A 72,089-nucleotide genomic window follows, 5' to 3' on the forward strand; every position below is an offset into this window, starting at 1 on the left:
CGTACTATATTTTCCAGAGAAATGTCTTTTTAGCTCTGAATCTTTAGTTCATGAGCTGCGAGATATGTGAACTACATGTTGAAAGTTTCTTAAAAATGTATCTCTGTGTACTTAAGGACATTTAAAATATACACATTATTATATATAGCTATATATTAGAACATGTACATATTTTTAAATGTCGAACATATTTGTCACTCATTGTTTATTGCTAAATTGATAATAGTTGGCATCATGTCAAATATTTATTTATTTATTTTGAGAACGGTACAGAAACAATTACAAGGATAACAGCATAGCATAAAACAGAAAAATAGATACAAATTGTCCCCTATATGTCTCACTAAGAACACGGGGATAAGATTTACAGCAAGGACAGTAAAGATGATTAGTTATTACTATTAATGATTCATTTGAGCTAATGATTAATTCTACCTTGTGGCTACGGTACTAAAAAATATAGCCACCCCCTTTCTTCCCGTAGGTGTTGTAAGAGGCGACTAAGGGATAACACAGTTCCACTACCACATTGGAACTTAAAAAGCTGACCGATGGTGGGATGGCTATCCCATCCAACTGCTGGCTTTGAAATACACAGGCCGAAGACGGGCAGCAGCGTCTTCGGTGCGACAAAGTCAGCCCTGCGGTCACCAACCCGCCTGCCCAGCGTGGTGACTATGGGCAACACACATGAGTTCACGCCATTTTTGGCGCGAATTTATGGAGGCCTATGTCCAGCAGTGGACTGTATAGGCTGTAATGATGTAATGATGAATGATTAATTAATTGATCTAAGCAAATAACTTCCTAACTTTAGTTTTAAAAAGATGCCGGGAGCATGAAAAAAATATCTATTTCATTAAATAAACTATTGTTTAGGACACGCATTCTGTGAAGTGGCGCGCGTTGACCTATATTTGTTCTAGTTAATTCTATGTGTAAAAGGTTTTAACCGAGGTTGTTTCAATACTGACAAACAAATATGATTTAATTTGGTTCACAATTGAACACATCGTAAAGCACGGGGTGCTTTCACACACAACACATGCTACATTAATATTGACCTATAGTTTCGAAACAGTGGCAGTGGGCTGGTCACTTGTGTCGCAGGATCGATGGCCGCTGGAGCAGGAGTGTCTTGGAGACCACGTCTTTGTAAACGTAGTGTAGGACGACCCCCGGCCCGATGGACCAATGATCTACGTAAGATTGCCGGTGGTGGCTGGATGAGAATTGCAGAAAACCGGGATATTTGGCACTAGCTCGGTGAGGCCGATGTCCAGCAGTGGACTGCAATAAGCTGAACTGATGATGAGTGTGAGTTTCGTAACATTATGCCTAATTTAACTGAGGTAGGGCACAGCAGAACTGAGTTAGGGTACAGAAGGAATTTCCTGCTCAAAATATGGAGCAGCCCGACTGGGGTAGTAGCTCGATCTTACAGAAGATCACAGCAAAAAAATACTGTTTTCAAGCAGAATTGTGTTCCTGTTGGTGAGTAAGGTGACCAGAGCTCCTGGGGGGATTGGGGATTGGGTCGGTAACGCGCTTGCGATACTTCTGGTGTTGCAGGCGTCTATAAGCTACGGTAATCGCTCACCATCAGATGAGCCCTACGCTTGTTTGCCGACCTAGTGACATAAAAAAAAATCGAGCCAAAAATCACTCAGTGAATGAAAAAAAAGCCGTGTTCAACATATTTCTACCAATGATCTTTTTACCAATGATGAAAAATAAGATAAAAAGAATAAGAATTGTCAAGTAAATGCGCATTATCAAAGATTACTCCAAAAGTTGTAATCAGATCTCGATGAAATTTTAATGTGACCACATGATAAACATCAGCTTTCGATTAAATTAAAAATCATTAAAATCGGTACACACAGTCAAAAGTTATGTGGATTTTCGAGAGTTTCCCACAATTTCTCTAGGATTCCATCATCAGATCCTGGTTAAAAAAAAAATATATATATAATGTAATATATATATATATATATATATACGGTCGAAGTCGGTTAAAATGGCAAAAGGCTGGTTGTATTTCTATTTGTGATTTTCGACTGTTAATAGATCCCTACCAGCTATATACATTTAAAATTCCACTAGTTATTCTTGCATCTGACATTGTTGTGCTATCAAACTATTGCATCTCTAAAACAAGTATAGTAATAATTTTGAAACTAAAAACTTAGCCGCTCAAGCTGATATTTACTACGACAATTCTTTAATATATTCCAAGATAAGTGACATTAAATGAGAAATAAAAATAGGATATAAGGAACAAAAGAAGACCTTATCGACCTTACCGATCTATTCCAGATAAACTCAGGTAAAAATCTATATGTGTGAGGTGATATTCTGTAAGGATTATTTAGTTCCCTAGTTGGGCTGCTCGAAAATTTTAAGCAAGATATTTCCTGCTATGCCCTGCCGTGATAAACCTCATATTACATCAACTATTTATATACTTAAGAAAAACGGGTGTGCTTTAGACCACACGACTGAAGTAAAACTTACGAAACGTAACTCTCTCTCTTTCTATCTTCACTAACTTATATCTCCCTCTCAACTTCCGTTCGCTTCGCGGAACGAACTTTTCGTAACACTCTCGTCACACATTCACCAGCTTATTCCCTAATTCAAACGTGCAAAAAAAAAGATTTACTTCAAAATAAGTCACAGTAAGTTAAAAAGTTTAACTTCAAAAAAAAAAATAAGTTTATAAATTGAAAAAAACGGGAAAAACAAAAACGGATATTAATATTCATTAATAGTTTAAAATGAAAATACTTCATATCAGCGAATCTTTATATTATAATTATTATTATTATATTCTTTCAGAGCTACGAGAGTAAATGACCTATATAATCCAATAAAACTGGTAGAATTACAAAACTAATTCACATAGTGTACACGTAACGTGTAAAATATTAAGGTATACTCGAGTGTTTTGAACACGAAAACAAAATTCATTTAGCTTTAATCGACTGAGCTCACATCACACTGTAGTGAAAACAATCGTTGAAGTACGGTACAGCAGGAAATATCCTGGTCAAAATTTGGAGCAGTCTGTCTGGGGAAGTATCACGACCTTGCAGAAGATCACAGTTAAGTAATACTGCTTTCAAGTAGAAATGTTCTTGGTGGGGGTCAGTAGTAGGGTCGGCAACGCGGTTGCGGTGCTTCTGGTGTTGCAAGCGCCTGTAATCTACGGTAATCGCTTGGAATCAGTTGATACGTATTACATTTACTGATATAGTTGTATAAAAAAATAAAACATTTCATTTTCCGGCTCTCACGTACCGGAAACGTGTTGGACGTATTGTAAACAAACCAATCAAAGTTTCATCACTATGTCTGAATCTTGTCTATATGTGACACCGAAGTTGACTTATTTTACTTGTACTTATAGAAATATAATAATTTTCGATGATATTCTAAAAAAATGCGTTCACTCGACCCGGGAGTAGTAAAAATTCTAATTTACTATACAAGAATACATTGAGTGTAAAAAACAGTTCTTTTTATGCTAGTTTGAAATAATCCATTCTTATTTGAATAAGTACTATAATATTAAAATCACGTTAATTATAAAAGTTTCGATACAATCCACAAACACATCACACCTACAATTTGTAACATAAAATTTTTATTAAGACCAACGTAAAAACTTTTGCCAAAAAGATACTTCCATTAATCAATCGCTTGAACAAAACAAAACAAACTTTAGACCACACGACTGAAGTCTTACTACTTACTGACTACTGTAAAACTTATTTAGCTCCATTCTAACTTATATCTCCTTGATAAGCGTTGGCGCAACAATCAGAGCACTGATTTGTAGCTGTTACGCTAACTTGCGGGTTCAATTTCCGCACATGACAAACTTTTTTATTAGCTAATCAGATGTTTGGCGTGGTCTGAGTGTTTGTGCAGATCTTGTGGGTCTTCCCACCGTCCTTCGGAAAGTACGTTAAGCTGTCGGTCCCGGTTTTTATCACGTACACCTGATAGCGATTACTTCTCTTAGCTGGAAATATATCCGCCGACCCGCATTGGAGCAGCGTGGTGGATTAAGCTCTGATACTTCTCCTACATGGGGAAAGAGGCCTATGCCCAGCAATGGGATATTACAGACTGAAGCGAACTTATATCTCCCTCTCAACTACCGTTTGCCTCGTCTGATCACACTCATCGTAACACTCTCATCACGTATTCATCAGCTTACTTCTTAAGACAAGCGTGTGTTTAGAAGTTTTACTTAAAAAAAATGTATATATATATTAAGAATATCTGACTTATTATCACTATCGGTGTGATAGCAAGCCAGCTCGTAGACCCCACTCGATCACAAGCTCACGTAACTTGTTCGAACATCGATCTGAATTAAATTGTTGCCCAAATATTTTCGTTTCGTACATAATACCCTCGATACGAAACTTCGTACTGCAGTAAATATTACGAATTTTAATTATTGTTGCAAAAGTTTCAATCATTTTCTATAAACTTCGAAGTAATTTTGATGCATTGGGACCGACTTTGTTGAAATGAAATATGTATATGTGTGAGTGTATTAATACATATATACACAAAGGTATTTGCGTTGTGTAATACACACGTTATTATACTCATCGTAAGCATGTGTGTGCTGTTATCCCAGTATATCTGCGTAAAGATGTCTGAAGTTTTAAAGAACATAGAGCTTAAGATAAAACAAGAAACAGTAAGTACTTGTTTAGTACATCTAACCCTAGCTATTAATGATATTTAATACAATGATTGAATTTTATACTGACAGATTTTTAAAAAAGAGTAAGCTATTTAAAAAATCTTTATCATCATCACTTCAGCCTGTCGCAGTCCACTGCTGGACATAGGCCTTCACAAATTCGCGCCAAAAATGCCATTAACTCATGTGTGTTGCCCATAGTCACCACGCTTCGACCTGTGTATTTCAAAGCCTGCAGTTGGATGGTTATCCCGCCATCGATCGGCTTTTTAAGTTTCAACGTGGTAGTGGAACTGTGTTGTGATTAAAAATACTGAACACCATTTTATCTTCAATATCAGCCTTTTTATGTATTTGGTGATAGATTTAAATAAGTATTTTACATCAAGTCTCACAGAAAAACTATAACAACAAATCATAATAAAAGCACAAACATCAACAGCCAGATAAATAATACTAAACAGTGCTTGTGTGTTGTGCATGCTTCCGGACCCCCGACACAGCTGAGATAGTCATACTGGGCCCCGTTGAGTGTGACGTGTTTATTATTATTATTATTAAAAAATAAATACTTAACAAAAATTAAATAAACGATTAACACACACTCAACTGCTCCTAGTCGGTCACACTTTTCGTAACGCTCTCGACACGTATTCACCAGCTTACTTCCCAAGTAAAGTGTACGTATAAAAGTTTTACATCAAATATTTGTATGCTTCGCAGTCGAAACCGCGATAGATATAATAGTTACTTTGACAACACCACAAGACCTTGGTCAAATAAAACTTAATTTAACGCACAAATGCGTTAAGGTAATGCACCAAGTCATTCGTACAAATTCGCCATAGATGAAAAAGGAAAACCGAATATAAACGTTACACGTCACAAAACTATTTTTATTGTTATGTTACACGATGTCAGATACAATGTTATTGACAAATACTTAACTTATTTGTTTGTTGGGTGTGTAAACAAGTTGAATTGTTTACTCGCCGCTTGACGTCTTTCTTAGTTCTCTTTTAATAACGAAACAATAAATAACAGCCTCCTGCAAGATTCAAGTAGAATATTATTAAATTAAATTTATTTAAAAATGTCGATGTGTAAGTTTTACGCTGTGATGGCGCTCTATCCTGTAATTATTTACTGTAAAGAAGTTCTAAACTCAAACAAAATCTGCGATCAACTTTCCGAAAATTTAAACGCCCGCTGCTACATCAAAGAAAATTTGGCCTCGCTGGTTCACAGTCCGAACCAATTAGCCTTCCACTCGGTAACTAATACGCTTTACTTTGGCTTTGACTCAGGCTTGGGGGAGTATCTACCAGCTGTATACAACATTGACACTAAAAAGCTGACTGTTTTAAAAGGAGTTAAGGATGCTTTTGCCATGGCCAGCGATGCGAACGAAGTTTACTTTGGCGGTAGTTACGGCATTTATAGATACAATCCAGTTTTAAAGAGACTCAAGAGACTCGGTGTTAGTAATTTAGACATCTGGTGGATTCAAGCGAACGCGAAGATCTATTTCATTAAGTTCCCAAGCCTCAGATTGTATTACTATGAAAATCGACAAATCAAGCCAGTTCCGCAGTTGCGAAATTCAACTATCAACCAATTTGTGTTCGATTCTGATAACAATATTTTTTTCATTAACAGTACAGGCTTGTTCGGTGTTAAAAATTGTTCTAATAATGTAATACTTATTAAAGATAATCCAAAATTTCATGGTATCGCTGTTGATACTTCTGGTCATGTATACCTTTGCAGCGATGATGGAGTCTATGTTATTGGTAAAATGTTGCAAAAAGTAAAACTTGTTTATAATTTAAGTGGTGTTTTAGGTATGACTTTTGATAAAGATAATAATCTTATCTATTCTGATTCTCATGATATAATTCGACTAAAACCTGTTTCAAGTCAATAATATTATCATAGCAGTGGTAATTGAAATTAAATTTTTAATTAGGCATGTACTTGTTATTAATTACTTGTATATTATTGGTTTTGAATATACAGTTATTATTATATTTTATTTTGTATTATTTTTACCTATAAATACTGGAACTAGTCCAGTGGTAATAAAATGGTCCACAAATTTAAAAATATATCTACATGGAAAATATTAAATAACAACAATATTAAAATAATATGTAATGTATCTACATTATTCCCGAACAAATAGAATTGCCAACGCTTCATGAAACCGTATTTCGTCGAACTGTACTTATTTCAGAATAAAAAGTACCCAGTAGCTCGAAGTATAAAATCAAATCAAGTCAGTTGAAAGTTTCATTCAAATCTATTCAGTTTCACGTGACACGCGAACAAGATACAGTCAGATAAAAATAAAAATATAAATACAGACTTCAATGTCGTTTATAGAATACTCTCCAAAATGTTTTTCAAAGATGTCTTCAATGTATAGAATTGGTTATGTAATAGTTATTTTTTTTTGTATATTAATTTTTTTTTTTTCTAAAATATACAACATCCATCTCGTAACGTTACCCGTAGCTTTTGTTAAAATGCCTTGTACTTGTATTACGTTTATTAACAGCCAATTAATTACATAAATTACTACAAATCGGTAGTCCCGTGACTGTCTAAATCCGTTATAAGTATCAATCAAGGTCATGTTTCACCAATTGACGTTTAAGTTAATTGACATGTAATGGTAACTAACAGATACAAGTTTATATGTTATCTTTTTCGCCATTCAATTTCACGACATTTACGGGATATTTCTAGTCGCAGTTGTGAATTTTAAAGTTGTATTTTAATGTTTACGCGAATTTCACTCATTATAATTAAACAACTTTTTCGGATTTTATCGCGGTTTATTAAGTTTTTTAGATGCCCGACGTTTCGGATACTTTCGATCGATCGAATTGAGAGCCTCCCCCTTTTTTTGAAGACTGAATTAAAAATTACAACGTATAAGTGTATCCAATTTGTCAAATCTATTCATACGATTCCCATTGTCTTTGTAGTTATAATTATTGTTTGTGAACAACCGTGTAATTGAATTGTTTCAAACAATGCTCGCAGCTAAATGTATGTTTGTATGAGAACACCAAAAGGGTCGTTTCGAATTTATGTTATATATAAAATAAGACGCGCAGCGGTCACAGCGCTGGTTTGTGGCTGTTGCGCTGGCGGTTGCGGGTTCGATGCCCTGATCCTTCTCCTAGAAGGGGCCTGGAAGGAAGGCCTATGCCCAGCGGTGGGATTATTACATCGGTCTTAAAATATTGTTGATCTTGGTAATCGATATAATTTTAATTATTATCTTGTTTCTTTTTTGGTTAATAATAAAATATGTCTGTCAATGAGTTACGATGGAACATACGAACATAAAGGTGTAAAAACACAAGCTCATTGAGTATTTCGTGAAAAAAACTATTTTAACTTTTTACACAACATTCACCTTGAACCTGAATAAACTATTATCAAATAAAATTTTTAACAAAAAAGTTCGGTAAAAAAGTTCAAGAAATTACATAAAAGTTCATCAAAGCTTATAAAAATTCATAATTTCCAACCTAAGCTGTTTACCGACTACAAACAATCTGTGCGCACAGATAGCTCTTTTAAACTACGTAATTAAAGGCCCCGACGTTAACTTTAAAACATATTACACCATTAAACAACGCCATAAATTTCAGAAATGTCGTAAAAGGAATTTTAGTTACAACAATGTTACTAAAGTTTTAAGTGATTTGTTAATTGCACTTTATTATACATATATAATTGATTTTTCCTCCTTAATATGTGCACACTTCTAACCGCTGCTACTGTATCGTGTCCAATAACCAAATGTTATCTTTAGCGATAAGATCGCCTTTGTACATCTTGTATTGTATCTTTCTTTATATGTATCTGTATTTCGGTGTACATTAAGAATAAAGTAAATAAATAAATGAACGTTCTAGACTTTATTTGTATGAGAGAGGTTTCAACGCAGTATGCCGGTACTGATTCACAACAAATCGGGAATCATGTAACCGTATGTGTCTAAGATATAAAAACTCTAGACGCAAACATACAACCTAAAAAATTCACCTACTAAACTCAACAATAAGAATTGATGTACTCAGAGTAGTGGTATTTTGATCAATTGTATTAATTGGAATCTTGCATCTATCAATAATTGAAATAAAACAAATTATATTCATGAATTTTACGCAAAAAACTTTGTTGATAATTTTTGATCGCATACGGTGATAGAGACTGCTCCGTGTATGTGTGGCTCCTTTTCGTAGCTATAAATTGTTCACTTAAAGAAAAAGTAAAACTAAAAAGAGGATTCAATGCCTGTAGACATTTTCTATCTGTTTACCTCTAGGCTTTATATGTTATAATTTTTTTAATGTATATTAATATATATTCTTTATTGCGCTTAAAAAACACATACAAAAATATTATTACAATGGCAGTTGGCAAGGGCGAACTTATCCCTTAAAGAGATTCCTACCAGTTTACCCATGGAAGTGAATGAAGGAATATATACATATATACATACATATGCAATATAAACATAACGCTCACGTAATAAATAAGTTTTTTTTTTAATATCGTTTTATACAATTTAACAAATTCTCTAAGCAATATAAACAATTCAGACTTCCCACTATGAAGTAAACATTATTCTGAACATTACAACCTTGCCAATGAACGGCCTTGACTAAACTTTTTGATGAAGGGCGTTATGAGTGAGTATTCATGGGCGTATGTCCAAGCCCGTTGTAAAATATGATCTTATTTTAAGGAACGATATTGAAACGACAGTATAATATATTTTATTGACACAGTCGAAATTGACTTAATAATTTGATTAATTAGAACTTTATAGATAGGATATATTATGAATATATTATATAGGATAATATTATGAAAAATAAAATTAAAATCATTAATTATCATAAATTATTTAAACTGTGAAATTAATTGAAACAAATTTTAAAAAAATTAGAAGATATATTATATTACAAAAATAGTTTTATATAAGCTTTTAAATATCAATTATATTTGTTTTAATAACTTTTGTTACTTGTAATAGTTACGACAAACAAGGTACTAATTGTAGGAACAAGTAGACCGATTTGAAATTTACTTTATACCATGTCTCATTAGGACAATAAAATGGATTGTGATTCGATGGGCTATGCTATATATTGTTATCTTTCAATTAATATTTTTTTTTTCTCTTATTTTGTCTCTTGCTGATTTTTTTGAAATTGTATGAAGAATATTTTTTGCAATCAATTCGGAATTCTCAAACTGGAATCGCATATTTTTTTCTGATTCCTCAGAATAACGCCTGTAATTATTGAATAGCAAATGTGACATAAATGCTCAGTCGTACGCTATTATTTTTATATTACCCAATGTGGGACAGTTACATTGATTTGATTCATTATTATTTGATAAATTTGCTTTAATTTAACTGACTAACAACCGCTCTGGTGTAGTGCTTTTAGGTGCCTTAACACCGGCGGTTTGCCGTTTCAATTCCTAGCTTAGATTATGATTATAACTAGCTCGTTGGCGCAGTTTGTAGTGGCCTTACTTTCAGCTCCGAGTGTTTTGAATTCGATTCCCACCTCAATCTAGGTGTAATATTTGTATTTATATATTTATATATGTAATATTTCTATGTATATTTATCAAAAAAGTATTCGGCTATATTAGTCGACTGTTACGTGTAACCCAAGCATTAAATTGCTTACCATAGGAACAGACAACCGTGTGTGTATATTATAAGATATTTATTATATTTATTTATTTATATTACCGGCTTAATCATGAACTGATTACTTTTACATTTGATTACCACACCAATCCTGCTAAGTTAGAGTGGGTAAGCTGCAGTCTAAAGCTAATTTTAGAGTCGTGCTGACCGCAGGACATTTGAAATGTATGAACTTCTAGGAAGTGCTGTTGAACGCGTACCTATTAGCGTTGACTATTCACCTCAGTTACTCCATATTAATGAAGATATTTCGGACGAACATAACTTGTATGAGGAATTAAATGCATTAGGATATCACATCTATACACATAATAAGTGAATGTGTGTATACATGTACGTACACGATTAAGACATTCAAAGATAGTCGTGCGTTCATCATTAGTTTGAGTTTGCTATCTAGAGCATGTATTTCTCGACGTTCCGATAAACAAGACATCATTAAAATCCCTGATATGTCCCTGTTGGGAATACTCGTACTTATTTGGAGTATATAAGCAATACTATTTTGTTGTTGTATTCTGATAACTAATAATAATAAATAAATATCTACAACATTTATAATAAATAAATATCTTACAACAATTGCCTACTTTAGGAACAGACGACCACGTGTGTATTGTGTAGATTTAAAACAAAAGTTTTAAAACGGTATCGGTTTCATTTCTAATCTTCGTCAAGACTTGAACTCAGTTGAATATTCACTAACCGACTTCAAAAAAAGGAGGAGGTTACTCAATTCGACGGTATATTCTTTTTTATTTTTTTATGTATGTTCGGGGATAACTCCGTCGTTTATGAACCGTTGTATTACTTGTCGATATAATAATTGAAGTCGGTTTTTCTTCGTTTGCCTGCAAACACAATTATTTATACACAAGCCTTAAGTGTTCTATTTAGTAGTAATCATCATATTCTAACGTACAGCTGTCTAAAAGCGTTACAAAGACTACATTAGGAACGCTACAAAATAATTGACGACAAAATTACAAAGCACGTAATGCATACTTCCTCCGTGTTTTCGCTACTTGTGACGTTTCATACAGTAATAGTTAACTGAGATAGGGAACAGACAGTAGGAAATACCATGTTCTAAATCTGGAACAGCCCGACTGGGGAAGTACCGACGACCTTACAGAAGATCACAGCTAAATAATACTACTTTCCAGCAGTTTGCTGTGGTGAGTAAGGTGACCAGAGCTCACTTGCGGTGCTTTTACTGTTGCAGATGTCTATAGGCTACGGTAATCGCTTACCATCAGGTGAGCCGTACGCATGTTTGCCGACCTATTTGTATAAAAGTCACCAACCCGCCTGCACAGCGTGGTGACTATGGGCAAAACACATGAGTTCACGCCATTTTTGGCTTGCACTTGTGGAGGCCTATGTCCAGCAGTGGACTGCGATAGGCTGAAATGATGATGATGATTGTATACAAGAGAACATTTGTGTTTAAGGCATGGAGAGACTATATTTGTATTAATTGACAGTTTTTTTTAAAAAGTAACTGCGAAGGTTCTTTCCGAATCATCTCCGCTGAATCTAAATTTCAAATCAGTGATAGCTTAACAATTACCATAATTGGATTTTTAAAGATTAGTATTTATAGTTATGATTTGTAAGGTGACGATCCAAAAGGCTAACTGATAAAGGAGATTTTTGTTGTTTTTTTTTAACTAATTATTTTAAGCATATGCAATGAGGTAAGTAATTTTAGGTACAACTGGCCTTTTCAGAGAGTTTTTATTTCCCAACTAAAAACACAAAATTCATTTTAAAGGAATAATTTTGTTTAATTTAAAATGCCTCAACTTTATTTAAAAGGTTAAAGTTAAAACAAAAACCCGGTTATCTCCAGTTAATTTCAGTATTTTAAATACTGGTAAAAAAGCGATTCCGCTTTTAATGTCCCATTTCTGGACATACATCTCCTCACTGTGGACTCTATACATTTAATAAAATTATAGGAAAGTAAAAACTGTACATTGAATATTGTTTTAAAAGATTACTCTACAATCGGTACCGAAGCCAAAAATATAGTTTTTAGAATTTTTGTCTGTTTGACTGTTTGTCAGTATGTACGTCCGGGATAAACTCAAAAAGTACTCCATGGACTTACTTCAAATTTGACACGAATATTATTTAGAAGTCGGGTCAACATATAGGCTACATATTATCGCGCCATCACCTACGGGGAACGAGCAGTGAACCTTTATTTCTTCAACGCATTCTGTAACAACGAGTAATCTAACGACGCAAATTTGAACGTTGTTGTTGTATAAGCTAGCTTCACACTATAAATAAAGACATTCTATAGTATATTTAGTATCAGTATTTCACCCGTGCGAAGCCGGGGAGGGTGGCTAATATTGAGTATATTCCCAATACTAAAACGCTATAAACTTATAGATCAACGTATAGCGATCGCTGTCAGGTGTAGTATACTCGTATAAGGACAAACGAGATCACCAGCTTAACGTGCTCTCCGAGACATGTTGGGGTATCCCACAAAGGACAAGAACTCGGAAAATAAAACGAAAACAGATATTTGAATATATTCAAACATTCGTCCTGAGTGGGAATCAAATCTGCTAATACCGTGTCTTACCAATGCACTAGACCGGTTCAAACTCAAAATGAAATCTTAATTAATCTGAAGAAGCAGATGCTTTGATGGGCATCAACTGTCTATCGCAGATATGGGAATCTGATGCCTAATCAATTTAATATAACTGTCAAAAACACTCTGCGTAATAGATGCAGCTTCTGGTAAATCATTTAAAATTGATAACGAGATCGTCGATCGACGTCAAAGATTAACAAAATGCTAAAACTAAGTCGTAAGAAAATTGAAAGACAATAAATTACGAGGTTATTATTATTTATATTTTTAGTAATCCATAACACTTACACCTCATAGACCTATTTCCCCATATAAAAGAAGGATCAGAACTTAATCCACCATGCTGCTCCAATACGGGTTGGCGGATGTAAACCATAAAAAATATCATATTATTATATAGATTGTGTGTGTGTGTGTCCTTATATTTCGACTGTTTTTCTTTAATATGACAGTCAATAAAATGTTTAAATAAATAATATTTAATATCGAGTAAGGCTTTCAAATCTTCAGGCCGAAGACGGGCAGCAGCGTTTTCGGTGATCAAAGCCAGACCTGCGGTCACCAACCCGCCTGCCCAGCGTGGTGACTATGGGCAAAACACATGAGTTCACACCATTTTTGGCGCGAACTTATGGAGGCCTATGTCCAGTGGTGGACTGCGAGTGGCTGCTATGATGAAGATTGAATCGAAAAATATTTATAACAAAAGAGAGAGATCTTCGTATTATTTCTTTGTCCGCTCAACTCTAGCCACTATATCGTAGCGGTCATTAGTGGTAGCTCGACAGCGTCATAGTTGCAAAATCATGTGGAAGTTCTGAATGCCGCAAGGGCAATCGGCTTTGCGCGGGCACTAAGCGGATTGAGCGCACGGCATCTTGTAAGGATGGAATTAGATTTCTGAAACGACCCGTGTCGACTCAAATTTATTACGTAACTAGTTTCAGCCTAGGACACGTATTTGTCATTACTAGTGGTCGCCTAGTGGACGAAATTCGACCATAATTAATTGAAATTACAAGTTTTAACATTATCGAGGTTCCATTGCCATAGACTTATACTTCTATAATAATAAACAAAAGTGTTATTATATGCATGTGTGTCAAATACATATTAGTGTGTGTTATATTTTTTTATTGATTAAATGTATTTTTATGCATAATTAAAAATATAAACTATAATTAGGCGAAATTTCATACTCCCCTGACTGCGCAATTTACGTAGAAAGTGGTACAACATTTTTGCTTCATGTTTTATATTTTATGTGTGTGTTACATGTGTACGTTAAGCCGTCGGTCCCGGTTGTTATCATGTACACCTGATAGCGATCGTTACTCATAGTAGGGAATATATCCGCCAACCCGCATTGGAGCAGCGTGGTGGTTTAAGCTCCGATCCTTCTCCTACATGAGGAAAGAGGCCTATGCCCGTAGAGAGATATTACTGGCTAAAGCGATTAATATATAGATTTAAAAATTAAGAGTCTCAACGAATAGACTGTACTTTTGTAAATTTTACTTTTGTCATATTAGATCACATAGAGCAAGGTGGTAAAATTGTCAAATATTCCAGTTCATGTCTGTCATGCCAGTTTAGGCTGCATGCTAGATAGACTCATGTGGACATACGTTCAGCCCAAAAATAAATCAAATGTAACAATCAATTACGACATCATTATATCTGACTTAGTTAAGGTAACTCCGCGCTCCACTATACCAGAAAACTTGATAAGAAGGTCTCATTTCATTAAATTATCGGATAACAACAACCTAGGGATCTCGGATAACTACAACCTGGGGACCTTTAAGTCGCGAGTGAATAGGTTACTTCTAGGTAAGCGTGCTCCATCCTAGACCACATTTTCATTTAACATCAGCTGAAATAGTGGTCAAACAGAAGCCTATTTTTATATAAAAAAAAATATCATATAGATTATTGATTTTATTATGTAGTTGACAACATCACTCAGTTGGCCTGTAAAGCTGAGGCTGCTCACGAATCGGCTTATTCAGTCACAAAAAGAGCTGTGTAATTAACGCACACTGTTAATTTGAATCGTCTGCAACAGACGGAATAAGGTCAATGATGATATGTAGTCGACAATTTCATGTGTGATTTATGATTTTGTCAAGGATTAACAAATGATTAAATAATTGTTGTGCACTTTCAATATCTTCGTCAATCAAAGCTTTAAGTAATAAGTTATGTATAATTAAATATCAACCAATTTTCGTTTGAAAATTACTCGTTACCATAATTGAGTACTTAAATTAGGATTTAAATACTAATTTTCAGCCAAGCATTAATAAATATATAGACACTGTGAAATTGGTTCGACTAATCCAATAGTGAAATTGCTTATGTAAAATTCTAATCGAAAATATAACAAAACTACGTTTTCAGTAAAAATTATTAAACTTACAAACATAAAAATGTAAATATTCTATCTACCTCGCTATTTGGATCTTTCATTGTTTTTTTTTTTTTTTTTATACGACTAGGTCGGCAAACAAGCGTGCGGTTCACCTGATGGCAAACGATTACCGCAGCTTACAGAAGCCTGCACCAAAACCATCGCAAGCGCATTCATGACCCTAACCCCAAATTCTCCCTAGGAACTCTGACCACCTTACTCACCACCGGAATACAATACTGCATGTAACCAGTATAACTTAGCTGTGATCTTATGTAAGGACGCCGTATATCTAATAATAAATTTTAAATTAACGTGGTTTTTTTATTACTAAAATTATTTAAAACGGGATATTTACCATTTAAGTATTGAGTTAACATACACAAATAAATACAATCGAATTGAGAACCTTCTTCCTTTTTGAAGTCGGTTAAAAATTAAATGAAGTTTTTTTTATATTTTCATTCGCGATAATTTTTGTCTAGCACTTGATGGTATTTCATCCTAGAATAGAAAAAACGAGTTGCAAATGAAATACAGAGCTAATGAAGAAGTACTAGAAACATTGAAATCCTTATAAGTATAAATAGCAATGGAACAATTAGCAGACGAAGGTCTTATATAATAAAAAAAGAACTTTACTTGGTAACGTCTGAAGCATTTAAATTGCAATTTTACTCGGGTTTATTCCTTACTTCTTAGAAAATATTAAACCGATTACATATTTAAAATCTAAATGAAATAAAAACTTTATCCAAATAAGCTTCAAAAGCACGAACTCATTTTTCAAAAACGAGGTAAATTTTATACCTTTCGATAGTATAACATATAAGATAAAATGAAAATGTCCTTACGAACGAAGTCACAGGTAACAGCTAGTAAAAAAAACGTAAACTAAAATCGTAAAGCAATATCCTTAACTCCTAAATTAATTATGAAAAAGTCGCTAGCATCAAGCCAATTTGTTGCGAGCTCGCTTTTAAATGTTAACGTCCACTGGAATTACTATTCTATAAGCTATAAGTCATTGATTGTTTCTATTAACATAAACTTATCTATTCATATAAATAAAATTGTGAGTGTCTGTTTGTATTAAAATAACCGCCTTTAACTACATTCATATGTACACGGTATATATACCAAAATAATTTTTTTTTTTAATTTTTGTCTGTCTGTCTGTTTGTTCCGGCTAATCTCTGAAACAGCTGGACCGATTTTGACGGGACTTTTACTAGCAGATAGCTGAAGTAATAAGGAGTAACTTCATCATTCCAGCCTATTGCAGTCCACTGCTGGACATAGGCCTCCACAAGTTCGCGCCAAAAATGCGTGAACTCATGTGTGTTGCCCATAGTCACCACGCTGGGCAGGCGGGTTGGTGACCGCAGGGCTGGCTTTGTCGGACCTAAGACGCTGCTGCTCATCTTCGGCCTGTGTATTTCAAAGCCAGCGGTAAGATAGTTATCACGCCATCGGTCGGCTTCTTAAGTTCCAAGGTGGTAGTGAAACCTTGTTATCCCTTAGTCGTCTCTTACGACACCCACGGGAAGAGAGGGGGTGGCTATATTCTTTGGTGCCGTAGCCAGGCAGCACAAGGAGTAACTTAGGCTACTTTTATTTGTTTTTTTTTTTATAACTGCGAACTAAACAGTAATTAGTTTGTTATTTTCCACGCGGATGAAGTCGCGTGCACAGCTAGTGTGGTATAATACAACGTAGGTCGATGAAAGTATATTCAAATAATTACGCACTATTAGAAATAGCTCGAAAAGTACTTGTATAAGATCACAATCAAATTTTAATGGGACCATGACACGCTCCAACTTTCGATATTAAAAAAAAACATCGAAATCGGTCCGCCCCGTCAAAAGTTCTGAGGTAACGTACATAATAAATACCATCGAATTAAGAACCTCCAAGTTTTTTGGAAGTCGGTTAAGAAAGAATTTTCGAACGCCATCTCGGATAGATCTAAAATATTAGCATTAATACAGTGTCAGGTATTCTACGAGTATTTTTGAAATAATACTTGATTAAACATGATCTATTTGATTTTTTAAACTTTTTATTGTTAAAAATATTATTAGGTATAAAGATCTACTATCAAAATACCGTGTGACTGTATACAAACTTGATAGTACTTTTACAGTACATATTAAAATTAAACAATTCAAATTTATATCTTCTAAATGTTATTTTGTCTACATAACAAATAGAGAGTAGTAGTAAATACTTTAAAGCAACGGTCACAGCACTGGTTTGTGGCTGTTGCGCTGGCGATCGCGGGTTCGATCCCCGCACGTGATAAACATTTGTATTGGTGGTACAGATTTCCGTGGTCTGGGTGTTTGTACAGTCCTTGTGGGTCTCCCCACCGTGCCTCGGAGAGTACGTTAAGCCGTCGGTCACGGTTGTTATCATGTACACTGATAGCGATCGTTACTCTTAGTGGGGAAATATATCCGCCAACCCGCAATGGACCAGCGTGGATTAAGCTTCGATCCTTCTTCTACATTTGAAAAGATGCCTATGACCAGCAGTGGGATGTTAGAATCGCTAACCGACCGGTGTCTATACCTGATAGATATTTAGAAAACTAATTACATGGGTCTTTATCAGAGAAGTCAACAGTTTCTTATAGTATTTTTGTCTGTCTATTTGCTTGTTTCCTTGTCCTGCTGAATCTCTAGTATATAATTAAATGTGATTTCGGTAGATCTAAATCAAGACATGGTTAATAACAGGATTCATGTTGTCGAGAATAATATTGTGTTATAATTAGAAATAATTATCAAGGCTACATTTTAATAAATCATTAATAAAAATGTGATATTTTTATAGTTTTTTTATTTTATTTTTATTTTATATATATGTCATATCTACATTTATATTTTATTGTATTGTGTAATATATTTGTTGGTGTTTTAAGTAATAATTTCACGTTTATAGATATAAGTGGAAACTTTGCTGGCTTAGTCATTCTTATTGTCTGGTGAATTAATTGTATTGTTGTGTGCTGTTTGTTTTTATTATTATTTTTTATTTAATAAACAATCAAATAAATAAAATAGTTGGCTAGAGGTAAACAAAAAAGTCTCACTCGATAAATCACCCGGTTCGCACAGCTTTGATTGACTCAACGCTTCGCAACGAGGAATTAATTAACGCAATATCCTGTAGTCAATCAGCGTCGGTCAGTGATCAAAACACGCCGGTTGCTGTACACGGGCAACCGCAAAACAGATTTACAGATCCTAATAACTTTGTTGCTAATAGTGGTATTTAATCCACTATAAACTGAGGTTGATTTGACTAACCATATTTAAATTTCCATTATATATCTTTCGACGATAGCGGATCATTTATGGTGTGATTATTTTCTAAAATAATACTTTACATTTACAAAGTCGTTCATTTTTTTATCGTTAATATTAAAATACTAAATTTGTACTCGTATTTTTAATATGTTTTTAGTTTTTTAAGTACTATACTATGATCTTAATGTATGGTTTCAATATACTTCATTTATAAAGTCTAAATTATTCAGTGATACCAATCTGTTGTCTATCAAATAAACCTTGTTATCTCTCGTATGTCGTATTGCACTTATCTTTAAATATGTGTCAGGTACGCATTGTTTGTTTTTGAACATATATTTTTTTTAATTTTTGTATTGGGTTAGTGCAAAACTAATGTATATTGTTAAATTTGTAGCTAATATTAGTAAATGCAAAAATATTACATACGAGTAATGTCAATTAAAATTTAACGACCTTTTTTACTGTATTTTTTTTAATAAGCTCTAAAGCAAGGTTGTATTTATCCTAGGGCCAAAATGGCCTTGATTCGGGGCGGCTTTTGCGAGGAGCGGCGCAAGCCGAGCACGAGGAGCGGCAACCTTTATTGCCCCTGAGCGCTGATATTAAAATACGCCACTGTTAAAGCCTATGTATTTCGCGTTTTACATGTCAGACATGCACACATAGTAGTAACTCAATTACACTATTTTTTTGAAAAAAAAAATAAATGTGTATGCGATGAAAATAAAGTTCAGAAATGCAGATGTAAAGCATTTAGAACTTTACATATATACATAAAAATATCAAAAGTCTCAAATTTCAGTTGCAGATAAAAATCAGCGTGACACAGCGACTTCCACGCAAAACCCTACGCAATTGCGCCCTAATCGCATTCGATTGCTGAGTATTCAGTGTTCCGTCCCCTTACATTTGGTCCGGCTAAGCAGATTAGTGGCACAATGCTTTGTAAGCGGCGGATTAGAACCCGCCCCAGTAGATAGGATTACCGAGTGCATTCTTCCAAGATATAATTTGATTTCAAAACGCAGACACTAAAAGATTACCCCGTTGCTTACAATAGTGGAAAATTTGAATAACACTTTGTGTTTTGTGAATATTTTGAAATGAAATTTCTGTAATGTGAAATTTTGTAAGCGAGACTGCTTACTTGCATTTTCAATTAATCATGTGATATGTGAATTCACTAATTGATTCGGTTTGTGGAAGGTTCTTATGAAATGAAAACTTTAAAAAATTTAAAGAAAAATGGATAATTTAACACTTTGTAAATGAATACGATCAATTTATTACACAACATTTATGTTTTAGATACATTAGCTGATCAGGCACTTTTAGTACCGTGTTGTTCCGCGTATTTCGTCTTCCTTGAATTTATTCGATTTTTTATTTAATATAAAAATTATAAAATCATCTTGACAATCATTTCTATTTATACATTTAAGTCAGCAAACTGTCGCCTATAGACGCCTGCAACATCAGAAGCAACGCAAGCGCGTTGCCGACTCCGTCCCCAATCTCCCCAGCAGCTCTGGTCACCTTACTCACCACAGAAACACAACACTGCTTGAAAGCAGTATTATTTAGTTGTGAGGTCGAGGTACCTCCCCAATCGGGCTGCTCCAAATTTTGAACAGTATATTTCTTGCTGTGCCCCATCTCAGTTAAAAATATAATTATAAAAATAAAATAGAATTAACCAATTTTTTGCAGTCGTTTAGAAGATATCCGCATACATACATTTTGTGTAGAGGTATACAAATATATTCTATACATTGAAATATATACACAAAAATATAATAATACCTCAGTGTATATATCTAAAATGTCATTAGTCAAATAGAATATGGAATCCAATCTTTTGTAGGAACTATCGGATATTTTAAACCAAAATTCCAAACTCATCACGGAACCAAGTTTCAAAAAGAAAACCGAACGATTTCGAATAAAGTTACCAGTAAATCTGTTGAGAACTTCAAAGGAATTTGTTTTTCCGAAGTTACTGAAGTCCGAATTACTTAAGTTCGGACTTAACAAACTTAAAACAACGCCATCTGACGTTTGTTTTAAAACAACTTGATCGGATTGAAGGAACTTTCAAATATTTACACCTAAATAATATTTTTAAAAATCTTTATTAACTTTCGTGATCAATCAGTATATTTTCCCTTTTTCTTCGTATTTACGAAAGAAAAATAGGAATAAATAGTAATTATACGGAGAACTACGTGAAAGGTCAAAAGAGCATTACTTTTATTTCATCAATTTTACATAGTGATTTTGACACTTCTAATTTCTCATAACAAAATTTACATTACGATAAAAATTAAAGCAAAATCTTTGCAGCGCTTTTAGGTACATTTGCGAAAAGTTCTATACCTCTACTAAATCCTAATTTAAGTTTGGCTATCTGGCAGTCGATGATAGAGCTTACAGCGACTTAACGAAACTTTTCTAGCCCTTTTCGAGGAGAAGTGATGTTAGTATAATTTCGTTTTAAACTAATCAGTTTATCTGGCTTAAATTTCAATCTACAATATTTTAATTACAACAGCTAAAATTTCTCAATAAACAATTACAGTACAAAATTATTATATTTTTTATTTCATAAATCCATTGGAATAATATTAATTTTTTGTATATAATTAGAATTAGAGCAATAACTGAGTTATCAAAAATGTACAATTTTTTGTTCGAATATGTCGTCCATAAAATTAAAAAGAAATAAAAATCAAGGTTACACAAGTATGCCATTTGTATATATTTCTAATCCTCGAATCTTAAAATCTGAAATGTCTTTCAAGCGAATTTATGTCGAACAAAATTTAAATGTTGGCGTCTGAATTTACATTTATGAAAGCTAGACACTCGTAGAAATGTTATGTATTTGTTACTTCCATTAACATAATTGCTACTTACATTAATTTTAATGGATTGCGTTAATTACAGGAAATCCCAAAGCTGACATAATTTTCATCAAACTCAAGAGGATTTACGGATTATGGCACGACTTGTCAAGTAAAATAGTTCTAGTGTATTTATTGGAAAGCGGTGAATAGTTAAATGTCACATACAAAAAACCTTTACAATAAAGTTTAGGCGTTGGTTTTCTGGAGTGAAAGTAAATTATAAGATCAATTTATTATTTAATAGTCATCTTTCCTTTCTGTTATCTAAATTTTGCGTCTTAGGTGCGACAAAGCCAGCCCTGCGGTCACCAACCCGCCTGCCCAGCGTGGTGACTATGGGCAAAACACATGAATTCACGCCATTTTTGGTGCGAATTTGTGGATGCCTATGTCCAGCAGTGGACTGCAATAGGCTGAAATGATGATGATGATGATGATCTAAATTTAGTATTTAATATTTAAAAAGTTGATACAACCAATTATATCCTCGACGAAGATATTTTCACTCAAACTCTTCACTTTTATCATTGAGTTTTGGCAAATTTTGCTAAACACAAAAAATATATTACCCAATATTGACCGAATGCTTACATTCCTTATTGATAAATGGTTAGCTTGTATCCTCATGTGTTCCAAACGAATATCCCATGTGTTTTCCAACATTTTAAGTTTGTGTTGAAAATCTTGTATCTGTTCAGATTTTAGTTTAGGTTCCACATATAATATATTCGAAATCTAAATAGCTGCGTCTCTTTTACGTAATACGAAACCAATTGTTATTCCCACAGCATATATTCTATATTTTTTTTATTTATTAGAGACGATACACAGTACAGAAAAAAGTACAAAAAAACAAGAATGAAATCTTATCATTAAGCCCTTTTACGACCATCCATCCGCATAAAATTAAATTAACAAACGTGATATATATAATACGAATAAAATTAAAACCAATTTTAAAAATAATACTAGAACTCGTTAAACTTAACTAAAATGTTACAGTAACTCTTGAACTATTCTCTATAAACTTTTTGCATGTCTGAATTATTAATACTAGCGCATCCACGTATATGACTAAAATGTAAATGCAGTTTTATCCATTTCTCTATTTTAGTTTAAAGTTTTAGACTTAACTTCTAAAGATTCAAACATTTCACTACCGTCAGAGCTAGATATCATCATATTTACATACTAGCTGTGCCCGCCAGTTCGTTCGCGTGACATTTAACAAAAAAGTTATTGTTCAATTAGCAGAGTTATAAAATAAATAAATTTCTAAAATAAAAGTAGTCTAAGTTACTCCTTACTACATCAGCTATCTACCAGTGAAAGTCCAGTCAAAATTGATCTAGCTGATTGATGACAGACAGACAGACAGACAGGCAGACAGGCAGACAGGCAGACAGGCAGACAGGCAGACAGGCAGACAGGCAGACAGGCAGACTCAAAAATTAAAAAAATATCATTTTGGTGTATGTATCGTGTATATATCCATATGCATTTAGTAAACAGCGGTTATTTTAATATTAAAAACAGGCACTACAATTTTATTTATTTGTATAGGATTATGAAGGAAACGGTTTAACTAAAAAGTAATTTTTATTACTACTATATTCAAAAGTCTGTTCTTCAGGCATCTACAAATTTATTCACATATGAAAAAATTGCAAGTATTATTAATATATATAGAATAATAAACATTATTTTTACATTTGCAAGTAGTATTTAATTGACATCCTCACAAATTTATTGCTAATATACATAATCATATAATACTTTCTAAATTTATTAATTTTTACATATATTTTTATATATATAAAATCCAGGCTTCATCTAACCTCAGTTCAAATGCAGCTTACGTAGCCTGCATTGCGGAAAGGTGAAGGAATTTATACAGCTGTGTTCCGTATACATTAAATTTATCTCTTTTGAAAAAATCAAATGTGAAACATTATGCAGTCTCAAAATTATTTTGCTATTTTCTCTCTTACACTACTAACTATTTCTCTCCATTCAATCCTTGAAGTTATACTACATGTTATAGACACAGTTTCAACCACCTTAAGACTTGTAGGTACTACTCTCGTCATACGAATCATATCATTAACTATAAACTTTTGATATTCCGTAATAAGCCAAACGTCGACGTATAAAATGTCAAGTCCATCCCGAGATTAATACAGCCAAAGTCAATTAAATTAATAACCGAGTAAAATCCGAAGACCTGAACTCATCTTCTCGATACAAAAAAATACTATCAAATATTAAAAAAATACACAAGGAACCCTAAAATGATTTTGAATAACTCGCACATAATACGTGCCTGTTAACGTTTTTCCACAAAAGCACGGAGAGCGCTGAAAAAAATGTATACTCGTATTTTACTCTAATTATTACCCGAGGCTTGATTTTTATTGTGTCAGGAAACGTGATCCTCCTGAAGGTAAATATTAATTTAGAAACTAAATCGGAGAAAACTTACAACGTATAAAAATACATTTAATAATAATTGTTATTTTTTTTATATGCAAAATAAAGTGTTATTTAAAATTAAGATTCAATATTTGAAATAATGCGTCATTTATAGCGTCTTTAGTACTCAAAATCTATAATAATATAATATTTTTAGTACTCATATGTACATTATTTATGTTTTCAAGTCCAATCGCTGGGCAAATTTATGCCTTAAACGAGAAGAGCTTAGTTGACAAGGCTGATCTATTTCGTTTGGACGAACACTCTTAGATTAAACTAACTAACTGCTTTGATAAATAAAATGGACGTTTTCCAAAGATTTTATAGTTTATGCATTTAAAAATCATAATTAGTTAATACTATTCGTATGTGGTTAGTAAGAACTTACCTATATTCAAATGTGAGCTTAAAGACACTACACACACAAGTAAGATCAGTTCAAGACAAGTTTGAACTTGCATTATTAAAACGCAATCAATTCTTCGAGAGATTCTGTACACTATATCTAGTGAGTTTTGGAACTGCTGATATTAAAAGAGATATTTATATGTTAATTTATTGCTCATAGAGTTATAAAAATAATAAAATTAAACTGAATCAGATTGTGTACATCGTACTGCTGAGCTACGTCTGCGATAGGGTCGGCAATGTGCTATGCTTCTGGTATTGCAGGCGTCCATAGGCAAAGGTACCTGCTTATCATCACGTATCCCGTATGCTTATTTGCCACCCTTAAAGTGAATAATGCACACAAAACTACGTGTATGGTTTAGTCCTTAAAATGATACGTAAGCCACAAGACGTAATAAATATTTATATGAATTGATAAGAAAAGTTAGAATAATATGGGTAACATTGTTCGTGCAATTCTAACGTATAGTATAAAGTGCAATTGACCGTAATGTTATCGGTCAGAGACTTTCTCGTTCTCCCCTCTTAGCAGATATTTTTATAGATCTTAAAGTAAAAGATAAAATAGAGAATAAAAAGTGGAGGTACCGTAGTGGCACCAATGACCGACAAGAACCAATAATCGACACTTTATATTTTGATTCAATACTGTACCATAGATTTTTGATTGGCTCCCACTTTTGGTTGGCTCCCATTGAGTTTTGAGCGATATCCGTCTTTTTATTTGAAAATGACGGTGTGACAACTGATTGCGGCTGGAGTACCGGTGAAAATTACAACATTTCTTAGTGAAATCCTTAAGGAAGTGAGTACATTTTTTTTATTAATTATACTAATGTAGTCTAATATATTTGAATTTTATGTTTTTCACGGGTTATTATAAGAACTATACGATCGATTTTTGTTCTAACAAAAGTTTAATGTTATTTTGATATTAGTATAATGTTGGTGTCGATCACTGGTTTTCATAAACTGACTTTTGCCAATAATCGACACGGGTCGATAGTAATTTTTTGAAAACATTTTTCATTTGACAAGCGAATATAGTTCTTCTTACTTTGCGTATTTGGTAGATATTTGAAGTAAACTAAACAAAGTCGAGAGACCAGTAATCGACAAGTGTCGATTATTGGGAAATAATGTGTCGATGATTGGTTCTTACAGATGGTTCCGAGAAAAAATTATACTCCCAACCAGTTAGAAAAAACCTTAGAAGCTGTAAAAAAATGGCGAAAAGATTGCAGTCGCATACCATTTTTGGCGCGAACTTGTGGGAGGCATATGCCCAGCAGTAGACTGCAATAGGCTGAAATGATGATGATGAAACTTTTTGATAATTGTTTTTTTAATTATATTGACCCTTTTTATTATAATTTACATAAGTCTGTAAGTATGTAATCTGTGTATTTTTATGATTAATACACTTCAGAAAGAAAAATTGTGTTTGCAGGCAAACGAAGAAAAGCCGACTTCAATTATATCAACAAGTAATACAACGTAGGTAGACGAAAAATTAGTCAAGTAAATACGCATTATCAAAGATTACTCAAAAAGTTGTAATCAGATCTCGATGAAATTTAAATGTAACCAAATGATAAACATCGGCTTTCGATTAAATTAAAAATCATTAAAATCGGTACAGCCAGTAAAAGTTATGCGGATTTTCGAGAGTTTCCCTCGATTTCTCTGGGATCCCATCATCAGATCCTGCTTTCCTTATCATGGCACCAAACTAGGGATATCTTCTTTCCAAAAAAAAAAAAAAAGAATTATCAAAATCGGTTCATAAACGACGGAGTTATCCCCGAACATACATAAAAAATAAAATCAAAAAAAATATATATATATATATACGGTCGAATTGAGTAACCTCCTCCTTTTTTTGAAGTCGGTTAAAAATATGGACATTATACTATGGACAATAAATGAATATACTTATTAAACTGTTAATTTTATTTTAACGACCCACTAAGGAGACTGCGATTTGGCAGATACACATTATAGGTAATAGTCGATAACTGGGTGTCGATTACTGGAGATTCGGTGTCGATGATTGGAGATTTATACACTTTTTTCCATTTTTAGGATTTTTTTCTAGTCCGGATATAGTTAATAAAAATATTACATCCTATTCTTATATCAAGAATATACCTTACCATACTAAATCGTTACTTTTGGTTTAAAGATGACTAAATGACCTTTAATTTTATAAAGAAGCCCACTATCTCCTTAAAATGTCGACGATTGGTGCCACTACTAAATGGAACGATAAATTCCAGTCTTGCAAACTGTCTAACGCACGGATTTAAACAATTGTCACGATTTCTAAAATATTATAACTTCGCAATTATGTTAATTTACATCAAAGTATTAATTATATTTTTTTTTGCAGGCAGACGAAAAAAACCAACTTCAATTACATCGACAAGTTATACAACGTAGGTAGACGAAAATTTTGTCAAGTAAATACGCATTATCAGAGATTACTCCAAAAGTTGTAATCAGATCTCGATGTTTAAATGTGACCACATGATAAACATCAGCTTTCGATTAAATTAAAAATTATCAAAATCGATACACCCAGTAAAAAGTTATATGGATTTTCAAGTTTATTTCGATTTCTTTGGGATTCCATCATCAAATCCTGATTTTCTTATCATGGTACCACACCAGAAATATCTCATTTCCAACAAAAAAAAGAATTATCAAAATCTGTTCATAAACGACGAAGTTATCCCCGAACATACATAAAAAATATATATATACGGTCGAATTGAGTAACCTCCTCCTTTTTTGAAATCGGTTAAAAAACGTAGTTATTATCGCTCTCAATTTATGGCTTTGGAAAAAAATCGACTTCAATTACATCGACCAAGTAATACAAGTTAACTCAAAAAATGCTTGTCAGATTTCAATCAAATTTAAACAGTGCCACGTGAAAAGCACCACCTTTTCGGTCCACCATTGGTAAAAGGCTATGAGGACACATAAAAAATACAGTTGAATTGAGAAACTCCTCCATAAATCGGAAATAAGGACTCAATTATTAATATACAAGTAGATTGATTTCAATTTTTTTTTTTTTTTTACATTTATACACACCATTACACCCAGACTCAGTCGAGAATCTGAACTTGGATTGCCCACCAAAATGCAAATTCTATTCATCGCTGACATCATAAGGAAAAAATTACGTTAGTTATATCTAAAAAACAATACAATTTTCTTTTACACCAATAAATTTTGAACAACATTGAAACCGATTGAAACGATGTTTTCGTCACTAAAAAAAATCATATAGGTCGAATATAAAGTTAGAAAGGATCACAATGTAGCCCCGAATTGAAAATATTTAAAACCTCTATATAACATTGACAAATTCAAACCAGATTCTCATATTGATAAGCGATCTTGAGATCTATTACAATTTAGTCTGCATTTGTCCTTGTTTTTATGTGGCTTAAGGGGTCTGAACATCCTGATTTTTTTTTCATTTTTTTAATAAGCTCTAAATGATAAAATATTCGTTGTAACAAGCATTTTAAGACCTGTTACGTATCGAAACACTAAAAATTGGCCAAGTTACAGGCATTTTCCATGGGGTTATTTTATTAGGGATGAGCTTAGCATGGAATTATTTTATTATTTTATAATCATAAATACAAACACGAATGAAACAACGGTAAAAATCTAGTTAAAACTTATCAAAGCTTGAGTCCTTTTGAATGTCTACTTTATAATTTTGCGAATTAATAAGATTCAACAAATTATACCGTTTAATTTAAAAGTTTACGTGAGCTCAACTAATATTTCATTAAAGAGCCATTAAAGTCTTGTTTTAACGAGACACTTAATATTTAGATTGGTTGTGAGTTCGAATTCAACAAGATTTAATAAGATTTTTTTTAATTATGATGAATATGATACGTATCTTTCTTTCATTTTTTCTTTCTTGCTATTTTGATGACGCAACGATCACAGTTCTGACTAGTGCTGGCTGTTGCGGGCTCGATCCACTCTCGTGGAAAAAATTTTGAAGGCTATACTGGTGTTTTCCCTGGATCGAGGTCTGCTTCTACATTGTGTGTTTTTGGACCTTCTACAAATAATAAAGTAGTGCCGCCGATGTTAAACTTCTAAAGATCGTGCTGCATCAGCTAAAAACAAAATCCTGTCCATCTCCGTAATTATTCAATACTCCCAGCACTACAGCTGTGCCCGCGGCGTTACAAACCTACGAGTATTTCTTAAGATATCATAGTGGCATGGAAGAAGGTAAGGTACTATTTCAAACTTTTCTCGTTATTTATTGCCTTTTTCTGTATGACAATTTAATACTTTAACTCGCCTACAACTTCTCTTGTATTTATATCACGCCGTAATCTAAACTAAAATGACTAGTTTTGAAAATGAAAAAAATGAAAATGAAAAAAATATTTATTTCAGTACCATCGAGTTATTTTACACATTGTGATTGACTCCCTCAATTAGGCGCAGAAAGCACCTGAGCCAGATGGAGTCGCTCTTCCATTATAAACTAAATACAAGGAAAAACAGTACTTAGCGCTAATTCATACAATACATATATATACAATAAAGAAATAAAGAAGTAGTTAAATATTCATACATAAATATCGATACCTCTTTGTACAAACTATAGTTTGTCACTATAGTTTGTACAAAATGAAAAACAAAATAACATTTTGTATTTTATATACACTGAAACTGTAGACGTTTTAACAAGTCAGCTATTTTCAAACCAACCGATATTCAACACTCGTATTAAATGATAAGGCTAAAAAGAACATCTAAACAGACTAACTAGATTTGAATTTTAGAACCGCGGTAATAATACGATTCCATTTTTAAATAATCTTATGTAAATAAGCTACAAGAATATCGCAAAAGAAACCACATTTATAATTCAAATTCACAAATGTGATTTTCCAGTGTCAAGATTTTACATTCTTAAAAACAAAACCAGTGATTCGCGGATGAAAATGTTATTTACCTTATTAACTCGAGTAAATACGCTTAGAGCCAATTTCACCAGGTGTTAATAAATTTTATCCTTAAAATAAATTAGGATTAGACTTTAACAGAAGGAGGTAGAACAGGTCATTAGGACCTGTTCCACCCATATAGGTAGGTGGGGTATACATATGCCTGAGCTTTTTTGTATCGCCAGGCTTTTTCGAATGGGTCAAAACTGTTTTATGGTCAATTCTGAGATCTTCACCTATATCGTGACTATTCAAATGTCGAACTTACTCCACTTTTTCAAAAATGTCGTCTCGTTTATCCGAAACTGAGTGACCAGGGTGAAATCCATATGTGACCTTAAAATTTCCTGAGTGAAATGCTTAAACCAATTTTGTGTTACTGTTACTGGCACTGCATTACGTCCATAAGCGTTACAAATTATTTGTCGTTGCTTAAGTTGCATTTTTCCCTTTTTTAAAGTAAAACTTTAAAATGTACCGAATTTCTTTTGTTGAACTCACTCATTTTGGCGGGCAGAAACACAAATGAAAAGTGGCGGGAAATTGTTTTTTACTTTTTTAATTTCATTTTTAATAAATTTTCTTTTTACTGTATCAAAACCATCCAGTTACAAACAATACAACCAAAGAGATTTTATTGCATTTTTACTAGAAAATACGAAAAAACCTAAATTCTAATGTGAAAAAGAATAATGTATCAATATACTTTTATCCATCAAATAGCGTTATCCACAACAGGTGTAATAGGCCCTTAGCGTTCTTTGTACAAAATTATATTCATAAACAAGAAAGGGACAAAACCAGAAAAATACAATTTCAACTGTAATATTAAACGTTCTAAGCCACTGCAAATTTTTAAAATATTATATTTTTTATCCCTTCACATAAAGATATTCATATTAGATAAGGTTCAGCAGGAAATATGTATATACATATATATAAAATACACAGTCCAAAGACGGGCAGCAGCGTCTTCGGTGCAACAAAGCCAGCCCTGCGGTCACCATCCCACCTGCACAGCGTGGTGCTTATGGGCAACACACATAAGTTCACGCCATTTTTGGCGCGAACTTGTGGATGCCTATGTCCAACAGTGGACTGCGATAGGCTGAAATGATGAAGATGATGATGATGAGGAAATATCTTGCTCAAAATTTGAATCAACCCAACTGGGAAAGTACCTCAACCTTGTAAAAGACTACAACCAGCTGATCCAGCTTTCCAGTAGGTTCTGAGTTCCTGCGGTTAGTAAAATAGCCACAACATCAGTTGTATATAACATGCGTTTGTAATATAACACTTTTCGATATATAAAAAAAAACAACTAACATCATGTAACATTTATTAAAATAAATCTATAAGAGAATTAATAAATAAATAATTTTACAAAAATTTAATAATACTTTCACAATACTTAACTACATAATAATAATTATTAACAAATTACTATAATACAAAATTTACACACAATAAATAAATTACATTTTACAATTAAATCTTAAATTATTAATTATCTTAATTAATTAAGTCATTAAACAAATATTTGAGCAATAAATTAAATAAATTATTCTCTACATTTGTCTAATAAATTGGAAAATTGAACTTAACGTATCTTTATAATATACAGCTACTATACAATACCATTAATTTATTTTCCTCGCATAAATTAAACACACATTTTAATAAATAACACAACAATTAAACTATAGTATAAGGCACAACATAATTATCCTAGACAGTAAATTAATCTTTTAATACCTGTTTTTTACACATTATATAAAAATGGGTAATAATTCTATTACCTCATGTTTACAAATATTATATGTCACTACTACTTTTTCGTACTGAATATCAGTTAAGAAGTTAACTTTTGATACTTTATTAATATTATCGTTTCCTTTGATACAATAATTATTGCTCTGTACGAGCTTATCTCTAGTAAAGTACTGTTCTACATTTAAACAGCTTCTTAATTGTAATGTCAGCCCACCAACGCCATCTCTTGGAATCTATGGACAAGCGTTTGTAAACAGCGCCCTCTTTGGAGTTCCATTCAAGACATTTGTCACATTAAGTTAAATTAATTTATTCAAAATAACAATACAATTACTTAGGAGATTGCGCAATTTCAACAGCTTATAAGCTTAGCTAAGAAGAGATCTCTAACATCTGCTTGTACAGATCAGATAAAGAATAATGTCTAGTGTCAAACAATAACACAATTAATTTAATTTCCTTATGACCTTGTAACTATAATTGATAAATCTCTTAGAAAATGTGCTCTAAAACTAATTTCCATCACAATCAAGAGTTGCAAGGCATCTGTGTGTATCGCAAGCACATACCAATGTTGTCCTCCGGATTTGGCTTAACGGTGGGAGGTCCGAAGTGAACGGAGACGGCGTAGGGTGTGATCGACGTCTCGATGTGACACGGAGATGGACCTGAACACAGCGTGCTGCCGCAGTGATGAGGGTCGCAGACACCCGGAAACATCTGGGACTGGGGAGTAAGGAAGTTGAAGATTTACGTTGTTTTAAATGGTATGATCATTCGTCACGCTTCCGCCTGTAATATCCCACTACTGGGCATAGGCCTCTTTCCCCATGTAGGAGAAGGATCAGAGCTTAATCCACCACGCTGCTCCAATGCGGATTGGCAGATATATTCCCTACTATGAGTAGCGATCGCTATCAGGTGTACATGATAACAACCGGGACCGACGGCTTAACGTGCTCTCCGAGGCACGGTGGGGAGACCCACAAGGACAGCACAAATACCCAGACCACGGCAAACACCTGTGTGGCCAATACAAATGTTTGTCATGTGCGGGGATCGAACCCGCAACCGCCAGCGCAACAGGTACAATCCATGGCTGTGACCGTTGCACCAACGCGGCGTCACAGTACATTTATAAACATAAAAATGACAAAACTAGATGAATCGTCCAATCTTATTTAAAACCAAACTCACCGAAACAAAGTATTCGTTCTCGCAAGGTATAGTAACTCTGTCTATACACCTCATCCTCCCGTACCCATCGCTGATGTAGTTCCCGTAGCCGTAGTACTTGAGTTTTATCTCGTTGTAATGTTGGAGATATGGAGACCAGTGCCACATCGACCTCTGTCCCCAAGACGGCCACATATAGCTCCATATCTGTTCGTTAGGAGTTAGTAACTACGGGGTTCTACGGGTACTTCTCATATTATTTGGATTGATGTTTGGCATGGTATGGTTATTGAGTTACGGGCAGATAATTTAAATGTACATATGATCCTTGAGCGGATATCAAACCCAAAATGATTAATATTAAAACCACCCTCGTTAAACTGACCCAGAATAATATTATTATTCTGATTTGTTAAAATATAAATATATGTGGTGGATTAGAAAGAGTCACAAGTTAAGTCGTGGACACTAAGCCAGAATATGAAAATTATTGCCCTACACTTTTGAGAGGCTTAAGACGATATTCACTCTTTATATTAATATTATATTTTAATATCTTAAAAACTGTTAGAAGAAAAAAATGTTTTTAATATTAGGGAGCAAAATAATTTTTAAAGAGTTGTCTGGGTAAAGGGTAAAATTATTGGCTTGTTAACTGTCTATTTAATTTTTAGTACTCTGGAAACATATTAATGGGGATTGGTTTTTTAACAAAGCGTTTTAAGAATTAACGTATATAATTAGTGCTAATAGACTTAAATGCAAAATCATAACTTTGTCTCAAGCGATCCGATAATATTGCTCAATCTTTCATGTATAAAACGACCCCGCAAACTTTTTATTTTAATACAATGAATGTTTGATTACATACATAACAGCCTTTTAGAAAGTATTTTGTGTACTACTGTCCAAGCTTAAAATTATGAGCTTAGTTGCTTTATCACTTAATCAAAAAGAGTCAATTATTTTGCAAATTTACGGGTACTACGATAACCAATGGGTATGTCCATAATGATAAAAACCAAGATGAGAAAAAAATCATACCATATTTTCGGAGCAAGAATCATTTTACTTACTCATGCACAACTGCGCTGATCGGATATGTAAAATGATCTATAATTCTAAAACTTACCCTCGATAACATGCTTGGTTGTGGAGTTGAAGTATCCACTATCTGTGGATCCGACCCTGAACCTTCTTCCTCATCCTGACTAGGCATAGAGTCTTGATTGACTGGCATCATTTCGTCCATCTGTTCTGTGACTGCAATAGAACATTTATGGTAACTATTCAAATAATGACACCTTAATAGTCCCCTGTAGGATGTAATTTTACTTTGGTTGAGAAATACTCACTAGACATAAACAAACGCGTAGAGCACGACATACATTTTTGTTGTATGAATTATTTAAATGGGCACAATTTTGTACAACAAAAACACAGAATTGCATCTACTTATAATAAATTTTGCAACTACTAGAACAATCGCAGCTTACGATATTATTAATATATTTTATTCTGAACAAGATATCTGATGAAAATGAAAATAATCTGAAAGTTTTCTTCCACAAGAACCTCTTACAAAGTATTAGAAAACTTTAAATAAAAAGAATTAGTCAAATTGTTTCAGTCAAGTTTTGCTCTTAGTATATATTTATACATATTTAGCAATTAATTTTTATATATATTTTATCAATCAATTTTTACAATATTTCACAAATTATGCACCTTAACATTCCTAATCAACCCACTCCTTTTTTGTGAAAACTGTATTAAAATCCGTTTAGTAGTTTTTAAGTTTATTGTAAATAGATGTAACGAGAAATTTATTATATGTATAATTATCGTAAAAATAATAATAATACAACATTTTTTTTTTGCTTTTACTTTTATATAAGATACTCACTCATACAATTAATTTAATACTAAGAAAATTATTATAATAAAAAAAATCCTATTTACTATCAATGACGACTTGTATAGTTAAACTATCAAAGAAAATTTTATATTGCTTAGAAAAATGAAAACTTAAAAATCTTTTTTTTTAATTGTTAAATTTACGTCGCTGTTACGCTGTGATTAGCATTCATTCGAATACTTTGAAATTCTAATTCTTAAATTTACTAGGTGTTCTAAAGAATATTTCTGTCAAAGAAAGGTGTCCATTTATACAAATATCCTAGCTGACCCGGCAAACGTTGTTTTGCCGCTAAACGCTATTAAAAAAAGAGGTGGCTGGTAGAAGGGTGAAAATTTGGAGTTGTATATATTTTTAATGCTAAATCACAATAAAATAAAATAAATTGTCCAAAACATTACAAAAAATATTTAGGGATATGTCAATATTAGCATTTAGGTGTACTAAATAAATATTGGCCTATTTTTAGACCTACCCGGTATGCACACAAAATTTGATAAAATTCGGTCCAGCCGTTTCGGAGGATTATGGTAACAAACACCGCGACACGAAAATTTTATACACTAGATTTTTCGTTATTATTGAGAGATACTAATACACAACCTCCTACTTTCTGATTCTTATAATTAACTCTCATTTAGCTTCTTTTAGACCAGACATAATAAATAAACAAACTTGCAGCTTTAACCATAAATCAAAAATGAAAACCTTTACAAACAACTCCAAACCACGATGTGCTGCAAATTTGTTACGAGCGCCATTTAAAGTTCAAATATAGACTTATCTTGCTGATGTAATGTATGGATGTTACTTTAAAGAGTTCGCAAACTAGATGTTTCAAGAAACTTAAAATATATTTTAAGTAAAACGTGAAGACACTTGGTACTATGCGTTTACATTATCGAAATAAATGTACTAAAAAAGAAGAATCTAATTCTGGATACATGCATATATCAAGCTCCAGGGATTTATCAGTTCGTTTTATTTATTTTTAATAAGATAAGAACGCGACTTGAAAATTCACTTTGGAAATTTATATTGAGATGGATTTTGCTGCTTCTTTTTCTACATTGATTATTATCGGAAATTGGTATTTGCAAAAAAAAAGAGACATTCACATGACCAGCCCTAAGTTCCAAGCCAATGAATTTTTAATTTCCAACTCACCAGTTTCCACAGGAGTATCGCCCCTGGGTCCTATTCTGAAAGACCGGTGGTCGCACGGCGTGTATCTGATCGAACAAAATCCGACGTTTCTTCGAACGCATGCTCTGTATTCTTGACTAGCGAGATGGCGTCCGTTTGATGCGAAGTTAAACGTTCTTATAGTACCTGTCAATGGATGAAAATATCGTTTTGAGAATTAGGGCTAAGTTTAGTCAGAATTAACCCCAATTCTGTTCTTCTGTTCCCTCTTCTGTTCCTGATTTTGTTTTCATTATTTATTCCCCAAATCGAATACTATCTATAAAGTATATACAATAGTTTGTTATCTAACCTGCCACTGTTTTTAACCGACTTCCAAAAAAGGAGGAGGTTCTCAATTCGACTTTTTTTTTATGTATGTTACATCAGAACTTTTGACCGGGTGGATCGATTTCGACAAATTTTATTTTAATCGAAAGGTGGTGTGTGTCAATTGGTCCCATTTAAATTTATTTGAGATCTAACAACTACTTTTCGAGTTATATCTAATAATGCGTTTTTACTTGACGCTTTTTCGTCGACCTACGTTGTATTATACCGCATAACTTTCTACTAGATGTATCGATTTTGATAATTCCTTTTTTGTTAAAAAAAAGATATCCCTAGTTTAGTACCATGATAAGGAAATCAGAATCTGATGATGGGATCCCAGAGAAATCGAGGGAAACTCTCGAAAATCCGCAATAACTTTTTACTGGGTATACCGATTTTGATAATTTTTGATTTAATCGAAGGCTGATGTTTATCATGTGGTCACATATAAATTTTATCGAGATCTGATAACTACTTTTTGAGTAATCTTTGATAATGCGTAGTTACTTGACTATTTTTTCGTCGATCTACGTTGTATATTACTCGTCGATGTAATTGAAGTCGGTTTTTTTTTCGTTTGCGAGCAAACACAATTATTGTATTACAAAATGGTTTGAAATTTAGTCTATCAAGCTTTTTGTTTAAATGGATTTATTTCTATGAGATAAAAGTTTAACCCATATGGGTTTCTCTTCTTGACGACACTTTGGCGCAACGGTCACAACACTGGTTTGTGGCGGTTGCAGGTTCGATCACCATACATGACAAACATTTGTATTGGCTACGTAGATGTTTGCCGTGGTCTTGGTGTTTGTGCAGTCCTTGTGGGTATTCCCACCGTGTCTTGGATGGTGTAAACGGTCCACATTTCTCATGAGAAAATCTACTGGACGTTGAAGCAAATTCAGTGATCTGAGAATAAACGTTTCGAAATTAATAAACTCAGTAGATAAAGATGCAGGTCAGCCTCCCTCCTGAAATTCACTCAATTTCGAGTGGAAAACTTCGGAAAGATTAGCAATTGACTCCTTCATGGATTCCATAGTTGAAATTTGTTGCGTCAAATTTGTTTAAATTGCTAGAATAACACTTGGTGGTAGGTGACGCTTTGTAAACTTAAATAATATAAAATAGTCAAATAAAGTATTAAAAGTATTTTTCCGCTACTAAAATGATAGCACTGTCAGAAATATGCGTATGCCTACATATATCTTTATATGCCCCCAAACGAACACATGTTTCTAAACAGTTCTGTAATTTGGTTTGGTCTATTTTTGTACATTTATTAGCAAAACCATTACCATTATCATTTGTATAATACTGAAGACAGTTGTGAGGCGAGGACTGCGCAAGCGGCATCTGAGCGAGACGCATCAACCATAGCCGTGGCATGTCTGTACCGCGCATGCGTATCACCAACGGCGTTAATTTAGTGCTTGGTAGCTCTCCCGCCTCTCGCGTTTCACTGACGCTTGGAAGAGTGTAGTATACTGAAATATAAATAATTTATATTACTAAAATAATAATAATTGTGTTTGCAGGCAAACGAAGAAAAACCGACTTCAATTATATCGACAAGTAATACAACGTAGGTAGACGAAAAAATATTCAAGTAAATAAGCATTATCAAAGATTACTCCAAAAGTTGTAATGAGATCTAAATGAAATTTACATGTGACCTGTGACACATGTGACGCGTGACATGATAAACATCGGCTTTCGATTAAATTAAAAATCATCAAAATCGAAACACCCAGAAAAAGTTATGCAGATTTTCGAGAGTTTCCCTCGATTTCTCTGGGATTCCATCATCAGATCCTGGTTTCCTTATTATGGTATCTAACTAGTATCTAAATTAGGGATATCTCCTTTCCAACAAAAAAAGAAATATCAAAATCGGTTCATAAACGACGAAGTTATCCCCGAACATACATAAAAAATATATACGGTCGAATTGAGTAACCTCCTCCTTTTTTGAAGTCGGTTAAAAAATTCTTGAAAATGGAATACAATTTGGTATCAGTTGCAATATGCTTTTTTTAATTTTATATAAATCAGTAGAGATTTGTTGCCATTTCATTAATCAATTTATCATATTTCTAGTAAATAAAAATATATGTTTTAAATAATCTTAGATCAAACAAAAAAGGAAAATAAGTCGTGTAGCGCAGACGACTGCTGCAACAATGTCACAAAAATTAAAGTTAGACGTTAAGAAAGTAACAAACCATTAATCCATTTGTTTAAAATAATTTAATTATATATATAGGTAATACTATTTTTTATGTAATATTATTACAAGTACTTAACACACAGTTTTATGTTTGAACGATTTTTTAATCGTTATTAATGTTTTTTTGATTTCTAACGACTAATCCATACTGTAACATTATCCATTGTGTATTAAAACATTGTTAATTTTTCTACATGCATAAATTAATTCTACACAATCAATTTGTGTTATTATTTATTTTATTTCTTATATAAATGTACATACAGGGTATCTTCCAAATAAATAAAAAATAAAAGAGTTCTTAATACGTTAAACATTCTTGTAAACTTAATTTTCTAACCGCAACATTACTATAGCAACAAAACTATTCTAACTAAAGTCAAGGAGTTGAAAAATAAATTAAGAGCACGGCGGAACTTCGAGGGAAGTGAGAGGCAATTTATCAGGGTATAAAACACTTTCTTTGTGGACTTTAGTGCTTAACACTTGAGGAGATAATAGGGGATAACCGTGTATAAATCTATTAAAATATATTTGAAATTTCGCTTTTCATATCAAGTTTTTTTCTGGACCGACGATCTACGTAAGATTTTCGGTGTAAGCTGGATGAGTACCGTGTGGACCGTGTGGAGTGGGACCTCTATAGAGGTTTGTAGTGAAAAGATTTTCGCTTGTAGTTGAATAGAACTTACAGAAAATTGAAGCGAGAGCCGCGGAAGTACGAAAATATCGATTTCTACATATTCCGCGCGAGCCAGTTAATTTTATTTAGACACTTACGCTAAGTTGATTACTATTTTGTGGTCTATTCCACGAGTTTTTATTAAACGATACTTTCGTGTGATTAACTGAAATTATGCATATTCTGATTTTCTGGAAAGTCGTTAGATGTCATAACCACCTTTTAAAACTTACTTAGTATTACAATGTCGTCTAAGATATAATTATATAGATTTAACATAAATACAAGTGTGCTTTAGACCACACGACTGAAGTAAAACTTCTGTAGCAATAGGCCTGCGCTGTGTCGCAGATATACAAAACGTAGCTGGCTATGTGAGAAAGAGAAAAATAAAATGTGTACTCGCACCTCTCCCTCTTGCTCCGTTCGCCTCACCCGATCACAATTTTCGTAACACTCTCGTCACGCATTCACCAGCTTACTCCCCAAGGCAAGCGTGCGTAAAGAAGATTTACTTATATTATACTTTATTTAGTGATGTTGAAACCTTTAATATACTGCAACTCTGTATTGTATATATTGTATATATTGTATATATTGTATATATTGTATATATTGTATATATTGTATATATTGTATATATTGTATATATTGTATATATTGTATATATTGTATATATTGTATATTACTGCAAATTATACTATACTTACTATGTTGCGCGTGATTTTGTCCGCATAGAGTAAAGCTACCCGCGCCTTCCCCGAGTATCATAGCATCTTCGTCACACTCCCCCGTCGTTCTGTTAGGTTGACCCTGAACATGAATATAGAAAAAATAATAACTATCTAAGCTTGATCTTATTTATTAGCATAGAATAATTATCTCGTGGTGTATTATATTGATGACGATAACATTGAATAATATTCAATTATGGAGATTTTCTGTAACCCCATTATTAACTATCGAATATCCGAAATAAAAATGTATGAGAAACTTTGACCAAAACCGAAATTTTTGGATAATTTCGAATAACAATAAACAGTAGACGTAAACAAGGTATAATCAGAAGACGTTATCCTGTATTTTAGGAACACAACACTGCTTGAAAAGCAGTATTATTTAGCTGTGATCTTCTGTAAGGTCGAGGTACTACCCCAGTCGGTCTGCCGCAGATTTTGAGCAGGATAATTCCTACTGTGCCCTACCTCAGTTAAAGTAACCGAAACCAATACAATATTATTCAAATATAAGTATGTATCTACATCTGAAACTTTACAGAACATTCTTGATTTTATCTTTCAATCAACTCTAATAACTTTTAAGTCAAAATACACGCTTGTTCTTTGGTATTTTATCTCGATTTTCCATTTCACATCTTGAAAACATTGATTGCGCTTGCACTGAGGAGATTGGAACACAATTGCGTCGTGCATTTTTATCGTTCGATGTTCTATCAAGCGGTTAAAAGGAAACCGTATAAAACGGAAATTTTTGTGTTCATATACTAATGCCTTATTATTGAATATACATCTAGAACCATGAACTATATATATGAAAGAAATGAAAATAATTTAACAAATATGATGGTACAATATTTTGCGCTACTTGCTCGAGAGAACAAATAAATAAAATTGGAGTGTCTGTTTGTAATATTAAAATAACCGTTTTTCACTAAATGCATATGGATGTATACACGGTACACATACCAAAATAACATTTTTTGAAATTTTTGTCTGTCTGTCTGTTTGTTCCGGCTAATCTCTGAGGGCTGAACCGATTTTGACAGGACTTCCATTGGCAAATAGCTGATGTAATAAGGAGTAACTTAGGCTATTTTTATTTTATAAATTTGTTTATTTTATAACTCTGTGAACTGAACAATTACTTTTTTCTTAAAGCCTACGCCGACGAAGTCGCGGGCACAGCTAGTTTCTATATATAATATACAGATAAAGTTGAAGACACACCGTGCTTTGGTAAACGGTAAAGTCCTCTGGTAGGGATCACACAAAAGTTTCAAAAAAATATCCGTCAAAAATTTACCGTATTTTTATACACATCAAATGTTACAAACAAACAAACTTATAAATCTCACAATAAATCATAACTTTTTCCTGATTCGTAACAAACAACCTGATGAAACAAAAGACCTTTAAGAACTGGTTTTTTTTTCAATCCCCACATCGAACGCTCATTCTTTTCGTAATTATAAATGAAAAAATGAAAAACAGAAATAACTTTTATAAAAGAAGAATTACAAATACAAAAGTTTTTATTGATATCTATACATACAAATAAATAAAATTGCAGTGTCTGTTTGTAATATTAAAATAACCGCTTTTAACTAAACACATATACACGGTACATTTGCCAAAATAACATTTTTTCCAATTTTTGTTTACCTGTCTGTCTGTTTGTTCCGGCTGATCTCTAAAACAGCTGGACGGATTTTGACGAGACTTTCACTGGCAGATAGCTGATGTTATAAGGAGTAACTAAGGCTATTTTTATTTTACAAATTTATTTTAGAAAAATAACTTTTTTGTTAAATTTCACGCAGACGAAGTCGCGAGCACAGCTAGTTAAAAATAATATTTTTTTGGCAAAAGTCGCTTTTAGCAAACAAATAATTACTGTACCGCGTTGAAATTTCATTAAGTAACTTAAGTTAGACACGTCCAGACACGTGAGTTATTACTGTATGTCTTCGCCATACGACATTGGTAAAATTATTGGTGTCAAGTTGATAATAAATTGAATTATTTTTACTCAGCAGCGACTCAAGGAGTGAGCGTTACCAGAATTCTTACCATCACTACACGCGACTGTAAGAGCACTAAGCATACGTAGGTAATAAATTTTTTAATTATTCAAGCCTACATTTTGTATATTTCCCCACCGTATATTGGAATGCATATAAAGTCGTCGATCCCGGTTATTATCATAGACACCTGATAAAAAATTTGACTATTAGCTTCTGAGTAGCATGGTGGACTAAACTCTTGTCATTCATAAATTCACCCTTCTTATTCATAGAAATGAGATTTTTTAAAACCAGCAGTAATATATTTACAAGCTGATTTAATTCGATTTAAAATACCCCTTTAATTAACTGCGTTATAGGCTTTAAGGGACGAACTGCAACGTCTAAAATCTGTACTATATGAAACCACAAAACCAGTTTCCTAATCTACAGACTCACAATAGTAAAATGTATGAAGTCAATCCTCAACTGCATGATGCCGGCGTGACTCGGTTCGATGTTGATAGTGCAGTCCTCGTCCCCGTTCCACAACTCCGGAAAACCTGGTGACATGAAGTACGTCAAGTTGTTCTGGACTATTGCCCCGCATGTCACCTCGACTGAAACAATACAGTATAAAATACAATTTACAATATCTGTTACAATAGATACGATGAAGCGATGACGACGCTTTGGCTCAGTGGCCACTGCACTGGCTGTTGCGCTGGCGGTCGCTGGCTCGATCCCCGCTCACGACAGACTTTTGCATTGGTCATATAGATGTTTGTCGTGGTCTGGGCGTTTGTGCTTGTGTATTGTGTGTGTTTCCTGACCTCCGACACAGGAGTTAATCCTAATCGTACTGGGGATACTCCGTTGACTGTGAAGTGTTAAATAAACAACAGTATTGATCTGGTTTACAACAAAAGCAAAGCACAAAATAACGTGTTGCCAGCGCGCAATGGAAAGAAGCATGCTCAATATAAAAAGAATAGATAAGATTAGACATATCAAGATAAGTGAAATAACAAAAGCCACTAATGCCTTGAACTACGCACAAAGGTTAAAGTGGAAATGGGCCGGCCACATAGCGCGGCAGAGAGATAAAAGATGGACCTACAATACCACCATATGGAGAGGACCACAAGGAAAAAGAAAGAGAGGAAGACCCTCTACCCGATGGGAGGATGAAATAAAAAAGTTGCTGGCCCAAAGTGGTGGCTAATAGCACAGGACAGACAGAAGTGGGCATCACTGGAGAAGGCCTTCACCCAACCTGGGGACGTTGTTTAGACTAAGTAATTTAGTATAACATATTAATAATAGTTTCTCATGTACTGTAGCATGGTCAAATAAAGGCTTTTTTTTATTTATTTATTTATTGATCTGGTATATATAGTATTTTTTGCACCCCTTATTTTATGGAATTTGCAAGCTTTGATAGAACAAGGAGTCAGAAACTTTTCAATCAAAATAAATAATATTACTAATATAAGCACAGGTAGGTTTAACTTTTTCTATTGCCAGTAAACCTAATCCCTTAGGCTATATTATAATCATTACCATATTAGGTATAGAAGTATAAAAGTAAAAAATTTAAGTTTAAAAGAGAAGACTCTCTCACTCTTTCTTCTTCATTCTCGGAAAATGAATTATTGAAAAACCGTTACGTCGAAAGTATAAAATCCATCATAAATCAACAGACACAAAGCCGGGATAAATACATGTGTTTTAATAGATGCAATGCATAGGGAAATGGATTCTTAATAGGAATACACAACTGAATTGAAGAGAGTAATTTAAATCAACAGTTATTCTCATTTACTGTAAGGTTGTGTGAATCGTATAGAATTACAACTTTTCCATGTAATTCAAATCATCATTACAATTTTATTAATAGATAATATTTTATAGACCGCACTGCAACAAGTAAATCATCTGCTGAACTTGAAAAAAAAATCAAGGCTTCATTTAATCAAGGATATTTGGAACCAAAATTATATTTGGTATGCTTTTACTGTACACCAATATTCTTAATTATTTTTAAAGTTTAGCATCTTCAATGTTTTTATTATTAACAGTAATGACACCTCATAAGACTTTATAATAATTACGAAACACGCCATGTTTAACGGCACCCGCTATCAAGTATAAACCTGGACGTATGATAAACAAAATTTAAAACTAATCTACATATTCTATACAATACAACGCTGTATCGATGTGTGATTAATTATACAAATATCTTCGCTACCTGTACTTATCCTGTGCTGTGTGGCTACGGCACTAAAGAATTTAGCCACCCCCTCTCTTCCCGTGGGTGTCGTAAGAGGCGACTAAGGGATAACAAGGTTCCACAACCATCTTGGAACTTAAGAAACCGACCGATGGCGGGATAACCATCCAACTGCTGGCTTTGAAATACACAGGCCGAAGACGGGCAGCAGCGTCTTTGGTGCAACAAAGCCAGTACTGCGGTCACCAACCCGCCTGCCCAGCGTGGTGACTATGGGCAAAATACATGAGTTCACGTTATTTTTGGCGTAAACTTGTGGAGGCCTATGTCCAGCAGTGGACTGTATAGGCTGTAATGATGACCTGTACTTATCGTAATGTAAACACGAGTATAAATATATATGTATATAGGTATATATATCTCTCACGGTCAGTTTTGGACTCACCATCGAATTAGAGAAATTAAGCTTTAGTTCGTAATTTGAAGCATGCAATGTTGAAAATAATACGCCTCAACGCTTGAAAATTAAAATGTAAATAAAAAAGACATGGGCACTCAAGAGTCTATGGATGTTAAAATTTAAATTAAAAAAAAACACGAGTAGGAATAGCAAAATCGTAACTCCAAGTTTCTGATTTCTCAATGTAAACATCTCGTTTCTGGATTATGTTATGTAAATACCACACGTACATATATTAAAATGCCACAAACAATTTTGCCATTGTCTCAACATAAATTTAAAGTATTTATTAAAAAATAATTAAAAGATAAAGCGTATTATTTGGTAAAGGATTAAGTAGTTGATAAAGATGTGTGGAATTATTGACACTGTATTTATTATTTTCAAAAGAGTAACTGCAGAGTTTATTTTTTTGCCAATTCTTCTCTGCAAAATGCACACTCCGAATCGATAGTAGCTTTACTTGTCATCATCATCATGATCATTTCAGCCGATCACAGTCCACTGTTGGACATAGGCCTCCATAAGTTCACGCCAAAAATGACGCGAACTTGGGTGTTTTGCCCATAGTCACCACGCTGGGCAGGCAGGTTGCTGCCCGTCTTCGGCCTGTGTATTTCAACGCCAGCAGTTGGATGATTATTCCGCTATCGGTCGGCTTTGTAAGTTTCAAGGTGGTAGTGGAACTGTGTTATCCCTTAGTCGCCTTAGTCTTACGACACCAACGGGAAGAGAGGGGATGGCTATATTCTTTACTACTGTAGCCACATAGTAGACACACACTTTACTTTTAAAAATAATAATCACTTTTAAATTTTTAATTTATAAAATGACGATTCAGAGGTGCTTTTAAGCCTTTTTCATTAAATTGGTGGTCGCCCAGTGGTCGAAATTCGACCATAATTAAAATTTTAAATTAAATACCAAAAATTATTTAAAAAAAAACCTTTTTAAATTTTTTAATTCGACTACATTCTTTGACAATCAACAAAAGATTTAATATGCGTGTGTATGTCAAATACATGGTAGTGTGTGTGACGCCGCATTGGCGCAACGGTTACAGCCTTGGATTGTACCTGTTGCGCTGGCGGTTCACACGGCGGGTTCGATATGATAAACATTTGTATTGGCCATACAGGTGTTTGCCGTGGTCTGGGTGCTTGTGCAGTCCTTGTGGGTCTCCCCATCGTGCCTCGGAGAGCACGTTAAGCCGTCGTTCCCGGTTTTTATCATGTACACTTACTTGATAGCGATCGTTACTCATAGTAGGGAATATATCCACCAACCCGCATTGGAGCAGCGTGGTGGATTAACCTCTGATCCTTCTCCTACATGGGGAAAGAGGCCTATGCCCAGTAGTGGGATATTACCGGCTGAAGCGTGTGTAATGTTTTTTTTATTGATATTCTGCACTTCTCTATATAAACTATAAGTGTACGAAATTTTATATTCCTCCATCCGCGCAATTTACGTAAAAGGGGGATCAAAGTTTTTGCTTCACGTATTAATATATAGATTTCAGCACACGTTGAAGTTTATAATTTCACATTATACATCAAATTGAAAAGCGTGCGAAATTCAATGTAATTCATTTTGTAGGATGTTTATAAGGAACATGTACCTTATTGATAAATAGCTGTTAACTGTTACCCGCGGCTTTGCTTGCGCAGAGATCATACGGTCATATAGGTATTTATTATAAATCTGGCTGATCTCTGAGTACAAGAGATAAGGCTATAGGTTAGCAACAGAAGCCAAAAACAAATATTTTTAGTATTTTCGTTTTTTTTTTGTTGGAATTAGTTTTCCTGTAGATCTCACTTAAAATCTGGTTTGTGTCTCATTTTGCTATGTCATCTAATAGTCGAGTTACTATAATATTCATAGTCATATCTACTCGTAAATGTGACAGGAATTGTTTTATGAAAACAGATTATTTTTTAATATCAACTGACATCGTCTTTGCTATTAATATTGTCAATATACATATAACTTACTAGTATGTAATTATAGAAGTTACACTTTTTTATCCCTAGAAAACAAAAAAATATTTTTAAATTTTCCAAATACTAAACAGAGTTTGAATCAGTGATGTTAAGGATTTAGACATTAAAAACTAATGAACAATATTTTTTTTTATAATATTATAAAAAGGAAAGAATTCATTTTTGTTTGCATTGAATAGACTCTGAAATTACTGAACCGATTTGAAAAATTATTTCCCTGTTGAGAAGCTACACTGTCCGCGGGTGACATGGGCTATATTATATTTTCATAAAAATTATGTGGAAAAATATTTTGAAATTTTTGTTAAATAGCCATGCGAAACCAGGGCGTGATGCTAGTATTTTATATGCTTGATGTGACAGGAAGGTACGGCCTCGACAAAGTGACGCGGTAAACCGCACATTTAGGCCTACGGAGTAGTTGCTAGTACATCAACACGCTAAAATTACAACCACGGCAAATACTGCTTAAAATGGAATAAAGATAAACAATTTTGTGTGCAAAACCGGAATACGGAATGTAATTTCCACAGAGAAGAATCAGCAAAAAACTCCGCACTTAATCTTTTAAAAAGTAAACTGTGTTTTATAACAAAATTTGTAATATCTTGCATGAAATAAAAATTAGACTTTTTACACATTTTTAAGTAATTTTTAAAAATTTTAATAATTTTTCAATAACATACGTAATACGTTTTTTTTTTTTTTATGTCACTAGGTCGGCAAACAAGCGTACGGCTCACCTGATGGTAAGCGATTACCGTAGCTTATAGACGCCTGCAACACCAGAAGCATCGCAAGCGCGTTGCCGACCCAATCCCCAATCCCACCCCCAGGAGCTCTGGTCACCTTACTCACCAACAGGAACACAATACTGCTTGAAAACAGTATTATTTTGCTGTGATTTTCTGTAAGGTCGAGGTACTACCCCAGTCGGGCTGCTCCATATTTTGAGCAGGAAATTCCTGCTGTGCCCTACCTCAGTTATTACGTAATTACTTTAGCGCACAATATGTCTCTATTATACAACTTTATACAACCTTATTGTTTTATTAACAACAATATTTGTCAACACAAAGTTAAGACACACTAGCGTAAGTTTTAGAATTCTCAAAGTTAAAAGCAATATCAAGTTCAATCAAATATTAACATACTATGAGTACTTCTGAGAATCAGCGGGCAGCGTTCTGGAACATATTTGTCTAAACATGTCGATATTCACGTTTTGCTTTTGCAAATATATTCGCTACAATTCAGTGATGAATGGTGTTTGAAATTTTCGTTTGTCCTTGATATTTATCCTCTACTACAACTACTACAACAACTACTACAACTACTACTACAACTACTCTCATACTATTTCGAGAAATATAAATTAAGTAATCGATCTAAATTGCTGTTATATAGAGATAGAAAGTAGAACAGATGTAAGTTATTTATTATTATTATTATAGTGTATATAAAAAAGGAAAAAGAAAAAAATTGTAAATAAAAACATCATGCTCAAACCCCACTCATTTTCCCAGGTGTTCATAAAATAAGCAATAGAATTATAATAGTAGGTTAGATGGGAACCCACCCAGTGTGTGAATGTGGAAAGTATGAAAGAAAGAAATTAGTATGCAGAATGAAAGTGCGAGAAGAATAAATGCGAGAACTGGTATGGATGAGCAATTTAAGCACAGACTCCGACCCCATGTCGTAGGTATTAAAAAAAAAAATTGCTGTTATAAAAACGTAATACTTATCATTACACTTGTTAGGGAAATGAACCGTAACTTAACAATAGAGCAACTGAGCATTAATCGCTTCTCGAAAAACCCAAATCAAGTGAAAAGCTAGAATAGGAATTTAAACGCCTGAAATACGATTTATCTGACATCGTTTTAAAACGCTTAGTATTTCTTCAGGTCATCGCTTTCTCGCATATATTGTAAATTACTAAAAAGCGCTTAAAGCAGCTATCAGCAGAAAATCTAACACAGAACAATAGGATCTTACGGGCAGATTTATTAGTTATTCAGCGCTGTGGTGTCGTTCACCGCAACTTTAGGAGCTCGTGAATTGTTCTTAGATTGGAAAACTTTAAGTTGAATTTCGAACAAGTAGTAATGGAATTTCTGTATTGTTTAAACTTGATAGAACGACTGATTGGCAAATTGATGTTTTAGTTCAAATCAAATAATGTAGAGCGGTTCTAATTTAAAAATGAATCAGAACACTTCAGAAGTAGTTAATGAATTAAAATCGTTTACTAGGTTAGGTGATATCTATGAAAATAAATATAATTCTTTATAATAATGTTTTTTTTTTATTCTTGAAATTAAAAATATGTGAAAACAAGTAAAAGAGAAGATATATTTCAATTCACTATGATTATTCTAACGTTGTGCTGGAACGTTACTCTAATAAATAAGATCTTGTAGTAAAGGTTAAGTTTTTTTCACTTTATTTTTATCATGCTTCTACTTGTAGCGCCATCTATCGGCAATTTTCAACACTTCGTGACTATTTGTGTTTCATATCGGCGTTTTTTTTCTCTCACAGACTTGATAGATGCCGCTGATGTTTTTTGGTAATTATTGATCTTTCTTTAATAAAATCAATTTAATTGTAATTAGAAATTCTAAATCCTGTAATGTTAGATGTATGATGGAATAAATAAATAAATAAATAAATAAATAAATAAATAAATAAATTTAATATTCCTGTCTACTCCTTAAATTATAAAATAATTTAATATCTAAATTTAAACTTAATAATTTATAAAAATACAGACTATGCTTAACGCATAGACTTTAGCTTATCAATATTCCCGAGCGCGGGAAGGAGCGCCTTGCTCGCGTGTCTTTTTTCTTTTTCTTTGCACTTCGTTGCCGCCGAACCTCGAGACCTAACCTCGACCCTAACTCGGCTTAAATCCCGCTGGGGTAAGTTCTCATGATATCTATTATAATTACATATTGCTGGTGTTCTTAACTTAACGAGAAAATTGTAATTATTTATTATTTTGCTAATTGTGACACTGGTTTCTGAATTGTTCTTTTCCTGACTCGGAACTTTCTTCGTTCCAGGATTTATTTTTAGATTTATATCTTTAATTATACTTTGCTACAAATCGAGTCACTGCCCTCGATTAATAACGGGCTGACTGATTACCGGCATTTACACCGGTGGAGATCTCCGCCGGTCATCGGACGAAGACGGAACTGAAGACCATCATCGCCGGGAATTAGTCAGGCCAGTGTCCTTCCATTTTACTTTCTAAGGTACGTTGTCGCGGCGTGGGCCAGCTAAGGAAATAAAGGCTGAAAATCAGGTGCCTAACGCGCCTGATTTCGAACCTACCCCGTTTTCTGACCGCGTGCTACTAAGATTTATAACTTTAAAATTAGTTTATTATTCTATTTCTACAACTTCTAAATCCACAAAGCGCGGCATTATTATTTATGTAAAATTTCGTGAACATCACCTAACATTGCAACAATATAAAACTTAGATCTGAAACCATTTATTGATAATTTAATACAATCCAATACTTCTTATTAACAGAAAATAGTATCCACAAGCTATATGTATGTATGTCATGTCCGATATTGTTACAATCTGTGAATTGTCCGAAATGTTCAGCTACAGAACAAACGTTTCTGCTTCTACTGGGTAAGAATACTGTCACTGATTTTTTAATCATACAGCTTAGCTAATTAAACTAAATTTAAAATAATAACCAGTGATCCAGAAAAATAAAGAAAACTTACAAACACAGCACACGCCGAAACCATGAGCGCAGTCTCCTGAAGCTTTGCCATCTCTCTGACGACAATCATACGGATTTAGACAAATCCCTGCTTTGGCGATGTTGAACCCGGTTGGCTGGCATTCCTTCTCACCGCCCACAGGGAAGAAGTTGAGCACTTTACCCAGGGAGAAGATATTACCTGGAAAGAAAGATTAAAATATAACTATATCAATAAAGAAATAGAAACACGGAGTACATATATACAAATAAATAAAATTGTAATGTCTATTTGTAATCTATACCAGTATTATAAAGCTGAAGAGTTTGTTTGTTTAAACGCAATAATCTCATGAACTACTGGTCCGATTTGAAAAATTATTTCAGTGTTAGATAGCCCTTTTATCGAGTAAGGCTATAGGCTATATATTATCACGCTAAGATCAATGGGAGCGGAGCACCAATGAAGAATGTTTCAAAATTAGGTTTTTTTTTTCAAGTAACTATTCAACGCAGACGAAGTCGCGAGAAGTAGCTAGTATTAAAATAACCGCTTTTCACTAAATGCATATGGATGTATACGGTATAATAAAATAACATTTCTTAAAAATTTTGTTTGTCAGTCTGTCTGTCTGTCTCTGAAACGGCTGGACCGATTTCGACGGGACTTTCACTGACAGATAGCTGATATAATAAGGAGTAACTTAAGCTACTTTGATTTTAGATTTTTTTTTTGTTTTATAACTCTGATAATTGAACAATAACTATTTCGTTAAACTCCTCGCGGACGAAATTACGGGCACAGCTAGTTTTAGGTAATTATAATATTCGATGACAGTTAATTAGTACTATGTAGTCTATAGTTCAGAATATAAATACTTAAACAATCTGTTTTCTGAACAAATCAAAACAAACAAGTCTCTTGATTACTTGATTTATCTACAGTCTTCGGAACGAAGATACTGTCGTTCTACCTTTCAATAGATTAATTTACTAATTGAAATTTAGCTTTAATTGAGAAACTTACGGTTAAATTGATAGTGAAATAGTAGCACGTTTGATTCAACTTCAGTCATTCAGAAATCCGTTCGTCATAACCATAACTTATTTAAACCATTATAAATTTAACTCACGGGTGCAAAAACTATCAATGTTCCTCTACTATATTATGCATGTGTTATACATATAAACCTTCCTCTGGAATCAATCTATTTACAGAAAGAAAAGAAAAACGAGCGACTTGGTTTTATACTATGTAGTGATATTTAACTTCTAATGCATAGTAAATAAGTACAATGCGCATTATGGCTCGGAGAGTACGCCGGAGTTACGCCGTCGGTCCCGATTGTTATCATGTACACCTAATAGCGATCGTTACTAATAGGAATATATCCGCCAACCCGCATTGGAGCAATGTGGTGGATTGAAAGATGGAAGGAATCGATGGAAGCGCTGATCCTTCTCCCACATGGGGAAAGAGGCTTATCCCAGCAGTGTGATATTACAGGCTGAAGTGTTAGCGCATTTTAAATGGCAACATTAGCAAAATATATACCATTTTTCTTTCTTATCACCCATAAAATTCAACAATTTCCTGAATAAAGTAGGAAATTGTTGAATTTTAACACTTGAGACTTTATCCTTCCATTGTTTGTGCTCGGAATTTTTAAACCGTTTAAATATCCGGTAAAAGACACTACAAAACAGATTACTGGTTATTTCAGCAGTTAAGGCTATAAAAGTGTCTCGATACTTCGAGAATGAGAGTACACCCACTCGTTGCCAACTTCGGTGATATTAATGGGGCCTAAGAAAATAGAACGGGAACTTTATCCTAGATTATCTCGTAAATTCTTTGTTTCCTAAAGTCTATTAAACAAACGGATCGCGGCAATTGTAATAAGAGTTCTTGTAAAACAAGAGGCCTTTAATATAACTAAGACTGTATTTTTAATGATTACAGATTAATTTATATAAAAGTCAGAATTTTGAATTCTTATCCACTAAATTCAGTTTTATATTTTTTAGTAAAAGATTCACGTCGACAATAAGTCAATTTCAAGTCGACGTATTTATCGTCATCTTTATCTTTAGATTGTAATCATATGAATAATAATAATACTGTATACTTTAAGAACACAATTCCACTACTACCTTGGAACTTATAAAGCCGACCAATGGCAGGATAACCATCTAACTGCTGGCCTTGAAATACACAGGCCTAAGACGGGCAGCAGCGTCTTCGGTGCGACAAAGCTAGCTCTGCGGTCACCAACGTGCAGTCAGCAGCGTCATCAGGTCATCAGCGTGGTGACTATGGGCAACACACATGAGTTCACACCATTTTTGGCGCAAACTTATGGAGGCCTATGTCCAGCAGTGGACTGCGATAGGCCGAAGTGATGATACTTTAAGAAATCATCGGAACTGCATTATTTTAACATCAGTTAAAAAAAGATGAAAAAAAATGTTATATTTGAAAAAGCCGAAACGACTCTTGTCTGTTGCGTAACAGGTTTCGTAACAAGTAGTCACGGGTTCACATTCGTCATCAATCTTGCCATTTGGAATAGAAGAAACTCGTAGGAAATATAGCGAAATCTACATACGATTTAGACGAAATTTATAAGTAGGTACTGTATACGCGTATGAGTAAATAATATACGGAATAATTATTAATAACTGTTGAGTGTGTCGCCGATTCTTCTTAACAAAATCTACATTTCAAATCTGGTCTGGCTTTACATTAACTATTATCAAATTAACACTAAAACGAACTTTTAAAAAGACTCCTGAGGACAAAAGTATTAAAATTTTTTATTTGTATTTTCTTGCTTCGTTTTTGTTAACGTAAAAATTAACATTAAACATATAAAACTGATAAATGTAAATACCGAAAATATAAAAAGCTTTTCAGTCATCACTATTTATTGCAATCAGTCAAAGCGACGTATCTACAATATTGTTGGCAGCTCTCCAGATAAATTAGCTTGAGAAATCGACGCTTTAATATAATATTCGTTTGTAAAATTGTATTATTTTAAATTTAATTTATAAATTAACTTTTTAATTGACGCCGCGTTAGCGCAACGGTTACAGACATGGATTGTATCTGTTGCGCTGGCGGTTGCGGGTTCGATCCCCGCACATGACAAACATTTGTATTGGCCATACAGGTGTTTGCCGTGGTCTGGGTGTTCGTGCAGTCCTTGTGGGTCTCCCCACCGTGCCTCGGAGAGCACATTACGCCGTCGGTCCCGGTTGTTATCATATACACCTGATAGCGATCGTTACTCATACTCGTAGTAGGGAATATATCCGCCAACCCGCATTGGAGCAGCGTGGTGGATTAAGCTCTGATCCTTCTACTACATGGGGAAAGAGGCCTATGCCCAGTAGTGGGATATTACACGCTGAAACGTTACAAATTAATTATACAATTAACTGAACGATAAGGCATTTGCAGTAAAAACTGCTTAAGTACTAAAACAGAGAAGTTTAATTAGAAGAGAAGAGAAACTGAATTAGAAAACTGTGTCATATTTTAATCGATCACTATACTCGTATACCGTACAAAATATATATAACTGTGAAGTGGTACAAAATTATATTTATTTCGGCTCTACTATATCAAGTACAGGAGGATATGGTGACGAGATCAGACGAAGGTGCGCCATCACCAGGTCTGCAGTGGAACGGCTGGGAAAGATTTGGAGAGACCAAGGACGATTACGAAGAAGACTAAAGTCAAATAATAATAATAATAATAAATACTCTTTATTGTAGACCACAATGAAACATTACAACAAAAGTGATACATGAAAAGAAAGATGTACAAAGGCGGTCTTATCGGTAAGAGCGATTTCTTCTAGACAACCTTTGGGCATAGGACATAGCGAAGAAAAAGAGAAGCGGTAGGGAAGTGTACAAACAGTTAATAAAGAATGCTTTGTGTTTCCAATCTTTCTCTATGGAGCCAAAACTTGGTTTTGGATGCATTACAGATATGGTGCTGGCGACGCCTCCTAATCATCCCGCGGACGGCATTTCGCTCCAACATATCCATCCTCAAAGAGCTTCGTATTAAAGACAGGCTAACCAAGTGTGCAATTACTAATACTGAAATTCTTTGGTCACATCTCTAGAAATGAGCTGGAATGTAAAAGAGCACGCGGTCGAACGCTAACCCGCTGGATAGACGTCATAACAAGGGGTACTGAGTCCGCCATGGTCCATGAACAAAAATGGACGCACATCGCTAGGGCTACCCGCTGAAATATTGTCGATCCACCGAATACCCCACCGTGTACCTCGTCAGTGCAACCACGGCCACTCGGACAAGAGATTCAGAGTACAAAGATAATCGTACCCGATTTTTGACATCTTTTAATGCCCTTTTTTACGTGGGGAAAATCCATCATTGATACCGGCGCGGGGGCGCCAGAGGGTTATGTCAGACTCCTACTGACTAAAAACCACCACGTGTGAGCAGTCGTCCGTCTGGGTGGGGCGAGATGGGGTCGCGTTAGCATTCGCCACCTCGCCCCGGCGGTAGGCCTAGACAAAGACTCCGGGCCCCGGATCTTTTAATGCCCTAGAAGAGCCTTTAAAAAGCTTAAATGCCCTCACATAAAGATACAAACACAAACATACACGGAAACATTTTATCTTTAAAATTATCCGCCATATATCATAAAATTCAATAAATATATTATAATATAACTCATACCTAACACATTTACAGACCTCTATTCTCAAGTTCGCCCACATCTCTCACAAGGTTATCTCAGTTGAAAATAGGATGAAGATAAAAAGAAATTAAGTCAACAATCACTATACAATTGTTGATGAACACAAAGTGCCGGCACGTGACAGACATTTAGAATTCCGACGAGAATATTAACTTCGTTGTCAGGGATCTGATGGACGTTTTGTCTTCTGACATCAGATTACATAATCATATTTATTTTTTTGCATGCAGAAGTGATTTGATCAATTTATCTATTCTTATTTACAAGACGTCCATTGCAATTTCACTGTCATTACGTAAGTTTTATTTCAGGTAACTATTCTACTCATACATTGATTCATCGTGATGTTGTCATATTCAGCTGATATAACGCTATGTTTTACAGACTAGACTTCTTCCTCACGCAATATCTGTATGTTGTTGTATACAACATTGGGTGTTGGTGGTTGGATTATGGTCTGACCCTTGTATACCAACATGGTTGGTATACAAGGGTCAGACCATAATCCACCGCATTGCTATAGCAAATGCGGTGGATTATGGTCTGACCCTTCTGCTACACGAAGAAAGAAACCTATGCCCAGAAGTGGAAAGTTACAGGCTTAAGCAATTAATTATAATTGTGTTTGCTAGCAAATGAAAAAAAAACTTCTTCAAAAAGACTTCAATTACAGCAACAAGTAATACAACGTAACTAGACGAAAAAATAACAAACGCACTACGTCGCTACGATTTACAAGGGTTCCCCTCGATTTCTCTGGAATTCCATCATCAGATCCTGGTTTCCATATTATGGTACCACCCTTGGGATATTTCCTTTCCAACAAAAAAGAATTATCAAAATCGGTTCATAAACGACGAAGTTATCCCCGAACATACATTTTTAAAAAAGCGGTCGAATTGAGTAACCTCCTCCTTTTTTGAAGTCAAAAATAACCTGTAATCTTTTACAGCCAACATATTTCCTTACAGCCTATACTTTTCCTTGCGCAAATTAATATTTTATACCCTATAGTTTTCCACACTAGCCCGTTGGCGCAGTTTGTAGTGACCCTGCTTTCTGTACCGCGGGTTGCGGGTTCGATTCCCGCCAGAGTTGGTGTAATATTTGTGTTTATATATTTATATATGTATTATTTCTATTTATGTATATCAAAAAAAAGAGAAATAGCGGAACAGTCGGCTGTTACCTGTAACACAAGCATTAAGTTGATTACCACAGGAACAGACGACCGCGTGTGTATGTTGTAAGATATTTATTTATTTATAGTTTTCCACAGGAAACGTAAAATTCTACAAAAACCGATATGTCACGCAACCAATGTCATGTTATGGTCTGAAATTTTTCTTACGGATTTTCCTGTTCTTTGGCCAAAACCTTCTTCAATCAACAAGTTTCAAACAAAGAGTAGAAAATGAGATTACCGCTTTCAAACAAACAATAAAACAAGTAAACTTTTTTATTACGTTTAATTAGACTTATATATTTTTTTCTACGAGTTCAGTTGGAGTTAGTAAAGGTCTATCATTTTTATTTAGTTCAACGTGGGTCTAAATGATGGAAGATTAACCTTACAGCTTGTTACATATGATAATGTTAGATAATTGTTGTTTGCTGGAAAACGAAAAATAAAACTCAATTACATCAACAAGTAATACAACGTAGGTAGACGAAAAAAATTACCAAACATACTAGTCGTCACTACGATTTTCGAGGTTTTTCTTGATTTCTCTGGAATTCCATCATCAGATCCTGGTTTCCTTATCATGGTACCACACATAGGATATCTCTTTTCCAACAAAAAAGAATTATCCAAATCGGTTCATAAACGACGAAGTTATCCCCGAACATATATAAAAATAAAAAAATAATAATTGTGTTTACAGGCAAACGAAGAACTACCGACTTCGATTATATCGACAAGTAATACAACGTAGGTAAACGAAAAAATAGTCAAGTAAATACGCATTATCAATGATTACTCCAAAAGTTGTAATCAGATCTCGATAAAATTTAAATGTGACCACACGATAAACATCCGCTTTCGATTAATTTAAAAATCATCGAAATCGGTACACCCAGTAAAAAGTTATGCAGATTTTCGAGGGTTTCCCTCGATTTCTCTGGGATCCCATCATCAGATCCTGGTTTTCTTATCATGGTGTCACACTTAAGATATCTGCTTTCCAAGAAAAAAATAATTATCAAAATCGGTTCATAAACGACTAAGTTATCTCCGACCATACATTAAAATATATATATACTAGCTGACCCGGCAAACGTTGTTTTGCCAATAAACTATCTACTATAAGTGCGCGGGGATTTACTTATACTCGTAATCGAAAGCGTTGTAGACAAAGAAAGTATGCTTTATTTCGTACAATTTATTTTTGTGTTACCCACACATTGGGAACACGCTTAGACCGAATATAAAATCATCATATCAAAAATTTCGATCTAGCCTCGTTCATAGCTTAATTGGCTAAAGCACCGACACGGTCAGTCGGAGATGCAGGTTCGATCCCCGCTGGAACGGTCGATTTTTGATATGATATTAAAAATTGTTTATGCTTTATTTAGTTTAAAAAATTAATCTTTATTAAAGTAACAAATATATCTTAAATTACGATTCTCGATATCTATCTAAACATCTGTTTGCTGGATGAGAGGTGACAACAGTAGATATCTAGTAAGACGGAGGCAGGAGATCAAATTGAATTGAGAAAAAAATCATAATTAAAGGAAATTATTAAAAATAATAAAAAATAAAAATTGCGATGGAAAAATAGAGGTTGATCGTAGAGAGGTGGAAAATTAAGAGTCATGACAAAATAAAAATCTTGCCAAAAAAATTAAAGTTTATACTTGATCGTAGAGGGTTGAAAATTTAGGGTTGTAGGTATGTATTTTTTAATGTTGTAAAAAAATAAAAAAAAATAATTTATCTACAAATTAAATTTTTTTTTGGGTGGACTACCCTTAACATTTAGGGGGATGAAAAATAGATGTGTTTGATTCTCAGACCTACCCAATATACACACAAAATTTCATGAGAATCGGTCAATCCGTTTCGGAGGAGTTTAAATACAAACACCGCGACACGAGAATTTTATATATTAGATATATACTGTCGAATTGAGTAACCTCCTCATTTTTTTAAGTCGGTTAAAAATACATTTTAATCATTAGAACCTTCTGATGAATAATAATAGATAGTAAAAATATTTTTAGTTCTATAGAATATATAACGCTTAAGCTTGGCCTGTAATATCCCACTGTTGAGCATAGGTCTCTTTTCCCATGTAGGAGAAGGGTCAGAGCTTAATTCTCCACTCTGCTCCAATGCACGTTAGCAGATATTTAACTACTATGTGTAACAATCGCTACCAGGTGTACATGATAACAACCGGGACCGAAGGCTTAAAGAAGAAAAAAATATATAAATAGAAAATTAAAAATAAAAATATTTCTAGAAACTACGCTACTTAATAGTTAATATAAAAAAATTAACTTTAAGTTTTAAAAAAAACCTTGAGTCTTACACTGAGTCGACTTCATTACTTCACGAATTCATTAAAAACTATTCCAAGCTTCATTTTAAAAACTTCTTTATAACTGTTAGAGGCTTTAAGAATTCAACTCATGACGTCAATACTGTGAAATTGCTTTTTTAAACGTAAACAAAGGCATATAATATATAGGCTAGGAACTGGTGACAAAGAAAGATAAAAAATAATATAACAACATCAATTGAATAAAACATTACAAATCTTGACAACATTATAACAATGACAACATTAAAAAAGTTTTTAAATTTACTTTAAATCTTAAATTTTAAATATTAAATATTAACAAAAATTAATAAAACTTTAACTTATGCCTACGTACAAGATTAAAGAGAGCTTAATTTGCGATTTCAGGTGTTAAATCGGTAGAAAAATCGGAACAATTTCCAAAACATCAGAAATTGTTCGCATTTCGGTAAAAATATCAAAAAATCTGTAGGTTCGAGACCACTGCAGTCGAGCTACATTTTTATTTATATTTTATTTTATTTATGCCTGAGGTGAGTAAGATAACTAGAGTTCCTAGGAGTACTCCTAACGTGGTGTTCATAGGCTACGGTAACCGCTTTTACCGACCTTGAAGCGTAATAGCCTTAACAGAAGAGACCCGATCTAAGAAATTTACTCACAATATTCACAGAAAATAGGTGATAAATTCAATTTTTCCGGCATCCTTGTAACCTACCTGTGTGTTAATATTAAAAATGTGAACGTAAGTTTGTTTGTTACGCTTTCATGTGAAAACTGCTTAACTGATCATCATGAAACTTTGTACACATATTTTTGGAGGTATTTAAAGTAACATAGAATACTTTTTATTAAAAAAATTCAATGCGAACGAAGCCGCGTGTAAAAACTAATAACTTATATTTTATTTCTAAATTTCTTCTTTATTCGCTACTTGTAATTTACAAATGTTTACCTTTTATTATGTTGGTTATAAAGCGTAACAAAAAACAACGTACACTAGAAAAATATTGCTTCATTTTAGAATTTTATCTTCCATTATGATAAAACAACACACTCTAACCTAGCGTACAACAGTGAGGTATAATATATAATAAATTGTAAGTGTTTTTATAATAACATTACATTTTTATTATTGTTTTGATATGACCAATAATTAACAGAACAGTGCCAAGCTTAAATACAATTTGTCGGTTATAAGTTATTTAACTGATGTAGGGCACAGCAGGAAATTTCCTGCTTAAAATATCGAGCAGCCCGACTGGGGTAGTACCTCGACCTTGCAGAAGATCACAGCTAAATAATACTGTTTTCAAGCAGTGTTGTGTTCCTGTTGGTGACTAAGGTGACTAAAGCTATGGTGATGTCTCTGATTTTGCAGACGTCTATAAGTTACGGTAATCGCTTACCACCAGGTGAACCGTGCGCTTGTTTTCCGACCTAGTTGTGTATATGAAAAAAAGCTAAAAGAACCTGACCGCGAAAAACATTAGTACTTATAGCCTATAGAAATATTTTTCAAATTTGGGAATCAAGACGGTGGCCACTAGCGCGTCAGCCATCTATTACCATTGCGTTAAAGCCTCACCAAAACGTATCTCAGAACTGCTAATATTATATAATAAACTACACACTAACTACAACTAACTACACATACGAGTAGAAATAAAAAAACTTTTAAAGTTCTTCCTTGCTAGCTTCGTAAGTTTAGCTGAGTTTTCAAAAATATGTGATTTAGTTTCTTTTCAAGTTTATTCCAAACATTTGGAAAATGTTATACCTCTTTTATCAAATTTTGTATCTAGCTGGAAAATATAGTGAAATAGAGTGCGAAGTCATATCGCCTCAAGCGTTTGAAATGTATAAAACGGAATATTTCTTGAGCAATATTAAAAGTTTTATATTTGAGTCGAATGTAAAATTACATTTAAATATAGGTATAATTTTTTTGGTCATAAATAATTTAAAATAGGTATAAAAAAATCTAAAATTAAAATAGGTATAAAAAAGCGAGAGAACGAAAGTAACCGACGTAGCCTACAGAATTAGCAAGTTGAAATGGCTGGTGGGCTGGTCATTTGTGTCGCAGGACCGATGGCCGTTGGAGTGGACGGGTCCTAGAGTGGAGACCGCGTCTTGGCAAACGCAGTGTGGGACGTCCTCCGGCCCGTTGGACCGACGATCTACGTAAGACTGCCGGTGTAGGCTGGATGAGGATTGCGGAAGACCGGGATGTCTGGCGCGAACTTAGGGAGGCCTATGTCTAGCACGGACTGCGATAGGCTGAAGTGAGTGAGTGAGTGAGTGATAAAAAAATCTGGCACTTAAAGTATGAAACTATGCTTTTAATCACTACTTGATATAGAATTTCTACATAAACGAACTGTTTTCCAGTTTGTACTGTGCGAGAACAGACAGTCTATCAAGACATTTTCTCTATTTGACGCAAGGGCTTTTTCATTTTATTTACTATTTACTTTAGTACCTTCTGAAATTCCTGCCCAGTCTAAGAAACTCAGTTTGATAATTCTAGATCCGATAATGAATAACAAACATTTATATGGCCGATACCAATCTTTCTCACGAGAGGATATTGAATCCACAACTACAACTCCAAAAATTACTGTCCCATATATTATTTTCCACTAGATGAGCTGTACTTCGTATCACCTACATATGTTTGTGAAAAATATGGTCAAAACACTTTCTGAACGCACCTGTTGTTTTAAAATTTATCCCCCATAAGGAAAGGCAAAGGACTATAATCCATACAGCCTTCTGAACGCACTATAATATTTGACAACCAAGTGACAATTTTATAACAAAAGACACCAAATTTCACCGCTAGGATCATTTTGAATTGCAAAATTAAATAGTCATTTTTAGTATTTTCCGTTAATTATTATTTATGTTTCTAACCGTTCAAATGTTTCGTGAACTTCCCCAAATATTTTATGATCAAAGTTAGCCAAATGGATCCAGTCATTCTCAAGTATTATCGAGACAAATGAAAAACAGCAATTGGTTTATATATATATATTAATACGTGAAGCAAAAACTTTGTACCCCTTTTTAAATTATGCATACAAATATATTAAATCAATTAAAAAAACTTTAAACATACTACCATGTATTTTACACACACGAATATTATACTCTTTTGTTGATTGTGAAATTCTGGATTGAATTGAAAATTAAAAAAAAAAGGTTCTTTATTTTCATTTTTTTTTTTTTTTGGTATTCTTTAATTTAAATTTTTAATTATGATCGAATTTCGACCTCAGGGTGACCACTAGTATATAAAGATATGAGGTAAATGTTCACGTTCACTTAAAACAAGCTCCTTTTACAAAATACGCTTTGAAAATATCTAAAAATATTCAAATAGCGTTGGGAAAATAAAGAGGTTCTGGCTTATCTGCTGGGAGGGAACGTGTAGTATAACATATGGGCGACAACGTTCCTTCGAGCGAGATATTCTGAGCTTGAAGATGCGACATTCTAAATGGGTTACTTGAATCTTGGATAAATACATTCATATTTTCTAGTTTGCGAGCTAAGTCCAGGGGAGTGGAGTTATCGTACTATTTTGTTAAGACACTTTTATTTTTTATTTTTATTTTTTAGTCCACGCTTAGTGTATTTATTGGCGTTAGAATAGAACTACATATACGCTTAGAATAGAATTAGAACTTAGAATTATTACGCTTGATTACGGTTTGATTTCTTGCGACAGATGGAGTCATACAGATATGTGAGGACGTTGAATATAAAGAGTATATTTATAGAACTTGTGGAGGCCTATGTCCAGCAGTAGACTGAGATAGGCTGAAGTGACGATGATGATGATGAAGTGATGATTTATTTAATATAATAAGGATGTAATATCCCAGTGCTGGGCATAGGCCTCTTTCCCCATGTAGGACAAGGATCAGAGCTTAATCCACCACGCGGCTTCAATGCGGGTTGACCGATATAATTCCTTACTATGAGTAACCAAGGACAGGGACCGACAACTTGCTCTCCGAGGCACGGTGGGAGATCTACAAGAACTAACAACCAGACTGGAAATAAATATTCGTATGAACACAAATATCTTCTCCGAGCGGGAATCGAACCCGGACATACAATTAGGATGTAAATTTAAGTTTTTTTTTGTTGTTGTAAATACTTACCTATGTAAAATCACACTACGAGGTAAGGAAATAGATGTCAAATACAATTTAGTTTAAACAATTTCTCACTTCCAGTGCTTGCATATTATTTTAAAAAAATGAGTAGGTATAAAAAAATAGTTTGTTGTATTTTGTATTTGTGTTATTTTAAATCAAGAATCAACATTTTATTAACATTGTTATCTCGTCCTTACCAATAGTTTTTTTAGTATCTATATCATTTAGAATGACTAAATATCAATATCATTTAGAATGACTAAATGATATTGACGAAATCATTTGCACTCTTCTGGCAATCCTAAAAGCTATTAATCAACATGAATACGCAGGTATACTATTCGGTTGTATTATCATATAATTATATAAAAAATAATCAAAAAAAGATATGAATTATTAAATGCTAATTATAATATGTAGGTAGATAACCGTTAAAGGACGAACCGCAATATGTAATTATTATAATTACTACATTAGTCCTAGCTGTAAACACTCGTTAAATCATACGATTAACAACACCGTTACGAGGTATGCTTTTGATTGATATGTTTGATTGATAAAAAACTTCAAAACAACTGGGTCACATCAAATGCTAGTTACACATATACTAATGAATAAGCGATTATAAAATAAATACAGTAATATACGAAACGTAACTCTCTCTGTTTCTGTCTTCACTAACTTATATCTCCTTCTCAACTTCCATTCGCCCTCGCCCGATCACACTTTTTGTAACGCTCTCGTCACGCATTCACCAGCTTACTCCTCAAGTCAAGCCTGCGTAAAGAAGTTTTACTTCAAAAATATCCTCGAGCGTAGGTTTTACCTCCCAAGAGATTAAATATTTGCATTCGCTACATATTATGTAGCGAACGCTAACGCTTAGCTTAGCTTTGATGTCAGTTGACAATTATAACAATAAACGCCTTACTCAATATACTCAATTACGCAATTGGCAGGCTTATGTATAAGTTTTAACTATGTATTTTTTGTATTTTGAACAAATAAAAAAAAAAAAATAACTTTCATTTACGTCTGTATCGGCGGTCCGAAAACACACACAATGTACAAGAACAAACGTCCAAACCAGGGAAATCATCATCATCATCACTCCAGCCTATCGCAGTCCACTGTTGTACATAGGCCTCCACAAGTTCCCGCCTAAAATGGCGAAAATTCATGTACTTTGCCCATAGTCATCACGCTGGCAGGTGGGTTAATGACCGGCTGACTTTGTCGCACCAGATAAATGTGTGTAGCATATATCCAGTAGCCCATCCCCACGAGCTCCAGTTACCTTACTCACCACAGCAGTTTTCCTTATATGATTCTCAATTGAATACCAAATACAGAAAACATAATTAAGTACAATACTGTGACGTATTTAATTTTAATTTTTAATACTTTATCCGGTTTAATTACTGTGATGTGGTCAGGGTTGCTACTTTAAAAATATAATTATATAATTTTTCGAATTAATTTTAAAATTAATTTTTTAAAAATCGGTTTTCATATAAGCCTTATATGAAATTGGAATGAAAATGGAAAAAATATGAGGAATAAAATCTATTGAACGAATGGCCTCGTAACGCCATCTATCGGAACTCAATAGGGTTCCGATCAGACGTTTTCAAATAACGCCACATCCAATAGATGGCGTTATTTGATTCGTTTATTTACCATTTGATATGATATTAATCTTTTTCTTGGACTAGTAAGGCTTTTTTGTGCCTATTTAGACAGTCGATCTGAAGGAGTAAAACTCCTGTCATGCGTCGGAGCTGACGCACACGCCTTGTTTTTTTCGAGTAACTAAGATTATCCTTTTGTTAACTAAGACGTGTTTTGCATGAATACGATGTGTTGGCCTATTTTTTACAGAATTGGGTACATCTGCACAGTCATTAATAAAATTATGGAAAATTAGCCTAAAGTTTTTTTGTAACTTGTTACATTTTTTGTTATGTCCGTATCATAAAACTTGATTTTTTGGACAAACGCGAAAGTAATTAAATATGTGTCTGTATTTAAGCCACAGCTTATTTTGATACGCCTATAGCTGAGTCAGATAGTCATTTATACTAATATTATGAAGCTGCAAAGTTTGTCTGTTTGTTTGTTTAAGCGCACTAATCTCAGGAGCTTGTTTGAATCGGTTTTTTTTTTGTTGAAAACCCATTTATCAAGTATGGCTATTGGCTATTTTAACACCGCACCACACGGCACCGTTAGTTTAACATGTATAACAAACTCCAACTGATAAAAGTTTCTATATATATTTTTTTGTTTCCACCATCATAATCTATTCGAAACCTATTTATATTCTTAGCCTATTTATATGCTTCTAAATAAAAATTAGTTTTTCTCGGACATAAGTCGCTGATCGGCTATCAGAGATTTTAGACAGGCTATTAGCACGAGGTAAAACGGGACCTAAACCTCGTCAATGTATCCGAGTGATTTGCATTATTATTACGTAAAAATTAATACAAACAATTTATATTCAAAATAACCGTGTTACTAATTTGGATATCTTGTTATGCAAATCATTAAAACCAGAGAAATAAAATTATAATATTTATTTATTGACATATTATATATATGGCCTCAGCAGGCCTCCTTACGGGCAGGCCTTACGGTGGCGTTGCTATCTTATGGAGAAAGAGTGCTTTTCGATCAGTGTCGGTTATAGATTGTGGTGATGCTCGCTTATCTGCAGTGAAAATACAAGCTAGTGGTATGTCTTTTATGTTATTTAGCGTTTATATGCCTACTGATTGTCCCGATAACCTGCATACTTTCACTCAGTGTTTAAGTTCAATCAGTGCGATTATTGAAGAAAACAGTGACTGTTCGGTAGTTTATATGTTGGGTGACTTCAATGCACATCCTAATGAACTGTTTTGTAGACATTTATTGGAATTTTGTGATGATCAGACGTGGACCTGTGTGGACCTTAATCTTATAAAAGCTGATGACACTTATACTTTCATTAGTGAGGCCCATGGTTGTGTGAGGTGGTTGGATCATTGCGTTGTCACGAATGCAGCGTTGTCCACAATAGTTAATGTACATGTCGAGTATGACGTGCAATGGTCTGATCATTTTCCACTTATAATAGATTGTGACTTGGACCTGGTGCCGTATAGGCACACGACGGTCTCTACAGGGGTATTCAGTGGGGTTGTATGGGGGGAACGTACTGACGAACAAGTCTGTAGATATAGTGAAATGTGTCATGAGCAACTACGAGAAATTGATATCCCGGGCGATATGAGTCATTGTTACGATGGAACTTGTGCTAATGCTGAGCACAAATTATTAATAAGAAATATCTACCTAAGGCTGGTTACTATATTATCCGCTGCAGCAACAGCCACGTGTAAAGTGGTCAGGGTACGAAGGAGGGGTGGTTATGTTGCGGGTTGGAACAAATATGTTGCATATTACCACAGGGAGGCCAGGTTGAGGTTTTTGACCTGGGTGGAAGCGGGAAAACCGAATACGGGTCAAACATATGTTGATATGAAGGAAAGTAGGAAATTGTTTAAGCGGAAGCTGAAGTGGTGCCAAGATAGACAGGTACAAATTAAAATGGATGCACTTGCTTCCCTCCACTCTGCTAACAATTTCAAACAGTTCTGGAAAGCGACGGGAAATATGAGCCAAAAGCCTGGCCTTCCTGTGTGCGTTGATGGTATTAGTGACAAACATATGATTGCTAATATGTTTAGTGAACATTTTAGGGTGTTACCGCAGCATAATACAGGTGTGTCTCGATCGTGTGGTGCTGGGAGCATTGGCAATCAGGTTAAGGTTAGGTTTACAGCGAACGAGGTTAGTCGCGTTATCAGTGATATGAGTGGAGGTAAATCCCCTGGATACGATGGTCTCAGCATCGAGCATCTTAGGCACGCTGGGGTCTGCCTGCCACACGTTCTATCTCAGTTCTATAACCTTTGTCTTTGTCACGGCTACTTACCAGAGGAACTTACTAAAACTATAGTAGTTCCTATTATTAAGAACAGAACTGGGGATGTCTCGGATAGAAATAACTACCGTCCCATCTCACTTGCGAACATTATGGCCAAGGTGCTGGATGGCCTGCTTAATGACATTCTCATGAAACACATAAAGCTGCATGAAGCTCAGTTTGGTTTTCGAAGTGGGCTTTCTACTGAAAGTGCTATATTGTGTCTTAAGCAGGCTGTACAGTACTATACGGATAGGAAAACGCCGATATACGCGTGTTTTCTGGACTTGTCAAAAGCATTTGACACTGTCCTATATGATAAGCTTTGGGGCAAGCTGGGCAATGCGGGTGTACCGGTAGAAGTAGTATCGTTGTTTCAGGAATGGTATCGCTGCCAGCGGAACCAGGTGAGATGGGATGGAGCTCTATCCGAGCCATACGGTATGGAGTGCGGCGTCAGGCAGGGCGGACTGACCTCTCCTTTGTTATTCAACCTGTATATAAATGAACTTATCGGTGAGCTCAGCAGCACTCACACCGGTTGCTATATCGACAACGTATGTGTCAATAATATTAGTTACGCGGACGATATGGTGCTGCTGGGACCAACGGTGGGTGCCATTCGCAGGTTATTGAATATTTGTGCATCATATGCGCTGGAGCATGGACCTGCATATAACGCTAAAAAAAGCAAAATACTCGTTTTCAAGGGTAAATCTAGTGTATACGTGCCAGTGTGTGTTCCTCCAATTACACTATGCGATGTAGAGCTGCAGCGGGTAAACAGTTTTAGGTATCTAGGGCACATTGTGACGGACAGTTTGACCGACGACGAGGATCTGGAACGTGAGCGTAGGAATCTGGCGGTCCGAGGGAATATGATAGCCCGTAGATTCGCTCGATGCTCCGTTCCAGTAAAAATAACTTTGTTTAAGGCATATTGCCAATCTTTGTACGCGAGCAGTCTATGGGTGAGTTATACCCGTCGGGCCACCAGGGTCCTGCGTGTTCAATATAACAACATCTTTAGGATGCTACTGCGGCTGCCTCCACATTGCTCCGCGTCGCTTATGTTTGCCGAAGCTCATACGGATGGATATGAGGCACTAATTCGAAAAAAGGTTGGGTCATTATTAAGACGGCTGAGAGACAGCAGCAATGGCATCCTCAGGATGATTGCTTCACGCACGGATTGTCCGATTCAACATAGGTTGATGTGCGTAGTAATAGGAAAAAAATGACTTCTTGTTCTTTTATATATTTGACATTGCATTGCATGTTTCAAATAATTTCTGTATGTATTAAAAAATATATATATATATATATATTTGTTGTGTTAATTAGTTATTTAATTTAAGAGGTTGACTTATTATTGGCATTTCTAAATTATTGACTTGAATTTAATTTAATCGGTTATGAATATTATATATGTGTGTGTAATTTGATATAAATATCCTATGTTATTATTTTCCTATGTTTATTTTTGTTTTCTTATGTTTCTTCATTAATTATGTTTGTATAATGCTGTTTGATTGTATGGACTTTGTCTGAAATAAATTATTATTATTATTATTATTATTATTATTATTATTATTATTATTATTATATTAATTTATTAAAATATTAATTTCTTTATATACTAGATATCGCGCTATTTGAGGTGTGCCTAACGTAATATAAGATACAGCGTGTTATTATATAGCCAAAGATTTTTGTTATAAAATAGTTTATGGATTTTCTTTAAATATGAGACCATAAATATATAGTTAAATATCAGATCAGCGTTTTCTAATAAATAAATATACAATCATTGGATTTTATTGTATTATTATATCACTCTGCACAGCTTAGACTGACCCTGCTTTCTGCTCCAATGACAGTGAATTCAATTCCCGCCCCGAGTCTAAGTATAATCTATATACATCGGCTGTTACTTAAAACAAGGGTATTAATAGTCTACCTTAGTCTTACCTTATTTATTATAATAACTAGCGACCCTCCCCGGTTTCGCACGGGTAATGCTGATACTAATTATATTACAGAATATCTTTATATAGAACGTTCACAGCTTTTTTGGCATTGGATAATACAAATGTTTTCTTTAGGGATTATTCTTGAAAGAGCGACTAATAATTGGCTATGTGGTTGTCTGGAAGAAATCGCTTACCTACCAATAAGACCGGCGTTGTGCATAATATTATTTTGTAAGTTTTATTTTTAAAGGTACCTATGTATGTTAGCTTGTAATATGCACAATAAAGTATATTTCTTCTTCTTCTATGTGAAAAACACTCAAAGCTCAAGCCTGCGAAGTTTGACCCTGCGATTTATTAATGTTTGTGTTGTTTGAACTCACACCTTAAAACTATACGTATGATTATGTACAAATTGCCATAATATTAGTTTGTGCTACAGCAAAAAATATTTTACTTACTATTCGTTCGAGTGAGACAAAAGATTATCAACAATTATCAACAACAAAATATATGTACCTATTCTATTAAGTTCTTTTTTTATATCAAATACCTAACGTCGTAGGATTTTCGATAATTAAAAATGGTCGCTCTAATACTAAATTGCCTTAACTCTTAATTGTAACCTAGATCTAAACACAAGAAATAAAATTGATAATGAATTATGGTTTTAATCTAATCCTATCCAATCTAATGTACTTACTATAAGTGCGGTTTAAAAATTAACCTTAATACCTAAAGTACGAACATACAATTCTGAAAAAAATGTCGACCTGAAAAGTCTTAAAATAAAAATTAAATTAAAAAAAAACCGACAGAATAACCTGAATTGCCTTTAAAAAGTAAAAAATAATTAAAGAAACTCAATCAAGTACCTAAGTATGTACGAGTATTAATAATTCTAAAAAAAAAATACATCGCATTGGGGGACCGCTCCACTTTCGCTTTTCACCAATTTTCGCATCAAACGAAACTAAGAACACTCTCGATTAAGTCATTAATAGTCTTTTTCAGTGCTCTTTCATTTGATACAACTTTAGGATACATTCACAGGCATTCTGTTTTCCATCCCCACTTTTAGCCCCATTAACTTCAAACGGCTCAACCGATTTGTTTTTAAATAAGTTACATTTATTTTAATTATTAATTTCGTTAAGTGCATATGTTGCTATTTCATTTGGTACTTGGGTAAATTTCCTGACATTTGGATTTCCATCCTCATTTTCTCCCCCCCCCCCCCCTATATTTGCAGATATTGGGTATTTTCCCCACTTTTACCCCCAGAGTTTTTTCATGGCTCAACTGATTTTCATTGAACACATTATTTTGTAATGTCCACGTTATGCGCTTTCATTTGAGACCCCGCTAGATTATATTTGTAGATATTCGGTTATTCTTCCCCACTTTCACCACCCACAACTTTTAAACAACTCAACCGATTTTCATCAAGTATATCTTAAAACACTCGCCCGTAACTCACCTTTCATACAAAAAAAAACTAAATTGAAATCACTTCCGTTCGCGAGCTACGTAGCCACAGACAGACAGACAGCCACGTCAAACTTATAACACCCCTCTTTATGCGTTAAAAAGAATTAATTTTAGTATTTAAATACTATCATACAATTTCGATTTTATTTTTTAATTTATCGTAACGTACGTACGTATAAGTACGGGTGTAATGTCGCGCTGAAACGCACGTTTTCATGTTATTTTCCTCGCTGGAGAGCTCCGATAAAGGCGAGCGATCGCTGCTAATCATAAAGCTCTATAGGGCGAAGCGCGCTTTATTTTCGGAGTGTGAGCTAGTGCTTTTGGCCCTAGCCCTTGACAGCGTCACCAGGTGGGGTGGCCGGGCACTGAGACCCAGCCGTGAAGGAAAAGGTGGAGCCCTTTAGGAGGGCTCTGGATGTCCGTTCGTCCTAAGGGTGTCTCCTAGCGGGATCGCACCTCGGCTTAGGACAAAGCCGGCGTAGCACGCGAAGTGCGACCTTCAACGCGCTATTATTTTCATTATTATTTATTTAGGCACGCGCCGCCGCGCCGGTCCCCCGGCCGGTACCACTGCAACCACTAGGTATACGAGTATGTCCCTGAATTTTAAATCTGTAATATCTTCGAAAATATTCATTTAATCACATATTGATCTATATTAAATGCACAATGTATTTAAAGGTACTTAATTGGATAAGGATTATTGTTGTATTGCTTAAAATCGCTTCGTTAATAAGCCATTATTTCTCGTAAAAAGTAAAGGATAAAAAATGGTAATCATGGGTTATCCCAAGAGATAGACATATACCATTGCGGATTTTTTTGTAGAAATTTATAAGGAGTACAATACTGTAGTACATTATTTTTTTATCTATCTCTTAGGGTTCAGCCTGTGTTTGCAATGTAAGCGCAAAAAAATGTGTTTATTCACGACATCACATTAGAGACCTTGAAAATTATCAGTGTTTCTCTACTTTATCCATGTTTTATACATATAAACCTTCCTCTTAAATCACTCTATCTATTAAAGAAAGCCGCATCAAAATCAGTTGCCTAGTTTTAAAGATCTAAGCATACATAGGGACAGACAGACAGCGGAAGTGACTATGTTTTATACTATATATAATAATAATTATATACATATACTAATATATATTTATATACATATAATATAATATTATAATAACACGTTTTTAATGGCGTGACAAGTAACTATTTTGTATGACATGAAATTTTTGATATCAGCTTTCACCTACTTAATTGGTGACTGATTTTTATTAAAATATCATCACATCACATGTTTTGATAAATATTAACTGTAGAATACATTTACGATATATAATATTTTAATGCATATCAAACTAACAAACTGTCCCTGCTTTTTCACTTCATAAAATAAGTCCAATTGAAGAAAAAAATAAAATAGCGTTAATGTTTCTTTATAGTTTAGTTTTCATGTTAAAATTAATTTAAATTACGAACTCGCATGATCATAATTATATTCCATATCAACACATTATTATTAATTATATGTAAAATGTTTTTTTCTTTTTTTAAATTAAATATATTTAATTTGTATGATTTTATTTTTGTGTTACCCACACATAAGGAAATTCTAAACATTTTTTTTACATATATCATATCAATCGACCGTTCCAGTTAAATACATTTTTTTTTTAACTTTCGTTCACCCTAACAAATCTTAATCCATTGTGTTGTAGTATTGGTATTAAAAAAAATAAAAAATGTAAAGCACTGCGTAGAAATCGACTTTTTACTCGACTCTTTAATTTTTCTATCTAATCAGAATCGATGTCGGTACTCTAATCATATGAAGCATTTTAATTTTTTCGTATCATTAAGCTCTTAAAATTGAGACGGTCCAATGAATAGCTGTTTTCGAGTGTTAAATTTGTTTTAGTTAGAGTTTCTTTTATTTTGGAATGGGCACATATTTTATAATTGTGTTTGCAGCCAAACGAAGAAAAACCGACTTCAATTATATCGACATATACATTGTATTACTATACAACATAGGTAGACGAAAAAATAGTCAACTAAATACGCATTATCAAAG

General features: G+C 33.9%; 2 protein-coding genes and 1 long non-coding RNA gene across 3 annotated transcripts in view; 1 reads left to right on the forward strand and 2 right to left on the reverse strand.

The window, feature by feature from the left end:
- The window catches only part of LOC123660243, a 14,801-nt gene extending 12,466 nt beyond the window's left edge, over positions 1–2,335 (reverse strand). Inside the window, exon 1 of the long non-coding RNA XR_006744153.1 lies at positions 2,326–2,335. This is a non-coding gene — a long non-coding RNA (uncharacterized LOC123660243). The remainder of the gene's footprint in view (positions 1–2,325) is intronic.
- A 3,487-nt stretch (positions 2,336–5,822) lies between these two features.
- LOC123660204 (ommochrome-binding protein-like) lies at positions 5,823–6,656 on the forward strand. The gene has a single exon (XM_045595305.1). The coding sequence runs from the start codon at positions 5,823–5,825 to the stop codon at positions 6,654–6,656; it is 834 nt and encodes a 277-aa protein (XP_045451261.1).
- A 25,280-nt stretch (positions 6,657–31,936) lies between these two features.
- On the reverse strand, positions 31,937–50,325 carry LOC123660205 (the record flags this gene model as incomplete). The annotated part of the gene is made up of 8 exons (XM_045595306.1): positions 31,937–32,128; positions 32,597–32,791; positions 33,717–33,847; positions 35,670–35,834; positions 37,322–37,510; positions 39,646–39,748; positions 42,138–42,298; positions 50,139–50,325. Coding segments are annotated over 8 exons (1,323 nt in total), but the record flags the coding sequence as incomplete, so codon positions are not given.
- Positions 50,326–72,089: the final 21,764 nt, after the last annotated feature.

This window comes from Melitaea cinxia, chromosome 15, assembly GCF_905220565.1.
Source record: "Melitaea cinxia chromosome 15, ilMelCinx1.1, whole genome shotgun sequence".
Taxonomy (NCBI): domain Eukaryota; kingdom Metazoa; phylum Arthropoda; class Insecta; order Lepidoptera; family Nymphalidae; genus Melitaea; species Melitaea cinxia.

Bases quoted from the DNA above. Each gene is read 5' to 3' on its own strand.
- LOC123660204 (XM_045595305.1), top strand. From the start codon at position 5,823: ATGTCGATGTGTAAGTTTTACGCTGTGATGGCGCTCTATCCTGTAATT.